Source organism: Primulina tabacum, chromosome 1 (genome assembly GCF_025594145.1).
Source record: "Primulina tabacum isolate GXHZ01 chromosome 1, ASM2559414v2, whole genome shotgun sequence".
NCBI classification, from domain to species: Eukaryota; Viridiplantae; Streptophyta; class Magnoliopsida; order Lamiales; family Gesneriaceae; genus Primulina; species Primulina tabacum.
The window spans coordinates 50,601,429-50,673,517 of NC_134550.1; the positions used below are offsets into that span (position 1 = coordinate 50,601,429).

Consider the following 72,089-nt stretch of genomic DNA (forward strand, 5'->3'; position numbering starts at 1 on the left):
TGTGCAAATTTCATCACAAAATTTTATACATTATCATATAAGATTTTTTATGCATCTTAACATCGATAAATTCACTAAAAATTTATTGATTTATATTTTAATTATGGTTATCACATAATTCTGGTTTCGCCCCAGACTTTATGTATTCGTTTGCTTGAATTTATTGTTTCTCATTTGGCCAAGATTCATAACATGTAAAAAATGAAAGTAAATATCAATTTAAAGAGATGATAATATTTATATATTGTAATAAATGTGTTTATCCCTCACGATACTGAAAAAATAAATTAAAAATAATATGTTGACAAACATATTATCAGGAATCCAAAAACACAATTCAAATGTTTCAATTTTAAGTGATTACCAAAATATCTCAACAACAGCAATTTATGGACAAGATAGTAACATCAAAATTTAAAAAAACAAACAAAAAACATATATTTATTATTATTATCATTTCGAATTTCATTAAAGATATAAGTTTTTTTAGAAAATAAATTATTACTATTATTTTAAATTTCATTAAAGACAAATATTTTTTAAAAAAATGGAGTGCAAATGTCAATCCAAAAATGAAATATAAATTTAGATTTCAATTTAAAAATGGTAATTAAATTTTTCATTCTAAAAATTAGTAGCTAAATTTCAATTTTCTTCAATTTATTGTAGAAGTCATTAATAGTTAGGAAAAACAAACAAAAAACATGTATTAATAAATATAATTTAAAGAAGATAAGGACATACAAGTAAATTCATAATTCAAACTCATATATTTATAATAGTAATAGATAATAGATAGATATATATATGTGTGTGTGTGTGTGTGTGTGTGGGTGTGTGTGTGAATTCTAATTTATGATTTCCAATTCTTCATTCTAAGCACGTCATTTCGAAATACACAGACTTAAATTCATTTCCTCCAAAATGTCTCAATACTTCAGTAGTTCTAGATCAAGTTCTAGCTCTGCAAAAAAAAAAACAAAGTCGAAGTTGAAGTTGATAGCCAAATTTATTATCCAGATAGAGAACTAATGTTATTAATATTTCAAAAAATTCGAAAAATACATGAAGTATATCAAAGTAGTAATGAGATATGGTGAAGAAGAAGGTTCACCCAAAGAAATAATGATGTCGGGAACACAAGGCTTGTCAATGATTATTTATTCACAAACCCAGTGTGTCGAACAAAAAGTGGTTACAAACTTGCAAGCACATGAACTATAGTATATATTACTTAGTTAGAGACTCTTAGAGAGCCTATTTAAAAAATTGGAATTCAATTAACATTCTCCTTGATTTATGTAACGTCTAAAATTTTCATTAAATTTTAAATTTTTGTTTTTGAAGTTTATAAAATTTATTTATTTTAAATTTTTTCTCGCCCTTATTTTAAAGGAGTAAAGGTTAATTTTAGCCATATGAAAGATAAATAAAAATGCCACGTAGGATTTATTTTATTTTTTGAACAAAACAATAATCGAAAGCAAAATACGATGGCATAACAATTAAGTTATGCACTCAAAACGTAACACAACACAACAAAATTACAAGACAAAGGTGTAACTTATAATGCAAACCACGTACATTTATTCTTCTATGGATTCTCATTATGCCAAAATGTGGCACAAGACTGGCCCTTGTCCCATTTTCTCAACCTGAGGAGGAAATGCGCAACCATCCCACGGAGGAATCCAAGTGCAGCACTCGATCCCACGAGTGAAACCGCCGTGCAAACAAGCATCACAAACGCCGCTTCCTTCGTGTTCATATCCCTCGAACAAATGGCTAGCTCGATACCCGCAAACAACAGGAGGACCCCTAAAACTCCAACAGGGAATTGATCCAAAATCTTGACCAAAGAACTGCCTAAGACCAATCCCAAAACGAACTTAGCCACACCAAGTAATGCCACACATCCCCCACTCCTCCCACCAAACTTGTACTGCCCGGCTAGCCCTCCGGCCCCGTGACAGCTTGGCATGGCACCAAACCAGCATCCGACCAAGTTCATCAACCCTACGGTCGTCGACACGGATGTTGCAGTGACGTCCTTCTCGGGGAACAGATCAGTGGACAACTTGCAGACAGCAATGACCGAGTTAAGGACTGATAAAGGGAGTTGGGGGATTGTCCCTTTGATGAATCCTTCCTTCCATGAATGCTTGGATATCTTGACAATTTCTTTGGAAGACGGCCCGAATCTGAAGCCTTTAACAGCTTTAGGCCCTCTTATAAAAGCCAAAATTACACCCAACAAGAAGATAATGAATGCAGAAGGAAGTGAAGCTATGGTTTTTCGCAATTTTCTCCTCCAATTGCCCTTTCTGCTCGTATCATTCATTTCACAATCATCATTTTCGTCACCGGCACCATTAACGATTATGATGAAACAAGCACAAACGATAGCCAAAATCAATCCATCCAGCCCCAACCAGTGCCTATCCCCAGCAGATTTCGACTTCGCAAAATTCTGCACGGATCTAATGTACTTAACAGCGGTCATAGCAAACGATAAACCTTGTGCCAACTGAATTCCCCTTACGACAGGTAAGGGAATCAGCTTATACACAAGCCTCATCAGACCTGTCACGCCCAACACGAAAAGAATCCCCCCCGTGCAAATCCCGGCCGCCATGACCTCCGGAATCCCGAAACCGGGATTGGAAATGGCTACCGCGGCTATTGATTTCATGGGCTGGACAGGCATCGGGATACCGTAGATTGCACCGGTGACAAAGTTGTACACACCGGTGAATATCAAGGTTGTTCCGAGATCAAGATTCTTGGCCAGAGTTAAGGCCAAAATAATAGGGATGAACGTCCCCAAGTCCCCCATTGCGCCGTTCAGTTCAGCCCATTTGGACTTAAAAATCAGGTTTTCCTTCACCTTTTGCACGACATGCAGTGGGCTGAGAATATGAATAAACCACTTCTCGGCGGGGTCTTGAGAAGAGTTTTGGAATTGCGGCTCCATTGAATTTGTTGTGAGGATCGAATGCGTTTAGGACCTTCATATAAAGGTTTCTTTTATACTATTCCGTTCTTTAATTTTTTATTTGCATTTTGGCCATTTTGTTTCGAAAATATTTTTTGTACATTGGATTGATAAATATAATTTATGAAACACAAAATTCATATGAGATTTGTATGTCACTTTTGAGATAAAAATCACTTACCCGACTCAATTCATTAAAAAATAGAATCAAAAGTATTGCACTTTGTGATAATTATGATAATTATGAATCAAGTCAACATGTTTCACTAGTTATATATCTGTAAAACCATCTCATAAAACTCACTCTTTATGAAAATACATTTATGGGAATATAATAGATAATTGATATCAATAATGAAGCCACATTGTTTGATTTTTATGAGTTGTAAATTGATGCAATTTATATATATATATTGTAAAAACCTAAAATAAATTATGATTAGCTATGATTTTCTATTACAAAAAATATCTTCTCTTATATTCATTTTTTTTAAATAAAAAAAAACTTTGGCATCAATCATTCAATTGTACACAAGGAACTAAAGGTCAAGAAATCACAAAAACATAAAATGGCCTTTATAGTTGATATGGGTCACTTTACACTAATCGCCGCTTAACGTGTTTGAGCCATCGAAAAATCTTTGACTTTCTCTCAGGCCACAAAATATCTGGAATTATATTTTATTCCTTAAAAAAAAGAGATATTCTATGACACGTCCACTATTTTTAATTTTTAAAATATTAATATTTTTTTTGAAACATAAAATTCGAAATTCATATTTAAAATAACTTAATATTTTCGTCATCCAAAATAATCTAACATTTGAAATTTCAAGTGCATAAAAATCTCTAACTCGTTAATTAACCAAAAAACCTAAATCGACCTTTAACAAGATCAAACTAACCTCAAAATAAAGTAGGAAAATCTCTAATTAAATCATAAACAAAATCTTTAAAAATTTAACGATCAAGTTAATGCGAAAAATAATGTCTTTCAGGAGTGTACTGTCGGACTCGATCCACTCAAACGTCAGTGGCTCCCTCGATCTCATCCTCACCTGCAACATTCAAACCTAGTGAGTCCAATGACTCAGCATGTTCTAAACATGAGTAGCAAATAATACATATACAAGCACATGCATTAAAAATCAAACTTTTTTTCAAAATAAGATAGCATATATTTGTAAGCATAGTTTAATCATAAATCGTCAAATCATAAAACTTTCCATCATTTATCGTTTTTGGGTGAAATTTGATCCTTGAAAGTGACTAGCTGTATCTCTGGTTGACTGATCAGTCTTAACTCACCATTGCGAATGGGGACGGACACTAGGCACCGACGTAAATGGAAATACGATTGTTGGGCTCCCTCTGGGACCTTCTCTCTTACGATATTCCTAATAATCATATATCATATCATTTTTGTCACAACCAATTCACATCTTTCAAAATATTTTTCTTTTCTTTTTAATCATAAAATATCGCGTCCTTTCCAAATTCGTAAAATAATGTTTTAACAGTAAAAATTACACAACTTTATCATAAATCATAAAAAATCCTATATTTTCATCATAAATATTTTAAAATATCATTTAGCATGTATTATGATTCTTCGGGATACTGCCCGACCTTTCGTACTACCCGAGAAGTAAAATGATCATTTTATCCCTGGACTCAAAATATATCATTCATGCATCTAAAATCATTTAATTAAATATTTTAGCAATTTAATAATTTTCATACATGCGGTCTACGTAGGCTGATTTTCAGGTGTTATATTTTATCTACAAAAAATCAAGATATTTGATCAAATCGAGTTGAAATTGACACGGAAATCTAACTAACAAACTAAATTCATTGTAAAAAAAAAGGTTGGGGAAGCAAACAAACATTTACCCCATAAGTTAAAAGTGGATTTGATCGGTTAATTAAGATGAACTAATGTTTTTACAATGATAAAAATATAAAATTGTAAAATCTTCTTCTTCTTCTTCTTCTTCTTCTAGATGAAACATTCCAAATGGCCCGATAATTAATTTGGTTTCTTCTAAGTTTTAACATCCATTTTTTTATATTTAATTGATTGAAAAACGAAAGAGAATAATGCTGAAATCATTAATACTTAACAATGAATAAAATGTCAACCCTGAAAAGGGGCCATTTTCTTGGGAATCTAATCGAGTTTTTTATTTTTAAATTGAAATATATTTGAGGAGGTCGTTTTAAATATTTTTTTTAGCTTTTAGTGATTATTTTGGGAATGGAGTGGGTTTAAAATGAAATAAATACTTTTTTAAATCTAAAGATCCTTGTTAAAACAAAAACTTTCACCGTGCATTAATTAATTTTAAAAATTACGATTTATGTCAATCAATACAAATTATACCAACAATTATATTTCATTTATTTGCAAACTTTGAATACTTGTTTTTCACAAGAAGACTGGAAAGCAACATGCTTTAATTTTTTCAATTTTTACTCCATAATAAAAAATAAATAAAATAAAAGTTTAAAACTCAGTGAGAACCAGCATATTTCATGCTTTTATGACTTTGCCCCGTGAAGATACCCACCCCCTAATCTCGTTCCTCAAAGGTTATTTTAACTAAACTTTGAAGAGCAATGGAGGCCACAAATTGGTCAACAAAAATTATTTTATTTAATTGAATTAATATATATTACTTTTATTTTAATAATCGGCCAAAATTTTTACCACAAAAAACAAAATAAGGAGTAGGTCTCAACAATCTATAACTGTGACACATGTGACCAGATCCATATCTGGACATTGGAATAAAAATTAATAATTTTAACATAAAAAATAATATTTTTTCATGAGTCTATTTGGTCAAATATTCATTTCACAAAATTCATTTTTGAGACAATCTCGTGTGACTCTTTTTTTTTTTTTGTAAAACAAGATACTTGGATTTTCATCATATTTTTTCACAGTTTCCAATTATAAAACTCCCGTTTGGACAAATATTTATAAAACATTTTTATAAAAGTTTTTTTAAAAAAAATATTTTTAAAAAATTGTTTTAAGAATAAATATGTATTTGAAGAGCTATTATACAAAAAAAAATGTTTATGACTATAAATAATTATGAAGATGTGTGAACAGCTATTGTATAAAAACATTTTAATTATAAACTTATTTTTTTCTCATTTTTTTCTTGTTTGCAATTTATTACTCGTTTCATCCTTTTTTTTTTAATTTTAAAATCATAAAAAAAACTCTATTTATTCTTTAAAAATTATGTTTGGAAAACAATTCATAAAAAAAAATTCATAAGGTTTTATAAAACACTAAATATGTTTTTAAAACACTAAATATGTTTTTAAAATACTTGTCCAAGATATGATCACCGAAGTGAGAAAAATAATTCCAACTTTCAAGAAATGAAAAGGGTTTGGTGAAGATCTCGAGGGAAGATCTATAGCTACAAGATGATATCTTCTTAGTTGAAAATGACGTAAGATTATTGCAATAAACTAAAATATGACTATCAAGCAAGTTCTCCAGTGATAGATATTGGTGAAGTATCTTGTAATGTTTGAACTAATATCACAGTTTGTTGATTTAAGTAATGTGATATTACCAAAATAATTAATAATTTTTAAAGAATGAAATATGACATATTGTGGTCATATGAAGTCCAAATGATTTGAAATTTAAAAAATAACGTAGAAAACTCAAAGATACAGAAGTTTCATGTTTTGAGTTTTGATAAATTTGATCGTTTGACAGGTCAAATTGATATATCGACGTTGTAAATGTTAAATATTATGTATTATATTATATTATTGTATTAATATAATATAATATAATATAATATTAAAAAAGAAAAAAAAAAGATAAAGTTCAAAGTTTAATCTGTAAATGAATTCGGAATTCATTCGTCGTTTACCGTAGAGGGGAGAGAAAAATAATAAATAGGGTTTTTATTATTTTTTTAATCTTGTGATTTATCGGTTTATCCAATCGACGAACCGACCTCAGTTCTGGAATCGTTGACACGAGATCTTCGATTTGAGGTATAAATTTTATATTTTTGGTGATATTTGAAATCATCGATTTTTGGAATAAATCCGATAAATTGTTAAATCATACGAAAATCGAAGATTGTTGAATATTGTATGATTTTAAAGAATTAGAGAAGAATATAGTGATGTTATTTTGAATTATTCTTAATTTCTTATAAGATTGAAATTGGAGATTTGTTTATCAGTTGTTAGTAATTTTGATTATATATTCGTAGTCTACATATTATATGCTACATGTTGATATAAATTTTTCGTAGTTTAACGAATGTTGTAAAATAGCCTATTATTTGAAGTTAATTTTTTTGAGTGTATTTGATGGTAGTATTGTGAATTAAATACATCGAAATATTAAATTGATGAACGATAAGAATTTATAATCGAGTTTTATATTTTGTTGAATTAATTATTGGTAGGATATTTGATGTTATATGTTGAGATTGTTATGATTGTGTTGATATGATGACAATGATCTGATAATTGTTGTTAAATTATTTAGATACATCACAAGCATCAGGATCAAATATGTGACTAGATTATATATATATATATATATATATATATATCTATACTCGATTATTAGGTACGTGTTGACGCACGAGCATATGTTGTCATTGTTTAGTATTGATAAATAATATTGTATTGAACGATGGTAAATCACCGGAATTGAGTGATTTGATATTATATTTGTTGTTGTTTATTATTATTGATGTTGTTGGATGTCGTTGTTGGGAGACGTATCGTTGTTGTTGTTCGATCGACGATATTGCTGTCGTCGGAGTAGGGGTGCGACGTATCGTTGATGTTGTTCGATCGACGATATTGATGTCGTCGGAGTAGGGGTGCGACATATCGTTGATGTTGTTGTTGCAGTAGTATGGGAGTGATGTCGTTGATATTGTTGATGGTTTGATTGTTCAGAAATAGCAAATGAGGTATTTCTGTTATGATTTCAGTTATATTGTATGTTGTTATTAATATGAGTGTTATGCATTACGATGATGATTGTTGTATATGCTCATCTTTTGGGGGCTGTTTCTGTTGGACATGTTACATGACTATGCCATGAGACATGATAGAGATGAAGGACTAGGTGTGTCTAGTCAAATAGTCATGTAGTGGATAGTAGAAAGAGACAGTATAATTTATTGTCTTATTTGAGTTATCTGTGTGTATTTATTATACTGTTTTCAGCTACACCGATGTAGATAATGTGATAATTGCACTATTTTGTCATATATGCATTATATTATTATGTCGTTGAAAAGAAAATTTTATGCATATGCCGCCATACATCATATATATTGAGAATACAAGTCTGTAGATATAGATCAAAAATGATATTGGGGCTCACCAAGCAACATATATCGATACCATAGTAAATAGATTCTCTATGATTGAGTCCAAGAGATGGCATATACCAATGTGTCATGGTGTTACTCTATCCAAGTCAATGTGTCCCAAAACAAACGGCGAGATAGATACAATAACAAGTATCCCATATGCGTCTACTATTGGTGGCATTATGTATAATATGAAATTTATAAGACCTGATGTAGCATATGTTCTAATCATCACTAGCCGCTATCATAAGAATCTCGATCCAATGCATTGGAAAACCATGAATGATATTCTTAAGTACTTGAAGATGACTAAGAATCTGTTCATGGTTATGGGAGTGGAAAATTGAAATTGGAAGCCTACACTGATTCTAGTTTTCAATCAACATGGATAATTCAAAATCGACCTCTAGTTTTGTGTTCAAGCTCATTATTTCTGCTATCTTTTGTAAGAGTTCCAAGGAAGAAAACATAATGGATTCCATCACTAAGTTTGAATATATTGCAACATCAACTGCAGCGAAAGAGGCGGTTTGAATGAGGAATTTCATCCAAGAATGAGGTGTTATTCTAAACAATCCAAACATATATCGAGGAAGTTCTGCATCATTCGGGAGATTGTGGGAAGATGAGACATATTAGTCAAGATAGTCGCCTCTAGAAATAACATTGTTGATCCAATGACAAAACCTTTGCTAGTATCATTGTTTGAGAAGCATCGCGAAATAACGAGAATGAAGTTTACGAGTAGTTGGTTACAGGGCAAGTAGAAAATTGTTAAGAGTAAATGTCACCGAAGCTAACTTGTGGCTAAGGATTTTATCGATTCATTTGTAATATAACAATATTTATTTTAATATAATTTTTGTTTCATATTTATTTTGACATTTACTTTATATGTATACTCATGCAAGCTGTATAGATAAAGATCTTGAATATACCATAATGCAATAAATATAAGGTTGTGCATATGATGACACTCATGAAATATATTCTTAAGTTACCATATATTATAAACAAGTTCCTAGTATATTCAGCCTCCCAAAATAATAATAAAGGTCGCTAGAGCTCGAGACAAGCATCTATGATATTGTGAATCACGTTTCATGGGTAAGAATATAGAAATGTTCAAACATACATATGAGTGCTCCCTGATGAGTTCATTGAACAGCCCTCCCTAGTAACTCCAAGTGGTTACAATTTATCGAATCGATAATTCTGTGGTTATGATTATACATCATTAGTCTTTATGACCCGAGACAACACCATGACTCTACATGTTAGGCACACTTTGACGAGTTTACAGACTCCATGAGGGTCATTAAGTGGTGAGATTGGATTGTTGCGACACATGTAGGAGCTATTGTATTGTAGTCGGGGATTTGTCAGTCGTCTGCCGCCGCTGATATCCTATGCGATCCAATGAGATAATAGTGCCTGTAATATCTGATTATAGTATGAGATATGAATTAAGGTAATTAGGTTCCCTAGTATCGACATCGACACTTGGTGTCTCCCCTTTCTCAACGGAAAAATATCTTCTAGCTAATCTAGTGCAAGCTTGATCCATCAACGTTAACATAATTCAAAAGATTGGTTGTATCCACAGGAGAAAAAGGATTTTGATGAAAATTAGGGCTTCAATGTATATTTGTGTTATACGAACTACGTACACTCTTATATAATTATTTATTTATTTATTATACTGAAAACAAAACAAAATAATTTAACATAACTTCCAAATATTAAATTCTAGGAAGTAATTTGTATCACAAATCAAATATGAATTGTAGAAAATAAATAAATTCATTTGTGAATCCAATCACACGTCCTAATTTTTATAATAGAAAATCAACTTCTTATTAAATCCTAAAGATGATTTCCTCGTTTTTCATGACAACCAAAGATGCATGTATATGATTAAGACAACCTAGATTGATTGCAAGAGTTTGCCACGATTCTAACTTAGTGACATAATTATTTCTCAATTAACCAATAGTTCTTTTTACTCTATTGTTTTTTAAAAAATTGTCTAATAAACTCAGAACAGATCCTTATTTCTTTATACCACTGCAAATTAACTTATTGTTTCTTATTGAATAATACTATAATTTTTTGATAAAATCTCGTTATATGTATATATATTATTACATTAAATCAATATCTGTAGATCGCCAACGAGCTAGAGAAAAAAATGGCAACTTTCAAGAAAAGAAAAGAGGGTTTGATGAAGAAGATCAAAGTTTTTGTACGTACATATATAAATAAAACCAGATATTATAAAAATAAAAAATATTACCAATATTATAGCTAGAATATATAATTTCTTTTATTTATTACATTACATTACACACGCAGCATCAACATGCATGTATGCATCGTCCGCTAGTATAATACATATAGCTACACCATCATGTTATGCACCACAACATATAGCTATTTACACCGAGTTTAACTCGTTATGAAAATTAACTGTATCTTCTCAAAGATATTTTTCAACTAACCTATGATTTTTTTTACCGTCCCTTTGTCGTTGTAAACTATGGAAATTCATAATTGTAAAATTCCTAATTTGGTTGTTAGCAACACGCGCGAGCACTAGTTCCTTGGCTGGCATAAGGTTGGCTCCCAACTTGAAGAATTGGGCTTAAAAATAGACTTTCTTTGGCTCTGTCTCGCGTTTGTGTCTATGTTGAAACTGGGAAGTAAACACAGTGTATATATACATACAAATTATTTTTTTGTGTATTTATCCCACAACATGGACTATGTCAAAATTTTGAGGCTGGCACAGCGTAAAAAAAGATATATTCAATTAAATAATCAATTAGTTTGGTACAACTGAATAGGGAGATAAGGATTAATGACGTTTTTTGTTGGTGTTAGGCTAAATGTAAAATTTTGGGCCCATCAATTAAATTAGGGGAAATTTGAAGTATCACAAAACGTCACTTTCAAAATTCAAGTTTTACAAGTTTAAGAAGGTTGAAAAATGCTTTAGACAAAGACAAATCATACTTTTAGTTTTTACTAGAATTTTGATTATATCAACGACTAGATTAATAGATTAAATAACTGGTTTTGAAAACGCCAAGTATAATGAAGCTACATTGTCAAAATACATATTTGTATCTAGAACTTAATTTATCATAGCTAATCATAATTTATTTTAGGTTTTTACAATATACACATATTGTATATCAATTATCTAGTAATTAAGTTATATTCCAATCAATGTATTTTCATAAAGAGTGAGTCTTAGTGAGGAAACTTTTTCATCGGACATAAATTTCAAGTTAGTTAGAATTATGACAGCAGTAACAATATGATATGATTATGAAATATGACAAACGAACGTGAAGATAACGTTCTTTGATGGAGATATTAAGGGAGATATTCATATAATCAATATGAAGGATTCACATTAATGGGAAGCGATCGAGCATAAGATATGCAAGCTTCAGATGTCAATCTATTTTCTCAAACATGCATCAAGAATTTGGAATTTCAGTTTTGATAACACTATCAAAGAGTTTGGTTTCGTTAAAAATCATGAGAAATTGTGTGTGTATAAGAAGATTAGATTAGTGGGAATGCAATGACATTCCTAGTAATTTATGTTTATGATATCCTCCTCATTGGAAATTACGTAGGATTATTGCAATCAACTAAAGTATGGCTAACAAACAAATTCTTAATGATAAATACGGGTAAACCATCATATATATTGGGAATACAAATCTATGGAGATATTTTGAAAATGATGTGGCTCACCCAAGCCACATATATCGGTACCATAATAAAGAGATTCTCTATGAATGAATTCAAGAGAGGACATATACCAATGTGTCATGGTGTTACTCTATCCAAGTCATCGTGCCCAAAACAAATGGAAAGATAGAGACAATAACAAGTGTCCCATATACGTCTACTATTGGTCGCATAATGTATGGTATGATATCTATAAGAACTGATGTAGAATATGCTCTTAGTGTCACTATCCGCTATAAGAAGAATCTCGATCCAATGCATTGGAAAGATTTGAAAGATATTGTTAAGTACTTGAAGATGACTAAAAATTTGTTCATGGCTATGGGGGTGGAGAGTTGAAATTGGAAGCCTACATTGATTCTAGCTTTCAATCAGCATGGATCATTCAAAATCGAGATCTAGTTTTGTGTTCATGCTCAATGTTGCTGCTATCTCTTGTAAGAGTTTCAAGAAAGACAACACAACAGATTCCATCACTAAGGCCGAATATATTGCAGCATCAACCGCAGCAAAAGAGGCTGTTTGGATGGGAAATTTCGTCCAAGAATTAGGTATTATTACTAATGAAGTTGATCTAGTCTCGGCGTGATATGACAATTAAAACAAGCAAAAGAACTAAGGTCTTATTAGCAATCCAAACATATATTTAATAAGTTCCACATCATCTGGAAGATTGTAGGAAGATGATAAATATCAGTCGAGAGAGTTGTCTCTATAGATAACATTGTTGATCCACTGACAAAGCCCTTGCCAATACCATTGTTTGAGAAACATCGCGAAACAATGAGATTAAAGTTTATGGGTAGTTGGTTATAGGACAAGTTAAAAATAGTTAGAGGGATGTCATGTAAGCTAACTTATGGCTAAAGATTTTATTGATTCATATAACAATATTTATTTTAATATAATTTATGTTTCATATTTATTTTTGTATTTGTTTTATGTATATACTCGTTCAAATTACATAGATAAACATCCTTGATTTGCATCAAGGGAGCAGTCATCTGTACTCGTTAAAGGTATTGATTACACACAATGACACCCTGTGTTGTATACGATACATTCAACATAAAGAAATTTGCTTCTATTCGTTTCTTAATTGTTTCTTGAAATATGTTGTGATATTGTTCCTATATAGATTGATAATTATTTGAAATTTGATTTATTATCTGGTTTATTAAATTATAGCTGTTATTGTATATCACGCTATCGATTCCATTTTCCACGGCATGCAGCGTGTTGTCGATCTCATTTGTTTTTTTTGCTATGTGTGGTGATCCGTCGATGCCAATTTCTCAAAGATAATTCCTACCATCTCCCGATAATTTATGTTGGATTAATTTCAAATTCGCCCATTCCTTAATTATGTAAATTAATTATCACCATAGATTTGAAATACACTTAAAATAAGAGTCCGATCGATCTTAAATCACTACGAAGCAATATAATTTTAATATCCACACATCAAAATCAAATTCATACAAGTAACTGTTGGAACAAGATACTGAATAACATACAACTTTGTTTGTCTTCTAAAAATGATACACATGATTGATCCCAACAACAGAATCAATATGAATTGCAGTTCTAGATAAAAGCGAAGGCTCTTCTCTGACAGCACAATTTATACTTGCTAATGGTTTGCATTTCTTAATTTGACATAAACTGAGATACAAGGGATTTCATCGGATCAAATCCATTTACCAGTTTCTCTTACGGATTAATAAGAGCTTCTTCGTCACCTGAAGGCTCACCACCCTTGGTCGCGTTACAGAAACTAAAACACGAATAATCCATCTCCCTCAATTTCAAAAGCAAATACAGCACAATCCCACAAATAAATCCCAATGCAGCACTAGATCCTGTCATCGACACAGCTGCACAAACCAACATCACAAAAGAATCTTCCTTGGAGTTCATATCTCTGGATGCCATGGCCAATTCGATTCCAGCAAATAACAATAACACCCCAAGAATCCCAATTGGAAATTCACTCAAAATTCTCACAAAAGAGTTCCCAAGTAACAATCCAAGAATCAGTTTTCCTACCCCTAGAAACACAACCGATAGACCACTCCTCCCTCCGAACCTGTACTGACCTGCCAGCCCTCCAGCACCATGGCAAACCGGCATGGCACCGAACCAGCACCCCACCAAATTCATTATTCCTACACTAATAGAAACCTTTGTTGCCGACAAATCTGTACCAGGAAATAGATCATCGGAGAGTTTACAAACAGCGATAACCGAGTTTAAAACGGACAGTGGTATTTGAGGCACCGCGCCTCGTAAAAACCCAATCTTGAAGTCCTCCCATGTGATTTTTAGGACATGAAATTTCGAGGGACCAAACGTTATGTCGCTGACAATAGAAGGGTCACGGATGAAACACAAAACCAAACCTACCAAAAACACGATCAGTGCAGAAGGAATACTTGCCAAGATTTTAATTCTTCTCTGGACTTTACGCTCTTTGTTTGACAAGGTACTTGAACTGGTGTCGAAGCTGCGGCTGACACCACCATCTCCGGTGGTGAGAATGAGAAAGAGAAGACAAAACAGGGCCAGAATAAGCCCATCAAGCCCGAGCCAGGAGCGAGGATTGTTGGTTTTTGTGGCCGTGGTTTTGGTAAAATCTTGATTATAACGAATATACTTGATAGCAGAAAAGGCAAAAGAGAGGCCCTGCGACAGCTGGACACCGCGGACCACGGGAAGGGGAAGATAGCGGTAGATGAAGGACATGAGTCCAGTCACTCCAAGTAGAAGGAGCACGACGGCAGTGCAGATCCCGGCGGCTCCGATCTGGCTCACCGTTAAATGTGGCAACTCGGTGACGGCTACTGCGGCGATTGATTTCATGGGTTGGACTGGCATCGGGGTGCCAAAAAGGACCCCGGTGGCGATGTTGTAAAGGGCGGTGAAGATGAGAGTGGTGGAAAGATCCAAATTTGAGACCAGTGTAAGCGCCAACACTATTGGAATGTATGTGCCCAAATCTCCGACGGCGCCACTCAGCTCGGAGAAGATAGAGGTCTTGGGACGGAGTGAAGCAGCGAGGTGGCTGCACCACCCGGATACGCGGCGGTGGAGGAGAGGGGTGGTGGTGGAGGAATCTTCAGCCATTTGTGTAAAAATCTAAACTCAATACAATGAATCAAGAATCAAGAATTGTGAATTTCAACAAAAACTCATCATTTTTGCGGGGGTGCTGCGGAGAATCGGAGGAAATAGTTGGGAAATGGCTCTTCAATGATTGATTGAGCCAAACAAAAAATTTCGTGGCAACTTACTTATTTATGGGTTATAGATTCTTGAAAGATTTAATAGCATATTGATCAATATCGACGACTCATAGTCATATGGTGCTTGGATAAACTATCATGGTTTGTTAGATTAAAAAAAATTACAAATTTATAAACAATTAAAATAAGTTGATTGATGGCTTACAAGACTGAATTTTTTTATATTTTATTTTTATATTTTATTTCTTCAAAATATTTTTATATTTTTTCTTGAATCATCAAGTTGTCTTGACTCTTTAAATCATCACTTTATCGTTTAGTTTTTTAATCAAATTTAAAATACGATTTTGTTCTAACTTTTTATTAGAATATAAAATAAACATTAATATTTTATTGGGTAAATTATTAACTATAATTTTTTTAATTAACATTTTATTTATACATATTAAAAATAATATTTAATATTTTTCTCTAAAGATTATATATTTTTCTAAACATAAATATAAAATAGATTAATTTTTTAAAGTATTAAAATTATAAAACTCTTTATATATATATATATATATACACACACACACACACACTTACATTACCTCATAGTGTTGTATTATTTTGATCTTTTTTATCATAAAAGATTTTATAATATAAAAAACATTAATATCTTTACGTTGTTTGAAATAAGTTAATTCTAACACTTTAATAGTTTATTTATAAAATAAAACACCATAACTTTTAAGTTCTTGAAACAACACAAATTTTATTTTCACCATTTGTTTTTTTATAAAGAAAACGAATACAATTTGTTTCTTTATATATTGTTGTATGTAAATACTTTTTCTTTTGAATAGATCTCTTGTGAAACGGTCTCACGAATCTTTATCTGTGAGACGGGTCAATCCTACCGATATTCACAATAAAAATTAATATTTTTAATACATTTTCATGGATGACCCAAATAAGAGATCCGTCTCACAAAATACGACCCCTGATACCGTCTAACATAAGTTTTTATCTTTCCTCTTTTATCAGAAAAAGTCGTGTGATGAACGGAAAAATACATTATCATTTAAATTAAATACTTTAGTGATTTAAATATGATTGTTGCTGATTTTTTGCCGCTACAAAATAATGTATCTTGCTTATTTATTTTATTTTTATTTTTTAATTTTTAAATTTCTATGTATGTATAAGAAGGTTTTAGTACATCACAAAAGTCCATAAAAACGGTCTTACATATCAATTTTGTAAGACGAACCTCCAGCTCGACACGAATAATAAGAAATATTATTTTTGGTGTGAAAAATATTAGATTGCATTACATATGGACTCGGTCGACCAATATCACGGATATAAATGTGTAAAACTGTTTTACATGAGACCTACAATTAGATACGTTGAGTCATTTAATATTTGTAGTGAAAAATAATATTTTTAACATACAAATAATATTTTTTTATTAGTTGGATTAGATAGTAGATAGTAGTTAGTAGATATATCTCACAAAATCTTACTAAATTTTATATATAATCTCATGACAAGAAATCATTCCAAAGACTAGTAAAATATGCACATGCATTGCATGTGCTATTATTATTTTTAATTTGATCAAATAATATTAAATAATTAACACGAAATTATTTTCGATTTAGAAAAGTTGTTCGATTTAAAAGGGAAGTTTTATTTTGATTTTTTTCTATTTAAAATATGGAGTGACTTGAAAAGGTTTTTAGTATGGTTAGAAGGGTAATTATGGAATTAAATATTTTGGTGTCCTCAAAGTTAGTTATTCTAAGGCCCTCACAGTTAATATAATAGTATAGATAATGTGATATGCACGTGTGAGTAAAAATTTTATAATTTGAGACAATATTTATACATATATATCACTCATCCAGCTACTCTTTTAGATGTTTAGCATGAAGTGCGTGTTAACGATTTATTCCATTCTACCTTTACACTTATTTGGATTAAGTCATTTAAAATTCATGATTTCGAACACATAATTTAAATAAATTAAATTCAAATTCATCATCTACTTATTACACTATAATTGAATTATTCAAGCTACTCAAATTATTGATGTAAACGAACCATACCATTTGCGAGCTATTCGGAGCTCGACTCGATAAAAAACTCGTTTGATTTCATTTGTTAATCATATCAAGCCAAGCTTGAGCTCGATTTCGAGTACAAAACTCAAGCCTAAGGATGTTTAGCTTGTGAGCTGGCAGACATGTTCGTTAATAAGCTCGAGAGGCCGAGCTCGACTCGTTTAGGTGGCTCATTTGTTGAGTTGACAAATACAAATATTAGTACTAATGTCAATAGAAAAAATTGAACCCAAGAACATTATTATACTAAAATGTTCTTTAAAACATAATAAATAAAATAAAATAATAGAAATACAACGACTTATTCTTTTTTATCTGAAAATTTACATCACTAAGTCATATGCATGTTGAGTAACTTTAAAAATTATTATACTAAAATATTATTTTTAATTAAATATAATAACTTTATATTGTCATCCTAGAATTTAGATTTTAATTTATTATGAGTCTATAATGGTTAATTAAAAAAATTAAATTGTCTTGGTTTAGATCGTTTACTATGAGTCTATGATGGTTAATTGAAAATTTTATGTGTTAAATGGATACATCATTCCACATTAATTAATAGTTTAAGTTAATGATATAACTTATTTCATAATGATTTGTTGTCGGTAATTTTAAATATAACGATTGTAATGATGAGTACAGTCGAATCCATAGGAAACTGGAGATTTCTTTCTTTCGTGGAAATATAATTAAAAAAGGTGGTTTCTTTGGTGAGAACTAAACAAAATACTAAAGCTAAAATTAGCAAGTACTAAAAAATAATAAATTTAAACGAGAATTAAACAACTAAAATGAGTCATGAAAGGAAGAATTCAATCTTATCAAATTCTGATTCAAATGGATTTCACTGTTCAAAGGGATTTCACTATTCAATTGTACCATTGGTCATCAGTTAACAAATTATTCATTCATGCTGTTTCAAACAATTAATTTTAGAATTATAAAAATATCCACTAAAATTCTTGTGTTTTCCTATACGTGAGAGAGAAGAGATGATTAAAAAATTAAAATTCTAAAATAAAATATAATCCTACTTTGAAAATATAACATCTATATGTAAAAAAATCAAAATTTTCTTTATCTCAATAATAAGAGTTTTCTTTTATCTAAAATATCCGATGAATCAAATACTACAATTAAGATTTCTAAAATATAGTATTTATCACAAATTTCGAGCTCCTCTATGTAGTCATAAGGCAGTCGCGAAGCAGTCAGAAGGCGTGGTCACCCCTTGTTTCAAGCCTTCTTCTGTTTTGGTCCTTATTTTAAAACTTCATTTTGACAACTTCAAATGTAATAAAAATCATATTTTTAGCCAAAATTTGCTCCCACACTCTAACATTTTCTCATACAAATGTAATAAAAATAATATTTTTATCCCAAATTTGCTCCAACATTATAAAATTTTCTAATACAACAAAATAACACAAAAGTGTATAATGTCAAATAAAAATATTATTAAAATAATTTTTATTTCTCTTGTTATTTAACTTCTATTAATAACACGGTATTCACTTATTATAATTATACTCATATAAATAATAACTATTATTATTTTTATGGGGTTTGAGATTAACGACTTTCCATCCCTCAAGTGGCCGATGCGCATTGCTCAACTCAACACTAATCAAAGCCCATACCCTTTAGTCTTATTCTCTACGCCGCCCTTCCCCCTCGGCCCTCTCGCGTGAATAACGCAAGAAATGTTCAGTATCTTGGTAAATTTTTCACAATTTTTATTATCCACTTTTTGGTTATACGAAGGGTTTTTGCTATTGATTTTTTCTCATCAAACTTTTGTACTTATGTAATTTGAGTGCGAAATAGAAGTTCGATTTTTTCTACTCGATTTTTTACGCGTAGGAGTTGTGATACTCGTTTTTTAATTGTGTTAATAGTCTTGATAGTTTTTTCTTCTTTAAAATTATTCAAGTTTGCGAATTGTGGGTTATAAAAATGAAATGGAATATAATAATCGTTTGATTGCTGATATGTATTAGCTCTACTTTGATCATTTTATTTGTTCCCCACAAATGTTTAAATTTTATTTCTCTATTGTAATATTAAGCCTTTTTCCCCTTATAAAATCTTGAAGGTATTAGTGCTCATCGTGTCAATGATTCGGGAAATACTTTTTATATTGACAAACACATTTGGAAAATTTTGATAAGGTATTGTTTTTGTATTAGTTGACGCAATTACTGTTGTTCAACTAATCCAAACACATCAAATCCAAACACATTATCATTTCAAGAATCGAGCACAACTCCGGTGATAGGAGGAGTTCAACAAAGTACAAATGATACCAATGAAGCTTCCCAAAGCAAGAATGTGGTTAAACTAGATAATATTGAAAAGGAAACACACATCTAAGGTATGGATGGATTTTAAAGTGATTAATATTGCAGATGGGTTGACGAAGACTGAATGTACTCATTGTAAACATAGGTTGTCATATAATAAAAATTTGGGTGTTATATCACATTTGATCAGGCATAGTAAAGGCTATATAAAGAAGAAGGTGAATGAGAGTGGAAAAACAGTCACAAGGTGAGATCTGGCATAATCTTCACAAATTTCGAATTTCACTCTTGAAATTCTCGCTAGCTTCAATTTCATAAGCATCTGAAGAACAGTCACAAGGTGTGATCACGTATTGTTCCATGACTTCTTTTGTTTTTTGTCTTTTTTTCATAACTTTATTTTGACAATTTCAAATGTGATAAAAATCATCCTTTTAGCTCAAATTGTTTCCAAGACTATAAAATTTCATCCTACAACAAAATAACACAAAAGTATATCAATTAAACATACCGGAAGTTAAAACAATGAGAAATATGATAACAAAAATACAAACTATTACGAGGCTATCATTAACAATATATTTCTAAGAACAAAGTTTGACTTTCAAGCTACTTTCTTAAGTCTAAAAATCAGAAAGACACTTGGCCAAGTCATGAAAAATAAGTGCAAAAAAATATAACTAATATCCCTAGTCTATGTGTTTATTTTCTCTCAATGTGTATGACACTCCATACGTATTTTTCAACCTATTATAAAGATATTCATCCAAGCTTGGTAATTTTCTTTTGGATTGACCAATGGAACTCACATGAAGCAAGATTTTTCATCTTCATTGGTTTTTAAGGTAGCATTGGCCTTTGAGGTTCTCAATCCCTCGTATTTTTCCAACTAAATCTCGTGCAAAAAAAATGAGAACGAGGTGAAAAATAATTGGAGTGATGATCAACAAAAATATGAATGATCAAATGGTAGCACAACATACAAACTCAAAAAAGGACATTTACTTAGAAGAATGTGATGTGAAAAGGTTACCAAGGATGCAAGAAAAACAAACCGTCCAAAAAAATTTTATTGGCCTAAAATAGTTTGTGGGGTGGAAATAGCTATGAGGCAAGAAATTTTTCAAGCATTTGAAGTTATTCATAAAGCAACTGTCGCAAATGTTTTGGTGTAATTGATGTAAGTATGCACATGAGCAAGTGAAAAACATGAAGAAAGTACACGATGAAACATCAAAAAATTTCCAAAAGACTGTGCAACCAACATGAATAGGAATACATGGAAAACTTTCAATGGTTATTCCTCCAGGTCTGTTTCAGACTACCAACAAGCAGTGGAGGCAGTGGCTGAATCAGAAGACTTCAGTATCTCAGGTGTTGTCAGTGTCTAAGATGTAAGTTCGGAGAAGGAGGAGCTTGAGAAGCATAAAAGAGAAGAGAAGGGAAAGCACGCTCGCAAGCTGAAGCTAAGCATACATAATTGGCTCAAATACAAGGAAGCTGCTGCATAGGATAGAAAGAAATAGAACATGAGAGGAAAGCTGCACATCAGGCTCTGCAGAAGATGAATCAGATTGTCGAAATCAATGAGAATAGTCGGTTCATGGAAGATCTGAAGTCAAGACAAAACTCAAGAAATTGGAATATGATGAGCCACAAGAACCAAATGTTGCACAACATAGCTTCAAGTTTCAAAGCTATTGAATAAAAAAAATCTGAGGTAAGTCATAAAGTTGGAAACACAAGCCTCATTTTCACAAAATTTCAAACAACTTGAGTGCATGAGCGTGAAAACATGAGAAATTCGAAAGCATTTGTATCTTAAAGAATGAAAAAAATGTTGAAATATAACTCTCCTTGAAATTTTGGTTGGATGCGAAGAGGTTGAACATGGCGATTTTCATAAACTTGGATAGCGTCACAAATATGATGCACTCGGCAGTGATACTGGACACAGGATCTCCAGGAGTAGCCGATTAGTTGTCTGAAGGTGAAGAACGATCGCTACTGAGGGAAGTGAAGAATTGGAGGATTTTGGTGGAAGAAGATGAAGTGGAATGGTTGAAATATGGTTTTATCATGAAAATTATAGGACAAAGTTGAATTTGGAGGAAGATCATTTTTTCTTTTTTCTTTTATACTCCTCGTATATATTTCGTATTATGCATTTGGGCCCAATACTTATAAATGGGCTAAGATAATAGATTGAATTATTAGACGTATCAAATTAGTCCACGAGCCAAATTGGCTAAGAGGGCAATTGTTAAGCCCAACATTTGTAAAACCAAACGGCAATGGAAACCCATCAAATGTGAGAAGCATAGTTGACAAGCCTATGAAGAAATTAGTTGATGCACACATTTGAAGAAGCTGACCCATGATTGATAATCGTGGAAGATGGTCAGAAGTGCTCAAAGAAGTTGAGCAAAAACCAGCAGCAAAGAGCAGAAATCTCTCTTGACAAAATTGATCAAAACACTTTGCAAAAAACTACATAAAGTTTTTGCAAATTCTCGTCAACTAGTTGTTCTCTCATTTCCACTTCCAGTAGTTGAATTCCTTTAGTTTTTCAGCATTATTTTCTAGTTTTCTTATAAAAATATTGCTCGAATTCATAACAGTATAATTAAATTTGATAGTGTTCATGTATTTCTTCTGTAATTTTCATTATATTTCTCAACCAAATTCTTAGCTTGGAAATACCAAGAGAATTATAACAAACGATCGAATCGATACACATAATATTTAACAATAAAAGTCAGATCATTTCATATTTACCTCGATCAAGTGTATAGTACGCCCATAAATTAGTGTGATAAATAATATCAGAAGAGTCAATCACATAAAATTAACTTCACGATATCCTCTCATTATGACTTGGGAAACGTAATCACTAGCTTTGGAACTAATCCCGTTGGTTTCAGCTGACTCATCAATTCCACAAAAGAAAAAGCGCAAAAGTGAGCAGGCTGCTCTTATCCATTTTCTTCGGTCTTCTTCCTCGAGACCAAACAAAAACCCACTCGCTGGTTCAACAATGGCCACCACGATTTCTCACTTTACCACCCCAATCTTCTCCTCCGCTGCTCCGATTAACCCCAGAAAACCCTTCCCCAATCAGAGATCCGCCCAATCGAATAAATGGTGGGCTACGCTCTTCGGCTGGTCTTCGGAACCCGACTACATCAACGGCGGACTCGAGACGGAGCCGGATCAGGAGGTACTTCCAAATCCAGGTACATACCACTCGAAGAGCTGCTTACGGGGGCGATTGACGGAGGACAAAGCGAAGGAACTGCGTAAAAAGACGATCCGAGACTTCCAACTTTCACGATATCATGTACCACTCGGCGATCGCCTCGAGGCTCGCGTGCGACGTTTCTCGTTGACTCTCATCAGGTAAGCTCAAAATTACTAATAATCCGTCGACTGCTACTTAATTTTGGTACCGTTTGGATTTGTGAACAATGGATTTCTACTGTAAATTTCATGTTTTGTTTTTCATAAATAACAGTGCAACGTGATTAAAGCTGCGTGAAAGTAATTTGGAAATAATTTATACGAGTTTCTTATAATCAATTAAAAGCGAAATCAGCACTCCCAAACGGACTAGCCTATATCCCGTTTTGATTGCTACCGTTTAATCGTAAATTGCATATGAATTTGGGGGCAAAATTTTGATAAAAAAAATATGTGGGCTCTGATAAATTTTGTCACAAACTCAAAATCAAAATCTCCACTGGTGTAAAAGAAAATATCTAAAGTAAGACAACCTAAAAAATGCCCCTCACATGGATAAAATCCCAAAAACATTCCCCACCTTTGGAATTATTTCTCATTATGTCCTTTTCACTTTTTTGTACATGAATAGAAGCTACCTTAAACAATGTTTGAGATAGCTCTTACAGTTCAGCCCAAAAATAATTGATTATACAACATATGAAATATGTGTCTCACATTAATTTTGCATAGGGTCCATGTATATTTGAATACATCTTATAGTGTATAGCATGAGATATAGATCTCCTGGTTTAGTGTAGCATTTTTGGGTTCTTAGAAATCATTAGTAGAACTGAATGAAGCTTCGGACGAAAGCTCTAGACCCAAACTCTCGAAACCAACCGATCGCTCGTGTGGTGGCCGAGACACGACCTCTTTTCACATATATATTATAAATACAAGAGAGTTTGTATAACAAAAAAATATGGTCTCACAGAACAATTTTCTGAAGACATATATTTTATTTTGGATCATCCAAAAATAAGTTTTCTACACTTCTTTGCACTGTCTCCCACTGGGAAGCGTTCGAGGCATAAAACCTCTTGGGCGCAGAGACTACTAGCTGTTTTGGCCCGTTTTGGCAATTGGAGCTTGGCCTGACAATGTTCCATTTATGGGCTGGATTTGTTTAACCGGGTTCTCAAATGAAGTTAATTCGAGCAAAATAATATGTTGAATTTAGGTATAATATACGTGAGCTCCTCAAGTTGGCATCTCTATTCACAAAATTTATTAACGAGGATATTTTAGTTGATTTTCAATTAAAGAAATTATGATCTTTTGTAGTTTTATTTATTATTTATTTTTTTAAATAATTAGTTTCATTTAACATGATATAATCAAAGTGAGGATTCCAAATATAACCTAATTCATAACTCATAAACACTTACATGATTTTGTAGTATGCCTGAGAGCTGATGAGACCACAGAGAGTAACAAACTTTAAAAGAGAATAGAGAATTTTTATTATTGTGCATTGAAAATGTTGCGTTCTTGTTACAAGAGCATATGTCTCTCTATATAGTATTAAAATTAATACTATTACCAAAATTGGACTTAAACATAATATTATAGTATAGTGGATATATTATTTTTCAATTATAAGACATGACATAAAGCTAAATTATTTACAAAACGAGACAAAAATAAGACTTAGTGAACATATTCCACTATACAAATATGACTTAATGGACATATTCCACTATACAAATATTTATTTTAACTCAGTGGTCACATTCCACAAATAATCGAATAATCATTTCATGTACTATTTTTACGATCACCCATATATTATGTCATGGTAATAGAAGTATCATAGTGGTTTTTTACGAATTTATTAAAGCAAACAGATCTTCATCTTCGTATGGATCTTGTGTGTCCTGAGTTTGATCAATCATATTAGTGTCTTCAATAATTTTATCTTTCTTTTTGGAAGAAGATAATTGAAAAGAAGGTTGAGATATATCTCCAAAAACTTATATTGACATCAGAATTTGTTCTTTTGTCCATGTGCTGGAACAACTCTTTTAAGAGTGTGGCATGTGTAGGAGTTTCTGAATTTAAATTTTTCATGACTTCTTTTGCAGGTCTTACTGCAATTATTCAATGGCCATCATAGATTTTTCCTTAGGCGAATAAATCTTCTTTTCTCCACAATTTGATTAGAATTTTCAAGCAATAATAGTATAGTGAATTTTAATTCACATATTTCTCTTACTTGGTCTTGTAAACCATATTTTCATTTAATGATCCAGTGAACACTATAATTAATTGAAAATTGTTATATAGTAGTCAGTGCTCCAAGCTGAGTATTAGCTTGTTGAAATTTTTTCCAGATATGTTTAACATCACGAAGTAATATAATATGTATTAAACCCCATAAAAAGTAGAATGTTTTAAACTAGGTTGGTATGAATTGATTATTATCTTCTAATTGGATTTTAATCCACCATGAATTTTTTCTTTGAGAGTTTTCATAATTAAAAATATTATCTCAAGCCTTAATATAATCATGATGATTATACATATTTGACATAATTTGAAAATTATGTAATTGTCGAGCTTGTCCCAAAGATAAATCCCAATTGGCAGAAGATATTATATTTTTAATAATCATTTTAGAAAATGCATAGTCTGTAGCTCGATCTATATGTTGAATTTCAACATATCATATTTCAACTAGAATTGTTTCAAAGTAATCTCGTGTTTTTATTTCATAAATTAGTTGTAAATCTTTATTTAAATAACTTTGAGCTATATGAATAGAAAATATACCTTTTAGATAATTGTCAACAGAAAATCAATTTATATATCCTGAAAATATATAAATATATTTAAGTTCTTATTTAGAACATGTTGAAACATTTTATGTTTGCAATCTTCGATTTTGATGTTAAAAAAAATTTATTTTGTTTCTAACAGGTTTATCTAGTGCGCAGAAAAGCCGAAACTGATCAGGCCCCGAGCTGAAACTTATCAGGTACCGAGCCAAAACTGAAGCTATCAAGACGTTAACTGATTTCCAAAACTGAATCAGTCCAACCGATATATCAAATACCAGTTCGACTGATTATCCAGTTGATAGGTGGTTTAGCAGGAGACCTTCAGAAGCCCGGTCAGCTGATGAAGAGTCCAACTGATGATGAACCCAGCTGAACAAAACAACTGATATAGTGAAATTAATCCAAATTAATTTCACTGAACCAGTTCAGAGCATCAGTTGTAACTGATCAATTCACTGTATCACGACAAGACTGTCAAATGGATTTCAGCTTAAACACGAATTTCCAAAGTACAAACTACAAGCTACTTCACAGACGAATATACAATAATGGACGTTGCATCAGAGCTAAAAGAGGAAAGCTTCTAGAACAATTGTCAAAATAAATAGACATATCTTAAGAAGCACATGCAAATACAAAGACATTATTATTGAGTTTCATGTACGGTCAGCTAAGCGACTATTAAATACCAGATCAAGACCATTGAAGAAAAAGCGGAACTACAACAAAATACTTGTGCGTGAAGAAAACAGAGGGCACACTCATTTCATATCGGCTTACTAAAAGTAGTTAGCCCAATTGTGTGAGTACACTTTCGTGTTGTATTGTTTAGATTAGTTCTCACACATTCACACACAATCACACATTCACACACGATCACTTACATATACACATAGTTGAGCTTATTGTTTAGTTGAGTGGGTTTTCACACTAAGACATTAAACGTTGTGTTTGTATTATTGGCATAAGAGACATTAAACATTATGCTGATTGTCAGGTGCTGCCTGCAATCTTGAGTGCTAGTAGTTCTAGTTGGGTGTGGTGGAGAAATTTTGTACAAGGTGTCGTGTAAATCAAAGTCTTCTAGTGAATCCTACCCGATGTGGTAGAAGGGGTGGCGTAGAAACAATTGAAGTCTCTGAACATCCATAAACATATCTTCTGTCTTTAACTGCTTTAACTATTGTTTTAAAACTGATTTGATCAGTTCAAACTGGACTGATACAAGCTCGAACTGATCTCTTTATTTCAGTTATTCAGTTTACACAAGCTAAAAGCTTTAAACTGTATAGTTTTCTTAACAAAAGATTATTTCGAGTGTCTTCTGTTTGGTTTGAAAATCAAACTCGATTTAATTTATCAGTGTATTCATTTTTTAGAACACAAGCTATTGCAGCCTATGGAGAATATTGTATTTGAATCACTTTCAATGGTGTCAAAATCGATCCTTCAAAACCCTTTTGTAGGAACTTTTCAAGTTCACAATCTTGATTTTGATGATAACAAAACTTGTTAATTGTGTTACTAATAATCTACTTTAGTATGCAGCATTTAGGATCACTCACGAGCTGTTTACATCGCAAACTGAAGACCTAACTGATCGCACAAACTGAATCAGTCTAACTGTTAAGTCAATTGAGCAGTCCAGCTGATTGTCCAGTTGATAGGTGGTTCAGCAAGAGAACCTCAGAAGCCTGGCCAGCCGAAGGAGTGTTCAACTAATGAAGAAACCCAGCTGATCAGTTCAACTGACGAGTCAACTGATTTCACCAGCTAAATTGAGATCACTTCAACTGACCAGTTCGAAGCATCAGTCAGAATCTTTCAGTTATGGATGAAGACAAACTATTTCAGTGGAGTCCAGCTGTACGTGAAGGTACAAAGCCATTGTCCAATCCAAGGACAATAATGGACGTTGCATCAGAGCATTAAAGACAAAACGTTTCAGAAGGGCAGTCGAAAAGTCGAGACATAAAGTCCAATAAACGAATTCAAGATGCAACTGATACAATAAATGAATCTCACTGTACGTTCAGTCTTCCTGCCTATATAAAGAGAATATCAGTGAAGACTCAAACAATACAGAAATATACATCACCAGAAGAAGCTAAAGAAAAAGAACGAGATTCTATACACAAATCTTCTTCAAGACAGAAAAGAAAGGGCACGCACATTGCACATCATGCTTTCAGAAGCATTCAGCCCAGAGGGACACTTTAACGTGTCATATGCTTAGTTTAGAAATCTATTTTCCCTCAGTGTGTGAGAACATCCTTGTTCAGTTCTTACACACAAATTCTCTCAACCACTCAAATACAGTCTTGCAAAAGACGTTAAACTTGTGTATGTAGTCTTTGACACATAGACGTTAAAGAAGTGTTGGCTGGAAGGTGCTGCCTTCAGTCGTAGCTAGGAGTTCAGTTTAGGTAGTAGTGTAAGTCCTAGCTGAGTGAGTTTTTACAAAGAGTTGTATAAATCAAAGTCTTCTAGTGGTTCTTACCCGAGGCGGTAGAAGGGGTGACGTAGGAGCAGTTGAAGTCTCCGAACATCTATAAACATATCTTGTGTATTTAACTGATTAACTATTGTTTTCAAATTGTTTGGATCAGTTAGAGTATCCGTCAGTTCAGTTGTCACCTATAATTGAACTGATGAATGCAAAAACTAATCTACCCTTTTTCGGTTATTCAGTTTACACAAGTTAAAACGTTTTCTAATATAACAGTTTTCTTCACGAATGATTACTTCGAGTTTCTGCCGCTTGGTTTTTAACCAAACTCGATTTAATTCATCGGTGTTAATATTCTTAGAACACGAGTTATTGCAGCTCATTGGAGAATATTTTGTTTGAAGCATCCGAAAGATGCTCAGCAAACGATCCTTAACCTTTAATGCAAATATTGCATTGAGATAGTATTAGTCATAGGTTTGTTCAGGGGTTTTTTCCCTATTGCTTGTCTTTTTAAGACTGTCTTCCAGGTTGAATGCAGTAAAAGGTTCTAAAGAAGAATTTAAATATCTTGATATACTTTCAGGATATATAAATTGATGTCATATTGATAATTATTTAAAATGTCTATCTCCTATTCATATAGCTCAAAATTATTTAAATAAAGATTTACAACCAATTTATGGAAGATAAATAAGATATTACTTTGAAACAATTCTAGTTGTAACAGGATCTATTGAAATTCAACGTATGGATTGAGCTAGAGACTTTGCATTTTCTAAAATGATTATTAAAAAGATAATACCGGCTGCCAATTGGGGTTTATCTTTGGGACAAGCTCGACAAGCTAAATACTTTTCAAGTTATGTCAAATATGTATAATTATTATGATTATATTAAGGCTTGAGATAATATCATTATTTATGAAAACTCTCAAAGAAAACATTCATGATGGATTAAAATCCAATTAGAAGATAATAATCAATTCAACCTGGTTTAAAACATTCTTCTTTTTATAGGTTTTAATGCCCACTATATTATCTCGTAATGTTAAATTTATATGTAAAAAAAATTCAACAAACTAATACTCAGCTTGAAGCACTTACTGCTATATTACAATTTTCACTTAATTATAATGTTTCATGGATCATTAAATATTAATATGGTCTTGTGTAAGAGAAAAATGTGAATTAAAGTTCACTCTTACTATCTTTGTTTGAAAAATTCTAATCAAATGGTGGGGAAAAAGAAGATTTCTTCGCCTAAAGAAAAAACCTATGACCACCATTGAATAATTGCAGTAGGACCTGCAAAAGAGGTCATGAAGAATTTAAATTAAAAAACTCCTACACATGCCACACTCTTAAAAGAACTGTTCCAGCACATGGACAAAAGAACAATATCTGATATGTCAACATAAGTTTTTGGAGATATATCTCAATAATCTTATTCCGAAAAGAAAGATAAAATTATTGAAGATACTAATATGGTTGATCAAACTCATGATGCACAAGATCCATGCTTTAATAAATTCCTAAAAAACCACAATGATTTTTCTATTACCATGACATAATATGAGAGTGATAGTAGAAATAGTACATGAAACGATTATTTGTGGAATGTGACCACTAAGTTAAAATAAATATTTATATAGTGGAATATGTTAACTAAGTCATATTTGTATAGTGGAATATGTCCACTAAGTCTGATTTTTGTTCTCATTTTGTAAATAATTTAGTTTTATGTCATGTCTTATAGTTGAAGAATAATAAATCAACTATACTAAAATATTATGTCAAGTCCAACTTTTGATAATATTATTAATTTTAATACTATATAAGGAGGCATACGCTCTTGTAATAAAATATTTTCATACGCAATAATAAAAGTTCTCTATTCTCTCTCAAAGTTTGTTATTCTATGCGATCTCATCAGCTCTCAAGCATACTACAAAATCATGTAAGTGTCTATGAGTCATGAATTAGATTATATTTGAAATCCTCCATTTGATTATATCATGTTAAATGAAGTTAATTATTAAAAAAATTAAAAAACAAAATAAAAGCTACAAAGATCATATTTCTTAGTGCTGAAAATCAACAAAAAAATCCAAATATCAATCCAATCTTTAAAAGTTGGTTTGTTATACTAAAATTAAAGAAAGCTTTAAAAACATTTGAAAAGCAAAGTGCTATACTCGCTGTCTAATTGCTAACGTACTATTGTGTTAAATTTTTTTTTGAAATTTTTAATATTAAAAACTAATTTGGTATATTATTAATGAGATGAAATAAATATTTTAGAAAAATGGAAAAAGTAATCTAACATCAATTGTGGTTATCTATACAGAAATATTTTAAGGAGAAAACATGAAAACTGTTAGAAAAATGAGTTTTGTACTCATTTAGAATCGATAAAATAATTCGAACGAGCTACGTAGCGAACGGAAATATTTCTCGATTACCAATTAGGGTGAATGAGAAATTAATTGAGTTCAAATTTTATCGAGTGAAAAGATTGAATTGAAAGGATTATATATACATATATTATTATAATATATACAACATATTATATTATTGTAATATTATATAATATATATATATATATATATAATTTTAAAAAAAAATTATGGCGCCTCTTTGAACTTGGCGGAAGGGCCAAGTGATTTTAATTAAAAAGTGTCTCTTTTTAATTAAAAGGTGCATCATTTCATTCAAGTATTTTCACCTTCTATAAATAGGATCTCTCACATTTCATTCATTGCACCAAATTTTCTCTTCTTCTCTTTTCTCTCTAAGTTTAGTTCTATATGCGTATTTTTAAGCACTAGCGCTTAAAGTTCAAATTTTCAAGATATAAAATCTTGAGTTTGAATTTTCTAAGCTTATACGCTTAAATTCGAACTTTGGAATTAAATTTGAGAGTTGTCTTCTAGTTTTGAGTTTTTTAAGCATTTACGCTTAAATCCAAGTTTTGCAAGATTTAAACTCTTGGAATTGGATTTTTAAGTTTAACGCTTAGAATTCGAAATTAGAAAGTTTGCATACCATCTTGATAGCGTTCTAAACATTTCAAGTTCGTGTGACTTTAAAATTTGTAGTGCTACTATTTTAAAGTCGTAGTCGTTGTATCTTGGGAAACGAATTGTCAACAACCGTGAGCATCGGGGCGGGGCAATATCGTTTTAAGGAAAAAGAGTCAAACTTTTGCCTCGACTATTTTCTCATAGCCATTTGGTTCACCCATTTCTATCCCTTGATTTCCCAAGTCAAAAGAAAACCATATCAACAATCTTAAAACGATATTCGAACTAAAATGGCCTCAACAAGTACAACGACGACTCCAACTGTCCATCATGGAGAAAAACCTGAAAAGTTCCATGGTATTGATTTCAAGCGGTGGCAACAAAAAATGCTCTTCTACTTGACCACCTTAGCTTTGGCGAAATTCCTCAAAGAAGATCCACCTACTGTTGATGAAGGAGAACAAGATACTCAAAAAAGGGCAGCCGTTGATGCATGGAATCATAGCGACTTCCTATGCAAAAACTATATCTTGAATGGACTAGACAATGCACTATACAACGTGTATTTTCAAGTGAAAACGACAAAAGAATTGTGGTAGTCACTTGACAAGAAATATAGATCTGAGGATGCCGGCTTGAAGAAATTCATTGCCGGACGATTCTTGGATTTCAAGATGATTGATTCCAAATCAATTATATCCCAAGTGCAAGAGTTACAAGTAATTCTGCAAGAAAATTCATTCGGAATGAATGACTCTTAGTGATTCATTCCAAGTGGCGGCCATGATTGAAAGTTGCCTCCTATGTGGAAAGATTTTAAGAATTATCTCAAGCATAAACGCAAAGAGATGAATCTTGAAGACTTGATTGTGCGCCTAAGAATTGAGGAGGACAACAGAGCATCCGAAAGGAAGGCTGGAGAGAGCAACTTTTAGGCGAGAGCAAATTTGGTGGAACAAAACGCTAGCAAGAAAAGAAAGCACCAAGGAAATGGTCCAAAGAAAGGAAACACCAAAAAATTTAAAGGCAATTGTTATAATTGTGGCAAGCCTAACCATTTGGCAAAAGAAATGTAATCAAAAGAAGTCAAGAGACCAAGTGAACATCACCGAAGATGAGAAATTGTCAAATGACATGACGGATCTCATGCTTTCTGCTGTTGTGTTTGAATCCAATCTAGTGGACAATCCAAAAGAATGGTTCATCGACACAGGAGCAACTAGGCATGTTTGCGCCGAAAAGGAAATGTTCTCTACCTGTACCCCGATTAGTGGACGACAACTCTTTATGTGTAACTCTACTACGTCAAAAATCGTGGGACTTGGAAAGGTGGTGCTCAAGATGACATCCGGCAAAGAACTAACTCTTATTGATGTGCTACATGTTCCGGACATTCGAAAGAATCTTGTGTCGGGATCAACACTTGTCAAGGCTGGATTTAGACTAGTGTTTCATTCTAGCAAATTTGTACTATCTAAGAATGATATGTTTGTAGGAAAATGCTATATAGAAAAGAGCCTTTTCAAACTGAATGCGATGAATGTACTTCGTAACATTGAAAGCAATAAAAGTACTAATTTTATTTAATTGGTTGAGTCGTGTGATTTATGGCATGATCGTTTGGGTCATGTAAGTTATAATTCATTACGTAAACTAGTAAATTTAAATTTATTGCCTTCAATTGATGTAAACAAAAAACACAAATGTGAGATTTGTGTTGAGGCAAAATTTAAAAAGGCCTCGTTTCCATCTGTGGAAAGAAATACAACTCCTTTAGAGTTAATTCACACTGATTTATGTGATTTGAAGTTTGTGCAAACTAGAGGAGGAAAAAAGTATTTCATTACTTTCATTGATGATTGCACAAGGTATTGTTATGTCTATTTGCTACGTAGCAAAGATGAGGCTCTCGAAGTGTTTAAACACTTTAAGAATGAGGTTGAAAACCAATTGACTAAACGAATAAAAATTATTCGTAGTGATAGAGGTGGAGAATATGGAGCACCATTTGACGAATTTTGTTGCGAAAGTGGAATTATTCATCAAACTACTGCGCCATATTCACCACAATCAAATGGTATTGCTGAAAGGAAAAATCGCACCCTTAAAGAAATGATGAACGCAATGTTATTGAGTTCAGGATTACCCCAAGACTTGTGGGGGAAAGCAATCCTTTCAGCCAACTACATTCTTAATAAAATACCACACAAAGTTAAGGACGAAACTCCTTATGAATTATGGAAAGGCTACAAGCCTTCTTACAAATATTTAAAAGTGTGGGGTGTTTGGCAAAAGTTGAAGTGCCAAAACCAAAACAAGTAAAAATTGGACCTAAGACAATAGATTGCATATTTATTGGATATGCAAATAATAGTTGTGCATATCGATTTTTGGTACATAAATCTTAAATAAGCGATGTGCATGAAGGAACAATTATTGAATCAAGGAATGCTGTCTTCTTTGAAACAACATTTCCTTGTAAAGAAAATAAGGAAATAAGTTCTCGAAAAAGGACTTATGAAACTACGAGCAGTGGAGTTCAAGAAGAACAACAAGAACCACGACGTAGTAAGAGGGCTAAAACAGCAATGACCTTTGGCCCTGATTTTCTAACTTATATGTTGGAAAATGAACCAAGGACAATTAGTGAAGCACTATCAAGTCCTGAAGCCCCCTTTTGGAAGGAGGCAATGAACAATGAGATAGAATCTATCTTGCAAAATCATACATGAGAATTGGTTGACCTCCCTCCGGGAAATAAACCATTAGGATGCAAGTGGATTCTTAAAAGAAAATACAAGACCGATGGATCTATTGAAAAATATAAGGCTAGATTAGTAGCCAAAGGATATAGACAAATGGAAGGTCTTGGTTATTTTGATACATACTCGCCAGTGACGAGAATAACATCTATTCGTGTATTGATAACAATTGCAGCATTACACAATCTAGAAATACATCAAATGGATGTGAAAATGGCGTTCCTCAATGGGGAACTTGAGGAAGAAATATATATGGAACAACCCGAAGGGTATATAGTTCCTGGACAAGAGAAAAAAGTGTGTAGACTCGTTAAGTCATTATATGGGCTTAAACAAGCGCCAAAACAATGGCATGAAAAATTTGACAAAACTATGTTGTCAAATGGCTTCAAAATTAACGAGTGTGATAAATGTATTTACATCAAAGGCACACCTGAAGCATAAGTGATGGTATGCTTGTACGTCGATGATATGTTAATTGTGGGAAGCAATATTAATATCATCAAGACTACTAAGAAGATGTTAACAAAAAAACTTCGATATGAAAGATATGGGAGAAGTAGATGTCATTTTGGGAATAAAGGTTACCAAAACATCGGAAGGACGTGTTTTGTCGCAATCTCACTATGTTGAGAAAATATTGGAAAAATATAATGCGAATGATATGTCATTGATCAAAACACCTGTAGATCCAAGTTTGCATCTTTCTAAAAATAAAGGTGAACCCATATCTCAATTAGAGTATTCGAAGATTATAGGCAGTCTGATGTATCTCATGAACTGCACTCGTCCAGATATTGCTTATGCTGTAAACGAACTCAGCAGATTTACAAGTAATCCTGGCAATGATCATTGGAAGGCATTAATAAGGGTACTTAAATATTTAAGATACACCTTAAATTATGGATTACAATATACGAGATATCCCGCGGTCCTAGAAGGTTATAGTGACGCAAATTGGATATCTGACACAAATGATTCAAAATCCACAAGTGGTTACGTATTTACCATTGGTGGTTGGGCTATATCATGGAAGTCTTCTAAGCAAACTTGCATTGCTCGATCCACAATGGAATCGGAATTTATAGCTTTAGACAAAGCTGGAGAAGAAGCCGAGTGGCTTCGAAATTTCTTAGAAGAAATCCCTTGTTGGAATAAGACAGTGTCCTCAATAATAATTCATTGTGATAGTCAATCAGCAATTGGAAGGGCACAAAACACTATATATAATGGTAACTCTAGACACATCCGTCGTAGACATAATTCCATACGACAATTGATCTCTAATGACATTATCTCCATTGATTATGTAAAATCAAAGGAGAATCTAGCGGATCCACTTACAAAAGGTATACCAAGAGATCAAATGAATTGTCTATCAAGAGCAATGAGATTAAAACCCCAAAATTAAATCTTGTAGTGGATACCCAACCTAGTTGACTGGAGATCCCAAGATCTAGGTTTAAAAGAGACAACTAAATTACAAGATTGGTAGAAACACCTTGGAGAAAACTCCTACCTATTCCTATGATAAGTGGTGTTGCCCACAAAGGGGTATGAGGCTAGGTTTTACCTTTAATGATTCTTAAGATATACTAATACGTATGTTGGAGTATAGTGGGATACTCTCCTAGGAGAGCACCGGCGTAAGTGCGAAGTGTGGCCGCTTCAAATATGAAAAGCACTCGCGAAACCAAGAGGTGTCCATGGCCGAAATGGACCCAACAGTGAGAACATAATGAAATGTTAGAAATGTTATTGTGTGAATATAATTGTCTTGGTTTACACAAAACGGCGAATAGTTCAAGGCATCACATCCACTAATTGCCAAGTAAATCCGATTACATCTTACTAAGGAAGGTTCAACTGTCCATCATGGAGAAAAACCTTAAAAGTTCCATGGTATTGATTTCAAGCGGTGGCAACAAAAAATGCTCTTCTACTTGACCACCTTAGCTTTGGCGAAATTCCTCAAAGAAGATCCACCTACTGTTGATGAAGGAGAACAAGATACTCAAAAAAGGGCAGCCGTTGATGCATGGAATCATAGCGACTTCCTATGCAAAAACTATATCTTGAATGGACTAGACAATGCACTATACAACGTGTATTGTCAAGTGAAAACGGCAAAAGAATTGTGGTAGTCACTTGACAAGAAGTATAGATCTGAGGATGCCGGCTTGAAGAAATTTATTACCGGACGATTCTTGGATTTCAAGATGATTGATTCCAAATCAATTATAGCCCAAGTGCAAGAGTTACAAGTAATTCTGCAAGAAATTCATTCGGAAGGAATGACTCTTAGTGATTCATTCCAAGTGGCGGCCATGATTGAAAGTTGCCTCCTATGTGGAAAGATTTTAAGAATTATCTCAAGCATAAACGCAAAGGGATGAATCTTGAAGACTTGATTGTGCGCCTAAGAATTGAGGAGGACAACAGAGCATCCGAAAGGAAGGCCGGAAAGAGCAACTTTTAGGCGAGAGCAAATTTGGTGGAACAAAACGCTAGCAAGAAAAGAAAGCACCAAGGAAATGGTCCAAAGAAAGGAAACACCAAAAAATTTAAAGGCAATTGTTATAATTGTGGCAAGCCTAACCATTTGGCACGAGATTGCCGAGAAAAGAAAGGTAATTAAAAGAAGTCAAGAGACCAAGTGAACATCACCGAAGATGAGAAATTGTCAAATGACATGACGGATCTCATGCTTTCTGCTGTTGTGTTTGAATCCAATCTAGTGGACAATCCAAAAGAATGGTTCATCGACACAGGAGCAACTAGGCATGTTTGCGCCGAAAAGGAAATGTTCTCTACCTGTACCCCGATTAGTGGACGACAACTCTTTATGTGTAACTCTACTACGTCAAAAATCGTGGGACTTGGAAAGGTGGTGCTCAAGATGACATCCGGCAAAGAACTAACTCTTATTGATGTGCTACATGTTCCGGACATTCGAAAGAATCTTGTGTCGGGATCAACACTTGTCAAGGCTGGATTTAGACTAGTGTTTCATTCTAGCAAATTTGTACTATCTAAGAATGATATGTTTGTAGGAAAATGCTATATAGAAAAGAGCCTTTTCAAACTGAATGCGATGAATGTACTTCGTAACATTGAAAGCAATAAAAGTACTAATTTTATTTAATTGGTTGAGTCGTGTGATTTATGGCATGATCGTTTGGGTCATGTAAGTTATAATTCATTACGTAAACTAGTAAATTTAAATTTATTGCCTTCAATTGATGTAAACAAAAAACACAAATGTGAGATTTGTGTTGAGGCAAAATTTAAAAAGGCCTCGTTTCCATCTGTGGAAAGAAATACAACTCCTTTAGAGTTAATTCACACTGATTTATGTGATTTGAAGTTTGTGCAGACTAGAGGAGGAAAAAAGTATTTCATTACTTTCATTGATGATTGCACAAGGTATTGTTATGTCTATTTGCTACGTAGCAAAGATGAGGCTCTCGAAGTGTTTAAACACTTTAAGAATGAGGTTGAAAACCAATTGACTAAACGAATAAAAATTATTCGTAGTGATAGAGGTGGAGAATATGGAGCACCATTTGACGAATTTTGTTGCGAAAGTGGAATTATTCATCAAACTACTGCGCCATATTCACCACAATCAAATGGTATTGCTGAAAGGAAAAATCGCACCCTTAAAGAAATGATGAACGCAATGTTATTGAGTTCAGGATTACCCCAAGACTTGTGGGGGGAAGCAATCCTTTCAGCCAACTACATTCTTAATAAAATACCACACAAAGTTAAGGACGAAACTCCTTATGAATTATGGAAAGGCCACAAGCCTTCTTACAAATATTTAAAAGTGTGGGGTGTTTGGCAAAAGTTGAAGTGCCAAAACCAAAACAAGTAAAAATTGGACCTAAGACAATAGATTGCATATTTATTGGATATGCAAATAATAGTTGTGCATATCGATTTTTGGTACATAAATCTTAAATAAGCGATGTGCATGAAGGAACAACTATTGAATCAAGGAATGCTGTCTTCTTTGAAACAACATTTCCTTGTAAAGAAAATAAGGAAATAAGTTCTCGAAAAAGGACTTATGAAACTACGAGCAGTGGAGTTCAAGAAGAACAACAAGAACCACGACGTAGTAAGAGGGCTAAAACAGCAATGACCTTTGGCCCTGATTTTCTAACTTATATGTTGGAAAATGAACCAAGGACAATTAGTGAAGCACTATCAAGTCCTGAAGCCCCCTTTTGGAAGGAGGCAATGAACAATGAGATAGAATCTATCTTGCAAAATCATACATGAGAATTGGTTGACCTCCCTCCGGGAAATAAACCATTAGGATGCAAGTGGATTCTTAAAAGAAAATACAAGACCGATGGATCTATTGAAAAATATAAGGCTAGATTAGTAGCCAAAGGATATAGACAAATGGAAGGTCTTGGTTATTTTGATACATACTCGCCAGTGACGAGAATAACATCTATTCGTGTATTGATAACAATTGCAGCATTACACAATCTAGAAATACATCAAATGGATGTGAAAATGGCGTTCCTCAATGGGGAACTTGAGGAAGAAATATATATGGAACAACCCGAAGGGTATATAGTTCCTGGACAAGAGAAAAAAGTGTGTAGACTCGTTAAGTCATTATATGGGCTTAAACAAGCGCCAAAACAATGGCATGAAAAATTTGACAAAACTATGTTGTCAAATGGCTTCAAAATTAACGAGTGTGATAAATGTATTTACATCAAAGGCACACCTGAAGCATAAGTGATGGTATGCTTGTACGTCGATGATATGTTAATTGTGGGAAGCAATATTAATATCATCAAGACTACTAAGAAGATGTTAACAAAAAAACTTCGATATGAAAGATATGGGAGAAGTAGATGTCATTTTGGGAATAAAGGTTACCAAAACATCGGAAGGACGTGTTTTGTCGCAATCTCACTATGTTGAGAAAATATTGGAAAAATATAATGGGAATGATATGTCATTGATCAAAACACCTGTAGATCCAAGTTTGCATCTTTCTAAAAATAAAGGTGAACCCATATCTCAATTAGAGTATTCGAAGATTATAGGCAGTCTGATGTATCTCATGAACTGCACTCGTCCAGATATTGCTTATGCTGTAAACGAACTCAGCAGATTTACAAGTAATCCTGGCAATGATCATTGGAAGGCATTAATAAGGGTACTTAAATATTTAAGATACACCTTAAATTATGGATTACAATATACGAGATATCCCGCGGTCCTAGAAGGTTATAGTGATGCAAATTGGATATCTGACACAAATGATTCAAAATCCACAAGTGGTTACGTATTTACCATTGGTGGTTGGGCTATATCATGGAAGTCTTCTAAGCAAACTTGCATTGCTCGATCCACAATGGAATCGGAATTTATAGCTTTAGACAAAGCTGGAGAAGAAGCCGAGTGGCTTCGAAATTTCTTAGAAGAAATCCCTTGTTGGAATAAGACAGTGTCCTCAATAATAATTCATTGTGATAGTCAATCAGCAATTGGAAGGGCACAAAACACTATATATAATGGTAACTCTAGACACATCCGTCGTAGACATAATTCCATACGACAATTGATCTCTAATGACATTATCTCCATTGATTATGTAAAATCAAAGGAGAATCTAGCGGATCCACTTACAAAAGGTATACCAAGAGATCAAATGAATTGTATATCAAGAGCAATGAGATTAAAACCCCAAAATTAAATCTTGTAGTGGATACCCAACCTAGTTGGCTGGAGATCCCAAGATCTAGGTTTAAAAGAGACAACTAAATTACAAGATTGGTAGAAACACCTTGGAGAAAACTCCTACCTATTCCTATGATAAGTGGTGTTGCCCACAAAGGGGTATGAGGCTAGGTTTTACCTTTAATGATTCTTAAGATATACTAATACGTATGTTGGAGTATAGTGGGATACTCTCCTAGGAGAGCACCGGCGTAAGTGCGAAGTGTGGCCGCTTCAAATATGAAAAGCACTCGCGAAACCAAGAGGTGTCCATGGCCGAAATGGACCCAACAGTGAGAACATAATGAAATGTTAGAAATGTTATTGTGTGAATATAATTGTCTTGGTTTACACAAAACGGCGAATAGTTCAAGGCATCACGTCCACTAATTGCTAAGTAAATCCGATTACATCTTACTAAGGAAGGTTCAAAGCCAAAAGCTACCTATCCTGATGCAATAATATTTTGCTAGAACGCTATTTGTCGAGTCAGCATAGTCACATGCATTAATTTTCATTCATGTGGGGGATTGTTAGAAAAATGAGTTTTGTACGCTTAAATCCAAGTTTTGCAAGATTTAAACTCTTGGAATTGGATTTTTAAGTTTAACGCTTAGAATTCGAAATTAGAAAGTTTGCATACCATCTTGATAGCGTTATAAACATTTCAAGTTCGTGTGACTTTAAAATTTGTAGTGCTACTATTTTAAAGTCGTAGTCGTTGTATCTTGGGAAACGAATTGCCAACAACCGTGAGCATCGGGGCAGGACAATATCATTTTAAGGAAAAAGAGTCAAACTCTTGCCTCGACTATTTTCTCATAGCCATTTGGTTCACCCATTTCTACCCTTTGATTTCCAAAGTCAAAAGAATACCATATCAACAAAAACACACTAAGAGACCAATGTGGTTACATATGTGAGTATCCTGAGATGATGTCCATCTATTGAATGTGATGAAATTGTATATCCAATTTGTAGAAGTCACCTCAATGGTGCTCATCTAAATATTCACAGTAGATGTTTATGATATTAACTCTTATATACCATGAACATGAAAATTTAATGACAATCGATTCGGAAACTTGAATTCGACTTGAGGTTCACCTGTTAAATAGTGAGACACGCTACTGATTTTTCATGTTCGAAACTCTAACAAAGTCACGGCTTAATTTTGAATTCCAATTTTTGGTGAAAATGGACTGAATCTTGAAAAATAAAGCTCAAATTATCTGAAATTCGTTATATTAGCCTATAAACAAGAAAATATGGAAGAATGAAACTTACGATCTATGGAATTTACGAGTATCAGAATAATTATGATGGATTTAAATATTGAATTTTGTTCAAATAGTAGTTCCCAGAATATTCAAATATAATATAATTTGAAATCCATTAACTTTTAATGCTTAGTTGTACTAAAAGAAAATATTTGTATTAAGAACAGAAGGAAAGACCGGAGTGCTTAAATTTATTAGATAACAAATGTAAGAAATTCATATCTTCCTTCATTTGTGTAAATGTGTCGAATTAAATTTATTGATTTAGAAAATGTACAATGATAATGTCAAATAGAAGAAGACGTTGCCTGCAACGATTTAAAAAAGACGAAATGATTTTGTTTAGTACATGTGGTTGCTGCAATGCAGTAGGATGTAAACTCATCGAATCGAGTCGATATTAAGAAAATTTAAGGCTCTAACTGGACACGAATTTAGGTATATTCTAGCTCGAGTAACTCGATCTTGATTTCGATTTCGATTTGAAGTTCGAAAATTTAATATTTTTTGCTCTAATTTAGTTTGAGTCAAGTCTCGAGTTCGAGTTCAGCTTGAAATATTAGAACGTGTTCATAAGGTATTCGAAAATAAAGGCTCGAAATATATTTATTTAATATATAATTATATTATATTAATAAAATATTATTACTCACATACGTTCGTAAACTATCGAACAAAATAATTTGGGCTCAAGTTTGGCTTGAAAAAAAATTCAAAAATGTTTGAGTTTCGCTCGAATTTAATAATTTCGAATATGAATCAAATATTTTTTAGTAGACTCCAAAAGCTCAAGAACAAATTTGAGTTTGAACAAAGTTATTTTTGTTAGTATTTAATTGATTTGCTTGGATCGAGAAGTAGATTGTTTTAATTTTTTGTTTTTTTTTAATAAACCATAGTCGTACATTTATTTTTGGCTTCCCAATATAAATATTTGAACCAAATTGATTTTCTCCGTCGAGGTGCTAAATGTTGAGAATGTGGTGCATTTTGAATTAAAATTTTACAAAAAACGTGATGAAAATTTTGAGATAAAGTTAAATTTTACGGAACCAAAATACAATATTGACTCCATATAATTTTATGCCACGTGAAATTTGCATTGAAAATCAAATATATGAAAATCACGAACATTTAGAAAATTATAGAATATATCTTGTAATGATTTTTTTTTAATACGATTGGGGTGAAAAGAATTTCTATCTAATCTAAATATTATGAAGATTAATTCCTATAATTAATAATTTTTTGTTGAAACAAGTCTAAAGATTTTTACAATAATTTTTCCTATAATCAATAAATTTTTGTTGAAATAAAATCTAAAGATTTTGACTGATAATTAAAATTTTGAATCATGCACCTATTAAAGACTATAACCCTTCCATATATTAGTTTTATAAATGATTAATGTTGGAACTTGAACCAACAAATATGCTTTTTATTCAAATTTGTCCCTAGGCCATATCCAAACACGAGTCACCATGTTTTAATATTCAATTCAGTTCTCATTTATGAAATAATTGCTATCATTTATTGTGAAATTAATTAGGAACAAAACCATTTTAATTCAAAATGCACCACAGTTCTAGTGCGTGAAGCTATTAACATTGTGCCGCTTGATCTGGTTGATTCAGTGGGCCGTAAAAAAGTGACGTCAGATCTTAACATGGTAATATTATCTCTCTTAGGGACATGACCGACAATAGAGAAATGGTAAGACTGATCTCTAAGAGATATGACATAATACTAGAAAATAGATATACAGATCTCCAAACTCATGGCCTAACAGCCCGACCCATTAGTACCCAAGTAGAAGTACTATGCACTGCCATATGTATAAGAAAATAAATTTGCTGTCTTGACTAACAATTATATTTTTTGACCTAGTGATAAGCGTTTGATCCTAACAATAGTAAATTTTAATTTTTAATCATGTAACATGTATATTTTTTCATTTTTTTTTCCTTTCACTTGTATTTTTTTTTTCATTTTTTAGTCATTTTTTGACTGAAAGACACAACTTACTCGAGTCAAAAAAATATCTAAATGAAATAAACATACAAGTTACATGATAAAAATGAAAATTCATCGTAATATGATCAAAATGAAAATAAAAATGTTAAATGAATAAAAATGTAAATTCATTGTTAACATGACCAAAATTGAAAAAAAAAATGTAAATTACAGTATAAAAATATAATTTTCCTCTAGAGAATAGAAATTATAGACAATTATGACACTTCTGTAAATTAAAAAACAGGTTAATTGATTTATCATGAATTTAGATTTGATTAGTAAATCTGTTAAATTATTGGGAAAAAATTTATTTTTTGTCAATATTTTTAATTATTTGTCATTTTGGTTGTTTAATTTAATACTATCAAATTTCATTTTTATTCATGTATCTTTCGATTTTTGATAATATTTTTTTCATCTGGACTGTTGGTATGACTACTGTACATATCAGCGTCATATAACGCTACATCGATACCACATCAACACCGTGTGGAAAAAAAACTAAATTAAAAATTACAAAAAACAAAAATAACATACTTCGAAATAAATTTGATAACACAGAGAGAATCATAATAACAAATAAGCAAATATTACACCATAAAATTGAACTTACATGCGATGAGCTTGTTAAAATCTAACGAATCATAGTTTCTGCGTTGTATTTGAAACAGTTTTCATTAAAATTGGATCCGCATAGACATGCTTAACAGACGACCCGTTCTGATTCCGAATCCACCAATGCTGGAACCAGTCAGAGCCAATTCAGAACCGGTTCCAAACCAGTTTCGGCTCCAAGGTAAGAACCTTGGAACCAATCCAATCCACTACTTGAACCAGTAGTGGATGTACAGGTTCCAGACCGGTCGAACTTGTTCCGGGATTCCTTCGATGACCAGATTGAGGTAAGAATATAAAAATTTTTTTAGATGGTAGAAAAAACATTATTTTTATTAAGTTCTTTGAGTTGAGAAAATACATATTACAAAAGTTTAAATATAAAATGAAACATTGATATCTACATTAAACATATAAAATTCATCACAATTAACTAAAATATATTTGGGAAATTCTGGGTCTTTTTCGAAACTCGAGCTTGCAAATTCGTATATCGCTCTAGCGGTCCTACTATTTTTTCTGCCGCAAACCAATCATGTAAACTTGTTAGTATGCTAAGTGTTTCCGCCTTTAAGTTAGTTCTTTGTATGCCAAAGATTTTGCCGCATATTGGAAATGCTGATTCGGAAGCAACACTTGTACATGAACCGTTAGTATATCTCTTGCAATTAAAGACTATCTAGAACATCAAAATTTTTCTGGAATCTGAAAATATTTTCTTAAATAGATTTATATCTCATTGAACTGTATTGTTGTAACCGATTTTCCTTTCAAATATTGTCGTTTCAAACTTTGAAAAAAGTTGATTGCTACCATTTTGCTTTTTTCCCCCTTCGGCTCCGGCTGGTTACTCGTCCACCCTGTTTGTTAGAGTACAAATCGAAAAATTCTTGAAGAGAATGCATTATTGAATTTTTTTGATCATCAACATTTTTCTTAAAAAAGTTGGCATAATATTCAAAAAGTATTTTTAAGCCACCTTGACTTTTACTAGGGAAAGCAAGGTTGTTAAGTCATGAACAATTGTGATAGTCTCTTAATATTTTAAAAATGTATCCTCCACACTTGAAACAAAATCACTCATAACAATATTGATATGATATTCAATAAATTTTAAAAACATATCGAAAAGCAGAGGTAGAAACATAGTTACAGTAGGATAATTAACGCCAGAAAAACTTTTGGTGGCCTTTAAAAATTTCCAACAAAGAAATAAAGTTGCTCAAAATCTTCCGTTCAGATTCAGTAAATGTTAAAGCTTATGTAGCAACATTGTTGTAATACGGTGTAGGTAATTCTTTAAAATGTAACAAAGTAGTAAGCAAGTGATGCAAGGAATTCCATTGAGTGTCAACAGGAAGAGAAAATTTATTAGCAATGACCAGTGTTATCCAATCACGACCTTATATTCTTTCACGTAATAATTTATCACATATTTTGAATTTTTCAATCGTTGTAGTTATGAGTCCATCAAATGTACATTTAATACATAAGTTAATAATATAACATACACATCTAACACGAAACAAATTATCTTCTAAAATTGGTATTAATGAAACGTAATGATAAGATAAGATTTTAATTTTATATTAGTCCAAATATCAGTTGTCAAACCAAGTCTATAATTAATACTCGAAAGATGCAAAATTAATGACTCTTTGTATTTCTTGTACATATCAAAACAATATTTCTTAAGCATGTGCCTAGATATATTGTAAAAACCAAGTTGAATAGTGTAAGCAATTCAACAAAACCTTCTTGTTCAGTTATTACAAAAAGTTGACAACATTTCATAAAAAAACATAACAATGACTTTTCAAAAAATTTCTTTTGTAATTGTAAACCTTTTAACAGTTAAAAGATTAGTTTGTTATTGAGTTGGTTCTCTATCGAGTGTTTGTAAATTATCGAGGTCAAGTTTATGTATCTTGACCAAATGTATTTTTCAAATTTCATGTATCACCGGAACTACCACCTGTTTTATAAGAATGTCGATTTTTGTAAATTCTACACACAGCAAAAGAGTTATCCATACTTGTTTTTTTCAATGTCGAAGTGATCCCAAACTTTGCTTCATTTATGCTCAGTCCGTCATCATATTCGTCATTGTGTTGCTTCCTCAAGAGGACGGCGATGTTCGAAAATTCCCACCACCTTCTTTGGGAAGGTTCATAGTCTCTTTCTCCTCGTGGACGGGTTCGACTTCATCAAATTCGGGAATGTAGATAAAATCTTCACCAAAATCAAAATTTCGATTTGAAAATGATGCCATTGAAATTAAATTTAGTGAATGAGTACAGAAAATAATAACAAATAGCAAATGCGTTGAAAAATAATAGCAAATTGGAGATTGAGTACATAGAAATCTAGAATTGGAAGCATGAGATTTTTGTGTGAAATATTGAAAAATAATCACATATTTACAAGGGTGGAGGAAAAATAAATTTAAAATTTGGGGGGGCCAATTTCAAAACAAATTTGGCCATAGCCGTTGGGCCATCTGCTGCTTCTTTTTAAATTTTTTTAATTTAAAATCCGAACCGATTCTATATCTTGTTTTGGTTTGAATCTGGTATAAACCGGATTCGACCAGAAACTGGAACCATAACCTATTTCAAACGGGTTTTTATTTTAAAAATCGCTTCACCCCATTTACAAAAGGGTTTTGGGTGGTTCCGAAACCGGTATGGGCGAATCAGTTATAATTTCGGACTTAATGGATCAGTTCCGATCTGATTCCGATTCGGTTCCGATCTGGTTCGAGGTCGAATCGACCCTTTAAGCATGCCTAGATCCGCATGTAACTCATGGTTTCTTTATTTTTCTTGAATATAATAATATGTAATATTTATTTTATGATGCATTTTGAATCTTAACTTGTTGGATAAACAAAAAAGAAAATTACATTTTTGGTTATGTTTATATGTTTTTTGTGATTTTAGTTTTCTATGTTATCAAATGCCAGTTTTAATTCTATATTTTCCGATTTTTGACAACTTTAGCTATGTTTCAACGAAAAAAATGATGTGACATCACATACGTTAATGCTGCACATATATGCTATATTAGTGTCACCTTATAAAAATGACAAAATTTTTCTAAAAAAACAGATATTTATCCCTTTACGAAGATTAGCTTTGTCATTCCTAATTAAAAAAATTTGAGGCTAGAGAGAATAATTAAAATTTCGTTTTAAATAATAATTGATTTCAATCATTGCCAGCTTCTATAATTTGAGTTGATGTGAGGTGGGGGCTCTTGTTCTCCAACATAATTTTTATTTTAAATGCATAGAGATGTAAGTTGAGGGACAATAATACACAGGATCTTGTTTTCCAAATCAGTGTTTCAATATTTCTAGAAAATTTATATTATTATTATTATTATTATTGAAAAAATAATCTTCAAAAAATATTTTCAAAAGGTGAATTTTATCGTGGCCGACAAATGAAGAACGCATCTATTTATTTTGCAGTAAAAAATTTAGAAAAATCCTTGATCCTGTCTTGCTATCGTGGTCCGATCAGTACTTCAGATTATAAATTTTTTTTCTCTCAGATTATATATATATATATTCTTAATTATTTTTAATTACAAAAACGTTTTTGTAAAATAATTGTTCAACTACACATTTATTCTTAAATTTTTTTTAAAAAAACTTTCGTTGGTAAAAAAGGAGTCTTGGTATTTGTTGATAGTTAACAACTCATTTTAGTCTGAAATAGAAGAAAAGGTAAAAGATGAGGAAAATATATTTTTGGTTCTCTATGTTTTTCTTTTTGTAATTTTAGTTTGTTATTTTTGTTTTATTGACAATTTTATTCATTTTTTCAATGTGACACTAGTATGACACCAATGCGACGTTTACGTGTGTCGTGTTACATCAGCATTCTCGATGAAAAATGATTATAGCTATAAAAAATAAAAAGATAGATGATTAAGAATTAAATTTGACCATGCGGTGAACCAAAATCGCAATGAATCAAATATACAGTGTTAGGAAAAAAAAAGAGTTTAGATGATGTGAATAAACGTTTTACAAAATTTGCAGATTTAAAAACCGAATTGACTTCGCCTAGGTTAGTAACCAAATTCTAATTCACAATAAGTTGGGTACAGCAGACAACTAGTTAAAATATATTTTTAAGTGCGGAAAGAACATGCTGGACTCGATATTGTATACTACCAACTATATTTAACAATAAGATTAAGATACTAGTAACTCACGCATGTCGGGATGGGCAATCGGATCATACAGTTTTGGTACCTGATCCGATCTGGTGCATTTTCGGATAAATCGAGTTATATGTCGGATCGGGTTCGAGTAGAAAATTCGTACCCGAAGTACCTGATCGGGTATCCAAAAACTCAATTTTTAATTTTTTTTTTTTAAAAAAGATATGGGATTGGTTTTGAATCTAGTTTTATGTCGGATCGGGTTTTATTTTATGAATTTTGCATAATTCCTTTTCATACGGGGGATATGAATTATAATTCATATTGTGAGCATTTCATTTTAAAAATGTAATTTTTTTCCAAAAAAAAAATACCCTAACCTGTCCCCGCCCTGATCTGGTACCCAACTAGTCGGATAGTCACTAGAGTCAGGTCAGGTTCAGGTAGCAAAAACACTACCCGACCAAATCGAGTATCTCCCCGAAAACCGGATCCATGCCCACCCCCACACGCATGTGTGCCTAAATTTTTAACCTAATTAATTTTTTAAAAAATATATAAGTTATTAATTATGATCAATTTAATTATATTTAGAATTTACTAAAGTAGATTCTTATAATGTTTTTAATCGACTGAAAGAAGATGTATTTTTGTCCATCAATTAAAATAATTAAAGTAGTTAATTTAAGAGATAGATGCTTTATTATATAGTATTGATAAATACAGAAAGTAAATGACAGTAAGTAAAATATGCGAGATTTTTTCTGGAAGTTCAAAGGAAAAATATTTTTATGTCTTACCTTCTTCTCAGTGCAGACATGTATTAACTTGAAGACTTTAATTTATACAAACCGACTTCAGCTCATCGAAAATCCTAACCAACTCAAACTCCAGGCAACTCAACTACATAATCTGTCGAGAAAACCCATTTATGATAGTTACAAGTAAGCACTCTTCTAATAGGCTCATTAATACAAAGAATTGAGTGACAAGAAAATCCTATATTAATCGAATTAAAAGCAATACATTTTTGTTGTTTGGCTTCTCCAATTCATCAAAATCTGCAAATTTTCAAATAAAACTGAATCTCTTCTTCTGATAAATTTCTTCTGCACAAGACCCCAAAATATTTTCCCAAACTCTTCACAGTTGTACTCAATAAAAATACATCGTCTTGTTATGCTAGCTGTCAAGTTTAGATCTCTCGTCTGTAGAAATATGAACAAATGCCCTTCAACCAAAAAAATTTGAATGCTTATATGAGACATCTTTCTTTGTCCATACTCTCTGTGGTGTATCATGATCCAGAGGAACTGAAGGTAAAAGATTTATCAAGTAAACAACTAATCTAATTGCCTCTCCCAAAAGGATTTCAGTAACTTTGCATGATACAACATGCAACAAATTCTATCATTAATTACGCGGTTAATTCTCTCTGAAACTCTATTGTGTTGAGTTTCGTTTTCGATTTTTTATTTATGTTATATCTATTTTCGGTTTTAGAATTATATAATCCGATGTACGAGCAGTTTTTCCTTCGGTTCAGTTCAGTTTTCTAACAAAATGGTTTAATTTATTCGGTTTTGACAATTATTTACTTTAGTAATTAAAATAAAGTTTAAAATTTAGTAAATAGATTTTATTTTTTTATATATAAGATCATCAATGCATGTAATATAATAACGAGCACCACTCGTAGCATCAATAGAACAAATATCAATATACACCAAATAGAACACATTAGCTTTTCTAGATGGTAGAACAATTTTAAAAGCCACTATGTGTTGTTTTCATCTAGATGATGAGTTTCATACCTCCAAATTTATAGACTTTAGGATAGGAAAAATTTGTTTATGAGAGAGCTTATGCATGTCATTCTAGGGGAAAAACTTGTGTGAGACGGTCTCACGGGTCGTATTTTGTGAGACTGATATCTTATTTAGGTCATACATGAAAAAATTATATTACTTTTTATACTAAGAGTATTACTTTTTATTGTGAATATCGGTAGGGTTGACCCGTCTCACAGATAAAGATTCGTGAGACCGTCTCACAAGAGACCTTTTCTAATTCTAGATCATGTGCTCAAGACAAATCATCAACCATCCCCCATAAGACCTAGCCTCCATCAAATAAAGAGAACTATATTTCTTTCATCCGGCAACGATCAAAGATCCCTTTGTGCTTTCCATTTACCTTCACCAAAGTGGTTATTGTATCCTTCATCATCAAGTGTATCAGTGGAGATTAAATTCAGGAGGTTTTCAAGAACACACCTGATCACATTTTTCAGACGCAATTGGAATCCGACATCAGTGTTTATGTAGATATCATTCATGCTTATTAGCATTATTCATCATCTTCACATTACCAACATCACCCATCAGTGTAGGTAAAAATCCTAACATGTGAGATTAACATTGTTACCATAACAAATAATGGTAACTTCCTCATCTACGGTACGTTGCAATATTAGCATCATATTTATTTGCTTGGCCTTTCTGCTTCTGGTTTTGTTCTTTTCTCCATTTTCTACACTGAGATTAGCTCATTTATTCTATTTTCTTCATTCTATCATACTTTGTTTCATCATTTTCAAAGTGAGAACACCACCTGGAACATAATTGCTGAGAGAAACAACGAGACTCTCTCAACTTTCAGGTAAGGAACTAGTCCATCATAAAGCATGGATATCATAGTCTAGTTGCACATCCAGTACTTCCAACTCATGAGTGATCAACTTTCTGAAAAGAAAATCTTTGTTTTGTGCATTTTGCTTCTCCTATAACGAAAGATCTCTCAAAATTTCGCAATCCACACTGACTTTTGTTTCATTGGCAACATGCTGATAGACACTATTATCAACTAACTGATTTCATGTTCGACTTCGCGGTGAAGACAACAAAGTAAATCCTCCATTCGCGATTTCCAAATTGAATAATTAGTATCCGCGAGTTTTATCATAGTCTTACTACTGTTATCGGATTCATTCATTAAAGAGCACAAAAATAACATCCAGATAAACCTTGCTCTTGTTAGTTGTCCCACATCGGTTGGATAAAATACCTAGGAATTGTATATATTGTCTTGGACAATCCTCCCCCATTGAGCTAGCTTTTGGGGTTGTGTTAGGTCCAAGTTACAATCTTAACACGATATCAGAGCTCAGGTTTCACCGTTATGTGTTGAACTGCCCATAGTTGGGTCACCCGTTCTGCCCATAATTGGGTCATTTGTAAGCTTCACAATATGTCTGGGCGTGAGGGAGGTGTGTTAGTTGGTCCACATCGATTGGATAAAATACATGAGAGTTGTATATATGGTCCTGGACAATCTTCGCCCCTTGTGCTAGTTTTTGGGGTTGAGTTATGTCCAAATTCCAATCTTAACAGCTCTTATATCATTTTTTTGGGAAAACTACTTGACACAGAAAATCACACAGCGGGATAAATAAATAATTTCCCCTCTCTTTTGGAATCAGATAGCCCAATCAAATAATTTAGAAATAATAAATCCAGAAATATTGAAAAATAACGACACATAAATTCTCAAATTTAGATTAAAAAAAAACCACATGACCCTTAGGCGTCTTAAATCATACACTAATAAAATGTAATGAGTATAAAAATTAAGTTCTTCTCCAGAAACAAGATGCATGATTGATACCCAGATCGTCACAAACAAGATACTGAAATTCCACGAAAATCAGAACAAGATTCACCAATGAAAGATCCAATGGAGAGTGGCTCGCGACTCGAATACAAATCAAAGTTAAAATTTCATGCCGACGGGAAAATTGCAATTTTGGTATTTTTTCGAGAGTGTTGATGTGGTACAAACATAACGTTGACAAGTGCAGTGATACGTCAACTGTGCTACAGAAAATTAACTAAAACTATATAAAAAAAACAAAAAATAGAAGGGTATATGAACAAGATTGAAATTCAAAATCAATAATCAAAACGACAAAATGGAAAACGTGGAGGACCAAAATTGTAATTTTTCTTAATTTAAGAATTTCTTTATGTAACAAAAAAATATAAATGTGTTCTCCTATTATGTAATTGATTTTTAGGAGAAGTTTTTTTTTTTTTTTTTACAAATTTACAAATAAATTGGAAAAAACTTTAATGCTGACCAACATCTGGTGGCTTGTTAAATAATGAAGGCAACATGACAAATTAATTTATTTCCCCTAATAAAAAATTTAAAAAATAATTTTTTTTTATTAAAAAAAAAAAGCACATGGATTCACACATCAAAAGGGTCCCTTGAGAGACAAAGTATTTAGAACAGTGTACCAATTGTGAATTAAAATTGAGCCATCGATACCAAACATTTGCCATTGTGTGGCCTCTCATGTTTGTTTCCTATAGTTTACTCAACCGCTTAATTCGCATTTCAACCCCTAATTTTTTGCATGTGATACTTTCACCCCAATTATTTTATTGTTTGGCAGATACACCCTTTCTCTCATGCTTATTTGATAACCAAAGTAATATAATTCCCTTAATAAGATTTAGTAGTTACTAACTTAATCATGATTTTGTATTTAATTTGACGACTCCTACTAATATTTGAAAGGAACATGAAATGGATGAGTTTTTAAAAAATATATACAATAGAAAAGTATGATTCAATTAGTAAAGTTACATTTTATGAAGGGCGTTAAAGTGTTTTTCTTTTGAATATAAATTTATTTTAAACAAAAAGGATACGAGTACCAGAATCTGAAAGTGTAAGTACGAGTCTTTTCTGTTTTACCAAAATTTATAGCTGATGTTAATAATGAGACTCGCATATTTTAAACCGTACAATAGCTCAAGCGTCACGGTTTGATCGTTCTCCTCATATAGATAATTATCGCAATTTGCACCCCACAAAAAGTCGCAATGTCAAATGCAAGTACCTGCTAAAAAATAAAATATTAAAAGGCCATTATGGCCAGCCAAATAATTTTTACACTATTTTTTAAACTTTCAATTTTAAGTATCCTAGTGAGAAAAAAAAAATTAATATTGCCCATCTTAGATAATAATTCTAAAATGGCATATACAGGACATAATTGGAAAAAAAAAAAAAAAAAAACCAAAAAAATTTGTGGTAATTTTCATATTTTATTTCCTTTTCTATCAGTGCTTCCTAATGACACAATGTCTCCCCATAATTTGTGAGAGCGGATTGGTGATAGGTTAGTTTTCCGAAGGCAACAGGCAAGAAGTCAGACAGCGTCATATTCCTCAAAAAAATGCGAGCGCATAACAAGCAGGTGAGTTTATTGTTCTCATTTTGTTCGATATCTCATTGTAAAATAAATAAGAATTGATTGATCTCACATTTTTTGTTTTCAAATGAGATTATCCGTCGGTCATCTTATATAAAATAAAAAACGAAGAGATTTATTTTTGGTGTAGCATAACTCGCATATCATAAGCTGAGTGACATGACGTCATACTCTCAAAAAAGAGAGTTTGAGAAATCGAATCGAACCAAACCAACCAAACTTGATTTATTGATCACTTGGTCTTTATTGGACCATTTTAAATTGGATTTTAAAATCAACCAAAGCGAAATTGGATTTAGTTAAGATATAGATGAAAAAAATCTAAACAAATTAAATTATTAATAATATTTAATACAATTGTATAATTTAAAGCGAACTATCTTTGAGGTATGCATGCATATGAAACCGGACGTTATACGGTATCTTATGTGAGTTTATTATATACTCCAAATTTTTAAGAGCAATATACTTTATCAATATGAGTATGGTTGAGAAACATACTAAGGTAGCGATTGAAACATGTTGTTTGTGCTATAAGATTTAAAAGATTTGAGTTAAACTATTATCGCTAGTTATAAATTTTGGTAAAACGAAAAACACTCAATTCTATAATTGATATCATAGTTTATAATAGAGAAATTATTACAACTATTACGAGGGGAACTGTTGAGAAACAATATTTGTCTCCGCTAGGAGAGCAACTGAAACGTAAAGCTTGAGCTATTATATAGTCTAAAATATTTGAGTTGCACTTTTGATAAGACGACAAGCAAACGATTCTACAAACTTTAACGATTTTGAGGTCTAAATTGGGTGATAATTTTAGGGAAAATAGTTTTTTTGTTCCACTAACTTGTTCAATTTTTGGATTTTATCCACTAAGTTTTCAAATTTTGGTTTTAGTATATTAATTTTTAATTTTCTTTTTGCTACAATTAATGATGTGACACCGAAAAATGATGACATAACATCGAAAAATATTGATTTGATATCAAAAATTGATAGTTTGTCACCTATCACATCAACAATTTGACCAAATTAACTGAAAATAAAAAGTTAGTGTACCGAAACCAAAGTTTGAAAACTTAATAGACTAAAAATCAAAACTAAGATAAGTTAATAGACCATAACAATCATTTTCCCATAATTTTATTGGCAATGGAGTTTCTTCTGCCGATAATTCATATGTATGATTTGGTTTATTATTTAATAAACCGATCAATTTGATTCTGGCTTGAACTTTATTCAATAATCAAATCAAAACACATATGAACACTCATATCTTAATTAGGTCTTTCATAAGACGATTTCATAGATATATTAACCGTGAGATGGTCAAACCGATCAATAACAACAATGAAAAATAATAATTTTGACATAAAAATTAATATCTTCTCACGGACCGGATCGGATCTGATACACGTCTCACAAAATTGATCTGTGAGATAGTATCATAGGAGCTTTTGTGTATCTTATTTATAAAAAGTATTGCCCCTAATAATTTTAAAATAAAATTTATTTTGTGTAATTAAAATAAATCTTTGTGATGTATACCACAAATTAAATTTTTCCTAGCTCATATCAGGTGGGTGCAACATTTAATCAAGGGTTTATTAAAATTTTGTTATTCAACAAATTAAATTGCATCCCTTAACTCAGGATTTTGGTTTCTAAATTCACTTGCTTGCCTGAATCTGTCCTCTTGCGATCAATAATGAAAGAAAAAAGAAATATATAAATTCATGAGATGCAAATGGCCCCAACATGTTTTGGTATTACTAAGGCAAAGATTAAGAGAAGTGGCCACCCTTGGTTTGGGACAATCAAGGCATATCCCCTCCCAATTTTTGCCAAAAAAATTTTAAGTATAAATAAATATACGCAGTCTTGTTCTCATGTGCATCAATTTAAGAGCAAACTTCCAAAACACAACCTACGCAGGCCTATTATACTCTTTCTGCCATCTACCATAATTACCGCCAGCCAAAAAATTCCCTGAGTCGATTCGAAAATTATTTGATTCTGATTTGAAATTATCAAACCATCCCAAGTTAAATGGGCATTAGCTAGCCAAGAAATGAACATTCAATATCTTCAATTTTATGAATATCTTTCTATGAAGAATATATGTTTTTATGTCCAAAATATCGTACATCGATCTTTTTATATTTACAGTAATATCTGGAACTCCAAAATTGGATACCAGTATACCACGCCTTTAAGCAATATCTCAAATTCTTGAATCTGTTTTGGAATAAGAAATAGGATTCACACTTATTTCAAAAAAAAAAAAAAAAGGGTTCACACCGACGTAAATTCTGCATGTGATAAGCATGTTTTCATCGCACAAAAATAGGTTTTTTTTTCATTAATTATTTTTACCATTTACGGAATTTTAGTGAAGACATAACGAGGAATACCACAAACGTCTTACTTCAGGGAAGTAGCCAGGAAAAAATTCGACCTTGGACTAACTGAGAAAATATGGTGCAAGTAAACAATTTTTTTTTTTTTTTTTATAAGAAAAACTGTTCTTTTCGCTAAAATGCCGAAAAATATTACAACACAACCTTGTAATAATGATCGAAAAGTGATTTGAGTGAAAGTAGTTAACAAAATAAAAGGTGAAAAATTATAACTTATGGATGAATTTTTATATATAAAATCATTAATATATTTTACCAAATCTACAATATAAGTTTAATATTGATGTTCTATAAATATTTAATATAACATTTTTCAAGAAATCGGCAAAAAAAAAATCATTCGACAATTTTTTTAATCCTAATAACCCATTTTGATATTTTATTTGTTGAGAAAAGTTTTAAAAAATCTCATTTGTACTTATTTTTACTAGTTTTCATATCATGTTTATTCATTTATTATACAATTTACTTTTATTTACTGGGTTTGAGCAAAGATTCTATTTTTTTGGGTGTTTGAGCAAGTTTCTCTATATTTGTACAAGTTGTGTTAATTCAAATAATGTTAAATTTAGTCTAGTAATTTTATTATCGGGCTACACTAAAAAACCAAAAACTTGTACTTAATAATATTTTTTAGCATATTCTAAATTAAATAATTTTTATTATACATATAAAATATAAATTAAATATACTATATGGTCAAAAAAATGGACATTGGGCCGGAGCCTACCCTAGCCTTTGGGTAAAGTGTTGTTTACTTATGACTATATATATATATATAAACACACACACACATATATATATATACCCAAATTTTGTTTACAACTTATGACTATATTTATATTATCATTATATATATATATATATAAATATAAACACACACACACATATATATATATACCCAAATTTTGTTTACAACTTATGACTATATTTATATTATCATTATATATATATATATATATATATATATATATAAACACACACACATATATATACCCAAATTTTGTTTACAACTTATGACTATATTTATATTATCATTATATATATATATATATATAAACACACACACATATATATACCCAAATTTTGTTTACAACTTATGACTATATTTATATTATCATCAAGCATGAAATCATCAAGGGACAAAATTTAAAAATAGGGGAAAATTTTGTCTCCAAAGACTGCACCAACCCGTCCAAGCATAGATATATTGCTTGGGACTTGTGTGTGTGGGGACAATTTAAATTAGTTTTCAATTTATATCATATAATTAAAAATTATTGATGTGTAGATATTGGTCAAATTTGAATCAAAAAATTTCGGTTAGATGGTTTACATCAATAATGTAGTTCACCAAATGAACATCTACTATATATACACACATATATATATATATATTTATATAAGATGCAATAATTGTTTCTGCTAAGAGAGCGATCGAATTGTGTTGTTTGGGCTGATGTACTGTTTAAAATATTAGAGTTGCACAGTTACCGCCAGTTATACCTCATGCTAAACTGGCAAAGACTCAGACTTACAATTGGTATCAAAGTCAATGTCACATCTTCGATTCTCATTGATTGCAAGGGTGTAATTATTGAGAAGAGAGTTGTTTGTGTGCAATAATTGATAATGCTCGGTTTAAAAATTTTAGTTGCACCGTTACCGCCACCTATAGCTTTTGGTTAAGTGACAAATATTCGGTTATAAATATATATATATATATATATAAGATAATTTGACATTATTGTGTTGTTTTAAAGAAGATTATAGAATCGAATAGCATTTAAAATAATAAAGAGATACAGTCTCATATATGGCATATGCATAATATTTGATTTTAATTTTTCCAATAAATTTTTCATTAATTATGGTCATTATGTAAATCTACGGTTTTTATATCTACATTTATTGGTATTATGTCACTAGCAAATGAGTACAGAATTAATGTAGAATTAGACGGTTGTGACTTAAAAAATACATACAATTTTACTATGATATTTCTCTATACGCTAAGCAGAACCAGTGGAGCGAAAAGGGTTTTCCATGAGATGGGAAGCCGGAACAAAAGGATCAAAACCTTCCACGCTCCATGATGAATTGAAAGAACTATATGTTTTGGTGTAAACATAGAGCCGATGAACTAAATGATCAGATTTGTACAGACATCGGTTCTGAACATTGAAAAAAAAAAAAGGAAAGACAGTACTACTGAACATTCGACTAGTAATATGGTCAACCACTGTTACCTACGAATGACTAAAGTTCCCAAATCACTGTGGATGTCCAACCTCTCAAGGAGAGAAGCATTCATATCCATGCTCACACATCGCTATCACATATATCAGTTTAGTTAAGGAGCACCTTCGAGCTTCGAGCATCAGAACACCGCTTCATTGCCTTATTAGATCATCGAGATTCAATGTGCTCTCTATGCAGAATAAGTTGTTGCACTCCTCCTCAACTTCCACAACAGTTCTATTTAGTTAGATGGTGTAGAATGGTTGTAGAAGTTATAAGAGTGGATCTCTAGGATTTTCGTCTGGATGATCGAGTGTAATTCAGTTGGAGCTTGTCATCTCGACTGACTAAGTATGCTAGGAGTTTCAGTTGATAATATGACTTCAACTGATGTACAACAGGATTGAATAAATCAAAGTCTTCTAATGGAATCTTCCGACAACAGAATATTCCACTAGAAGAAGGAGAAGTCGGAGATATAGAGATATTTGATCATCGAACTTTTAGAAATAAACTTGTGTGTTCACTTATCTATTTTTACATAATTAGTTCTGAAACGTACATTTTATCGGTTTACATGTTTTGTTAACCAGTTTGACCAAAATATTTGTGGCATCATTTTGAGTTATTTCCACTCTTTTATACAAAGTTATTGGACGGTCAATTAGATCAAGAATATCTTCATCAGCCCCGATACACTTTTTTGACGAGTTGATGACCGATCGTACTCATTAATATATTTGTTAATATAAAAAAATAAACTCTAAAAAGTTTTCCATGTGAAAAATATGCAATATCATAGCAATACTTCAACAATATAAATTCAAGTGGAAAGTTTCACTATCTCTCAATTTTTAGATATAAATATAATTAATGAAATTTCATTTTCAAATTAATCTATACATATATAACACTGGCACATGCGGAGGAAGCAAGCCAGGGATCTATTTGGTAGGAATTAAAGGCTTTCATGTTGGTTTCCAGACATGACATTGTCACACCAGTGACCACTTCCCTTTTTCATTTTTGTCAAATTCTCAAAATTTACATTGACAGATGAAAATTGTTGAGTGCCTACATATAACAACAACAATATCGTCATGTTGTTGTCATGGAAATTATAGTGATTGTGGGAAATTTATCACTACATGAGATACAGATCGAACATTTTTTCAGACACAATTGATTTATTATTTTATATATATTTCCCTTCAGAAAAGACAAGAAAAATACATTTTTTCAGACACAATTGATTTATTATTATATATATGTTTCCCTTCAGAAAAGACAAGAAAAATCTTCACCTCTTTTCTCTTCTCCTGTGTATAAAAACAGACACACTCCCAAACCCACCCACAAAACAACATTCCCCACCCTTCTTTTAATATATACACATCCGACGTCAAAAAAAGAAGAAGAAGAAGATCAAGAATGGAAGATTATTTTCTTGTTTCTTGTTATCTGTTGATGTCATATTTGTCACTGTATTTTCTGGTAAAAGTTGTTGTTCAAGTATGGTACACACCTAGAAGAATCGAGGATCATTACATGAAGCAAGGGATTAAAGGCCCAAAGTACCAAATTTTCTTGGGAAATTTGAAAGAGCTCGCCAGTTTAAATCTCATGGCCTCATCCCAACCCATACTGCCTCTCTCCCACAACATACTCCCAAGGGTCCTTTCTTTCTATCATCATTGGAAGAAGATATATGGTATTTTATTTCTATTTCTATTTCAATTTCAATTTCTTCTCTCTTACAAACTTCTTCTTTTTTTTATCTTTTTCTCTTTTTTTTTTTTGAGTTTTTTCCTCCATTTTTCAACTTTGGAAAATTATCTACACTTTTAGACCATTTTTTGTGCGTAGTCTAGTCTACAAGCATGAATCCATGATTTACAATTCACATCACAATATATATAGCATTTTTTATATCTAGAAAAAAAATCTAATTATCGATATATATAGTAACGGTATCAATGAATGCCAGATTTCTTGGGCGAAATAAGTCTGTGGATCCCTTTTTTTCCTTTTTGTGTTGTTGTCTCTTTTAATAGACTTAAATATTTGATTTTTGATCTTCGTTTTAAATGACGGGAGCTAAACCCTAGGGGTTTGTAAGTACATGATATATAGTATATTTCTGACATAGTTTTGCTTTTAATTCTTCTTTTCCTTCAATTATATTTGGTAACTTTCTTTAATCAATATTTCATTTTTCTTGTTCTTTTTTGTATGCAGGTTCAACTTTTATTGTATGGTTTGGAACAACACCTCGTCTTACGATTTCTGATCCAGCCCTTGTTAGGCAAGTTTTAGTCGAGAAAGCGGAGTTTTTCGAGAAAAACGAGTCACCCACGCTCGTAAGGGAACTTGAAGGTGATGGTTTGCTAAGTCTTAAAGGGGAAAAATGGGCTCGACATAGAAAGATCATTCAACCAATGTTCCACGTTGAAAATCTTAAGGTATTGATTATTTTATTTACCATATATTTTAATTAATTTCTTTCCTAATTTCAACCATGTTGCTGATATATATATATCATGAAATACCCGTTTAAATAAATACCAAAATTAATCAAGTTGACTAATACAATTAATGTTTGATTATAAGATGATGATACCCATAATGGGAAAAAGCATGGAAGAAGCAGTGGCGAAATGGTCGGAAGAAATGGGGAGAAATGGTGGGAAAATGGAGGTGGAAGTGTCGGATTGGTACCAAAATTTGGTGGAAGATGTGATCGCAAGAGCCACATTTGGAGGCAGCTACGCAGATGGGAGACCAATTTTCCAACTGCAAGCACAGCAAATGGTCCACGCTACTCAGGCTTATCACCAAGTTTTCATCCCTGGCTATAGGTACCTACTTCACAACCTCCTTCCATCTCAATTATATACTATTTACTCTATATAATGTGTATTTAAACTTCATTTTTTTCCTAGTAAAATTATGATTTTACTTTTAATAATACTTATATTATATGATATTATATTGTAAAATTTTAAGGGCATGGAGTGCAATAATTGTGGCATTATATAGGATAATGTGTGGATATATTATATTAATAAATTAGGAATTTAGAAACTTTGCTTTTTTGAGTTTGGATATCGAAATTAAATATTGATTTTAAAACACTACTTTATTTTTTCTAACAGCAGAATTATACGTTTCACATCTAAATATTATTCTATTTTTTAAAAATGGAGACGAAAATTAAATATTTCCTTTAATTAAATGATATTAAACAGCATATTTCCCTTTTCTTTTCTTTTTTTTTTTCCCTTTCCTTTTACTCTCCAATTTCTATAAAATTAAATTACTTTCTAACCAAATTTCTTTTATCAACAAATTTTCTTAGCTTGGATTTTAAAATAGGAAAAACTTGTCATTTGGTATTTATGTTTATTTCTTTAAGATTTTGGTTATGTATGTTACCGGAATTTCACTTTTTATCTTTGATTTTCTTATTGTTATTTTAGTCATTATTCTCACATTATATCAACGTGACGTTGATATATATAATGTCATGTCATGAAAAAAATAAAATTACAAAATAATAAAAAATAACACTGAAATAAAATCGCAAATATTTGACAAGACATAAAATCAAAATTACTATTCTCGGGAATATCAAAATGATCCACCCAAATTGTAAATTAAATATTCCATTATTTTTATGAAAACAACAACATGAAGATCGAATTTGTCGTGTATAGGTTGTTGCCGACTGAAAAGAACAGAATATCTTGGAGACTGGAAAAAGAGGTCCGTAAATCGTTAGTGAAGCTCATCGATCGGAGGATCAGGAACGCGACTTTTCAGGGCCAATGTCCTAACGATTTATTGGGACTCATGATTGGTGCCAGTACTGCTCCAAACCTCGAGATAACAGTAAACGACATCGTGGAGGAGTGCAAGACCATATTCTTTGCCGGCAAGCACACCACCCTGCAGCTGCTCACGTGGACCACGCTGCTGCTCGCCATGCATCCCCGCTGGCAGCACCTCGCGCGTGACGAGGTGCTGGCGCTCTGCGGCTCAATTGACACCCCCACTAAACACCATCTTCCAAACCTTAAAATGGTAAATATTTGTGACTTCATTAACTGCTGATTATATAAACCCTTTCCCTTTTTATCTCACTGCATTGTTTTTCCAGCTAAGTATGATCTTGAACGAGTCATTGAGACTGTATCCACCGGTGGTGGCGATGATCCGACGGGCGAAAACGGATATACACTTGGGCGGACTCCACATCCTGAGAGGTACCGAGCTCCTGATTCCAGTCCTAGCCGTTCACCATGATCCGGCGATGTGGGGTCACGATGCTCAAGAATTTAACCCAATGAGATTTGCCAAAGGCGTGACTCACGCGGCCAAACATCCCATGGCGTTTCTTCCCTTTGGTTTAGGTGCACGCAGATGTATAGGACAAAACCTAGCCATTCTACAAGCTAAACTAGCCATAGCTATGATACTCCAACGCTTCTCCTTCGAGCTCACGCCTGATTATCGCCATGCTCCCTCGGTTCTGATGCTACTACACCCGCAACATGGTGCGCCCATGGTTTTTCGGAAATTAATGTAATAGGGGGGCATGTATGATAGTATGCCTTCTTCTCTCGCTTGCTCGAGCCGTGGGGATCGACCTTACTCTCGTCTCTCGCATTTCATTAGGAACTTTGACATCTAAACTTGATCGAGTTTTTATAGCTAACTTAGATTGATCGGAGGTTCAGTTAGTTTTTGCGCACCATATTTACAATGTTTATTTCCAATTTCAATCACGAGTTTCTTCAGCAAGTTCAGCACATTGTGTATTCACATATGTAAATTTTTATTTATGCGTCTGCGTGTAATGTTAAAAGTGTTGCTTGCGTGTGGCAGAAGTAGTTGTTTGTACTATTTTTGCTGTGAAAATGATATGGTATACATAGACAAAGTTGCCACAAAAAGTATATTGATTGAGGTTTGTTGGAGCATTCACGTAAAGATTGTTTTTCGTTGATGCGATAGTAATATAGTATATATATATTTTAGATCAAATAGTTAATGATTTGAATTATTTATGTGATTATGGAGTGATAGAAAGAAACCTATAATTTACATATGAACACTTGAGTTTTTCAAAAATTGCTATGTAGCACATGTGTTACACCAATGCATTTGCAATATGAGACGGTCTCACGCGTCGTATTTTGTGCGACAGATCTCTTATTTGGATCACCCATGAAAAAAATATTACTTTTTATACTAAGAGTATTACTTTTTATTGTAAATATCGGTAGGATTGACTCGTCTCACAAATAAAGATTCATGAGATCGTTTCACAAGAAACCTACTGATCTAATGCGAATGCAACATTGATATCACATATGATACTAATGTGTGCAGTGTCGTTAAAAACTGAAATTTGATCGTAAAAGAAAAAAATACCAGTACGACAATTCTCCTTGTTAGACTATTTATAATATCATTTAATGTAGATTTATTATATCATGATTTTAATGTGTGCAATGGCATATCAATATTCTAAAACTAAAAATGATAAAAGAAAAAAATATAATACCTAAACCACAATTCTCTTCCTTCCGCTATAACATCATTTAATGTGGACTATTATTACGTGGCGATTCATCAGTTAATACCATTTTTACTGCTATCCTGTTCCCCTGCGAATGGACAGAAATCAACCACCTCGCCCGGCGCACATTAGCAACTGTCTTTCTGGCGGGAAACACGTAGTCCATTCAAAAGCCACCCGCTTGTCTGAACTTCGGTTTAATGCGATTCTCGCTCTCACCAGCCAACCCGACAATGGCTTCCGGGTCGAACTCTCTCATGTGGTTCAGAAAGGGTATCCGGCTCCACGACAACCCGGCGCTGGAGTACGCCGCGAGGGGGTCGGACTTTGTTTACCCCGTTTTCGTGATCGACCCGCACTACATGGATCCCGACCCGAACGCCTTCTCCCCCGGGTCGAAACGGGCCGGGTTGAACAGGATCAGGTTCTTGCTCGAGAGTCTTGTGGATCTCGACTTAAATCTCAAGAAAATAGGATCGCGCTTACTCGTGCTCAAGGGTGAGCCCAGTGAGGTGCTGAGTCGCTGCTTGAACGAGGTAAAATTTTGAACCAAATTACTAGTTCTATTTTATGAATGCTTTAGATTTTGTGTTTGATTATTACTGACTAAAATGTAGACTGTTAGAAACTGGTAAGACTACCTGCTCTGATGTAGGGGTGACTGCTCCGATACACTTAGGCATTCCGTAGGAATTCGATGGAAAGGGGGTGCGGATTAGTTCTAATATTGGTTACACCCTGCTTTTCAATTATTTGACTAACTTGTAGTTTGGTGATTATTGTTCTGCACGGCTTCTGTGTTTTGGTAATATGATGAATCCCATTGATTTTGATTAATTAAATGATGTTAAGAATGATGAATAAGCAGCATGATTTGTGTACAAGTATTCTTATTTTAACTCCCATGTGCATCTTTCTGAAGTCACTTTCTTTCTTATGAATTGCCAGTGGAGAATTCGTAAGCTGTGCTTTGAGTTTGACACAGAACCTTATTATCAAGCTTTGGACAAGAAAGTTAAGGCGAGTGCTAATGGAAGTTTTAATTTCTGTATGTTTTCGGCGTATTTTTAAATGTAGCAAAAGTGTGACCTGATATTTCATTCTGCAGAATCATGCATCTGCTGCCGGTGTAGAAATCTACTCTCCAGTGAGTCATACGATTTTCAATCCTGTGGATATTATACAGAAGGTAAATATGGAGGTGGATGAATGATTTTTAATACAACTGATTGAAATCTTGGGACAATAAAAGCTAATATCCGTCGCACAAAATATCTGTATTATATGGTTTATTGGTTCATTTTGGCCTTCAGAATGGTGGAAAGCCACCTTTGAGTTATCAATCTTTTATCAAACTTGCTGGGAAACCCTCCTGGGCCTCATCTCACATTTCAGATGAGATTACTTGGCTTCCTCCCGTTGGAAGTGTTGGAAACTGTATGATCTCAGAAGTTCCATCAATGAAGGAACTTGGCTATGAGGACATAGAGGAGGTATGGGCTCATTATTATAGTAAAAGGTCTACTTTATACTATTTGTAAGTTGTAACAATCATTGATGACCAGGATGAGCGGACTCCCTTCAAAGGTGGTGAATCAGAAGCTTTAAAAAGACTGAGAGGATCAATTTCAAACAAGGTATATTGCGGGATTAAATGATTCCAGAGTTCACAAAATAATATCTTAATTTGTTTCTGGAGAGAAAAGTCCACAATTAATTTTTTGTGCTTACTTATGGAACTCTTCTTTTCACTATATGGCTTCTGCACAACTGAAATATATATTCCTCTGTTGCAGGAGTGGGTGGCTAACTTTGAGAAACCAAAGGGAGATCCATCTTCATTTCTAAAACCAGCTACTACTGTTTTGTCTCCATATTTGAAAGTATGTAGCATGTAGTTCTTTTGTTTATTTATTTTTTGAAGTCTCTAATCTTTTGCTCTCTCCAAATTGTTGGAAGTTTGGTTGTCTGTCTTCCAGGTACTTCTACCAGTGCATTCAAGATGTTCAGAGAGATGTCAAAAAACACACGTCACCCCCAGTTTCCCTTCTTGGACAGGTTAGTTTACTGGTTATAAACTTTATAAAATAGCCAGCATGATGAACCATATATCCTACTGATAACCTAAACTTCTGTAGTTGTTGTGGAGAGAATTCTTCTATACTGTGGCGTTTGGCACTCCTAATTTTGATCAGATGAAAGACAATAAAATTTGCAAACAGGTGAAGAAAAATCTATTAGATTATGATTGCACGTACTTCAGTCTATGCTCTACTTATTGCGCATTTATATAATGGTTTTTCTTTCCCTCGACATTTAAGTTTTTTGCATTTTTAGACATTAGCACTCATCAAGGCGACTTGTTTATGATGTCCACATTATACATTTCCTATATTGTACATGATGTTGTGATAAGCATGTACAGTCGAATTCGGATGAACCTTGTCTGGTGGTCGAAGAGTGTTTGTGCCATAAATGAGCGGTGTAGAGTGTTTTGCTCTTATTTTAACTTTAAAACGTGTACAAAATTATGGCAAAGTTGTTGCAAATTTCAGTTTGTTGATTACTTTGGTTAACAACAATGTACCATTATACATATCTTATAGTGTGATACAGAGGTCAGATATGCATTGTCATGATATTTGTATTTTTTCTCGTATCTTTTTTTGAACAGTCTATTTTACTACATAGATACCATGGAAATATGATGATGAATTACTGGTTGCTTGGAGAGATGCAAAGACAGGATTTCCATGGATAGATGCCATTATGGTCCAGGTCCGGACCAAGATTGGTTCCTAAATATTTATTTCCATTTAGGTTTTGTTGGTTTTTTAGTTGTGCTTTATGATGGCTTTTAATCTGGAGTTTCTTTGTTGGACAGCTTCAAAAGTGGGGTTGGATGCACCATCTCGCTCGACATTGTGTTGCATGTTTCCTAACTCGTGGGGATCTGGTATATGATTTTAGGCGTGTTTGACATACATGAAAATGACTCCGATATATGCTCTCTGATATTCACGCTATAATCATGACAGCTTGTGCATTGGGAAATGGGAAGAAATGTTTTTGAGAGGCTTCTTATTGATTCAGATTGGTCCATCAATAATGCAAACTGGATGTGGCTATCATGCTCATCATTCTTTTACCAGGTTTAAGGAAATCGTACAGTTCATGTTTGATGATACAAGTTAGTGATCAAAATAACTTAATTTAATTCAAAAAGTTGAATCTTAGTTTTGCCCAAAAAGTTAAAGGTAAATCTCTTTTACCCCCATCCCTACACTAGGCACTAGCAGTCAGTTAAAGTTTTAAAAGTGATGATAAATGCATGTATTCAGCTACTATGATAAACTAGTTAATTACTTTCACAAACTAAGATTAAATGCATTGTAATTAGTAGTAGATTCCATTATCTATCACTTACTCATATTTCCATAGATCTTAGGATTTCAGAATAGTATCGAAACTAATTCTTGCATATTTCTAGATTGGAAACTCCAAATGAATGTGTAAAGATGGGAATCCTAGAGTGTCAAGGAATATAGAGCTAGATTAGAGAGTATATATGTAGGTATTGTCTAATGGTTGGTTACTTTAGAATTAACCATTGGTTTGTGGGAAAAAGGTTGGAAGCATATATAAGGTGTAATGGACTCTTCCAACGATTTGAGTTAATCATTCTTCAAAGAATAAAGTAGATGTGAAATAATTATGCGTTGAACCTATTGAGCCAAGTTTCTGCTTTTGTTTTTTTCTGGGCCAGAAATTCTGACCATCTTATGTTTTTGTTTTCCAGTATAACCGTATCTATTCTCCAATCTCGTTTGGAAAGAAATATGATCCGAAAGGCAATTATATCCGCCATTTCCTCCCAATGCTTAAAGGTATCTTGTATTTCCTTAGAAATCATAAACTCAATATATTTTATTTTATTTTCGGCAAAGATAATCATCTTCTCTTGTTTTTGTATCCAGACATGCCTGACGAATACATATATGAACCATGGACAGCTCCTCGAAACTTGCAAGTTAAAGCAAAATGTATTATTGGAAAGGATTATCCAAAGCCAGGTTTTCTCTACTTGCATTCTAGTTATCATCAGTCGTCATCGTGTGAACTTTAGCTTTAAACTAGTTGGATTGCTACATGTCTTTCTCTCTATTATGTTCTGTTTAAAGTTAGTTTTTATATAAGGACTGTTGAAACCATGCTTGCTAATTTTGCTCCAAGTTAGCTATGGTTACTCCCGCTCCTTTGAATGTGATATAAGTATCTCAATTCCTTTATAGGCAATTAGGCATCTCTGGCGGTCTTCTGTAAACATATTCAAATCAAACCATTTTAAAAGTCAAATACATATCTAGTTCTGATATGCCAGCACTCTGATCTATTCTCTAGCATGCTTCATTTTACCTAATTTGAACTATTCTTGTGTAGCCAACGCCCCATCTTAAGTTTTGCTCTCGACAACACTCGTTTTTGTGAAATATGCCATCTTTCAATGACCCGATAATTGCTCTCAATATAACATAGGTGGCAGCATGATGGTTCAAATAACCGACTTAAAATTTTGAATTTTCAGTACATTTTATGGTCTCATAGAACTCCTATGCCATCCTCATGTCCATTAGTCCATCCGATTTTGATCAAAGTGGATTCCCGATCTAACAGACCCAAGTGTAGTGTTCTTTCATCTGTAACACATAATTTTCAATATATTGGCCCTTTTGTTTCTCTCCCCTTTATTAGAGATCCTCGATTTTTTAAAAATAAATCTTAAATTTGACATTGTGCATTGTACAGTGGTTGACCATAAGTTGGCAAGTAAAGAATGCAAGCAGCTCTTTCACGAAGCCTATGAATTGAACAAAAGGTTAAATGGGAAGGTAGATGAAGAAGATTTAAAAGGTTTAAGGAGAAAATTTGAGGAAGTTGAGAGGGAGCAGGAACCAAAATCCAAGAAACTGAAGCAGAAGCTGATCGGGTAACACACTGTCATGAACTCTATGTATAGTGCATGCTGTATTTTCAATCTTTATAGTTAAAACTAGCGACTGAATACACTTAACTTATATGCATAATATTTTATCACTGGAAAATATTGTCTTGTCTATCTATCAGGATAGTGGAGAAGATTGGGTTCGGATTTTATGAATCTGTGGTTATTTTTCGCAGTGAAGTGAATTTGTCTTTTCGACAGCATACGTTTCCGATGTTATGGTACTGAATAAGGCAAATAGAAAATAGTGAAAATGCATTAAACATGGCAATTTTTCTTATAGAAGCTGGTGCTCTGTATTAACAAGACATCCGACTAACACTGCAAACATCTTACGTGCCAAAACTTATGAAATGATAGGCATTGAAATTATGAGGTAATTCACTTATCCGATGGGAGTAAAACAACTCATTTCACGTAAGAAGAAAAGCAAGTAGAGGCCTCGAGCTAGAGACTTGCTGCTTTCACCTCCATGAATCACAATGTCTTAATCTGTAAGATCAATTCAGAAATCCAGATTATTTGAATTTATGGCTAGCTAAACGATGGAGGGATGATTTGCAAGAATAGACCTGTACAAAATTGTTTTTTTTTTTCTAGTTGAAAAAATAGACCTCATTACCAAAAGAAAAATACGTGGTGTAACATGTATTACGCGTAACTGTGGAATTAGATCTATTTTTTAAAGAAATTTTTGTTGTACAGACTTATTCGTCCAATGGATTCATGAATGGAGTTGGTTAACTTTTTATTATCAAAATCGCTCTGCTTGGTAGATATTATAAATGCCCTACATTGATGTGTTAAATTCTTTGTCAAACTAATAAAAATGACTTATTAATTCAAGAAAGTGATACCATACAATAGACAAGTTTTTTGAGATGATATATTTCTTGGGTTTATAATATTAGTAGTGTCGACGTAGCAGAACAGATAACTTAGAAAAATGCTACTATCGGATCAATGTCAATAAAAAATATAGTAGGTCGAACTGATGTGAATGATGCATGTATTGGATACTGAAAGATGAGTGAAAGTCGTCTAGAGTTGATGCACTGAATACTTAAAATTGAATGAAAGTCGTCTAGAGTGGGCCGCCGCGGACGTCGGATTTTAAGTGCTCGACAATGATACAAATGTCTCACATTGATAAATTAAACTAATAAACAGTGACTTATAAATTCAAGAAATTATATCACAAATATTTTGAGATGATACATGGTAAACCAACACTTGGAACTTAAAACCAACAGACAAATTGCTCTCTGTCTTTATATATCTCAATGACTTGGTCATTTATTCCATTTATTTCACGTATTTATAGTGCTTTAAACTACTTTTAATTTAATTTTTCGTATTTTGTTTTCGACGAAGCCAAAATTTCTGTCCATCCATAAAAGTCAATTAAAAATTAATTTAAATTAATCTCGCTTTAGTCAAATATAAGTTTCTATTTCTTTTAATTTTTTTGTTACTAAAGTGAACTTGTGTTATCATTCACTCGACAACATAGATGGTACCTAAAGGCTAAATATCCAAATGAAATTCATATGCTTTCATAAATAAAACAAAAATCATTATTAGAGGAATATTTTTTTATTTTAATGAATAATATCAAGTGTCAACAATCAGAAATTTTTTCTTTCTTTTACATAATGCATCAATATTTGGATTTTTTAGTACAAGTTATCTTAACATACCAATTAAATTTCGGTGTCTGTTTGGTGCGAATGTGAAACATTAATTAATTATAATTTACACATGGTTGTTTTATCCAATTTTTTCTCAAGTTTTTTAAAGGATCGAAGCTATAAATAGTTACGTTATCCATATATAATGATTTATTATATTTATATTATGCATTTTTCATCGTTCCATCTCAGGAACAAATGGTTAAGTGTTTATTTTTAAGATTATGTTGAAATTGTTTTTTCCCATCAAATGTTATCTTGGAGATTTATGTTATATATGTGTGTGTATGCGTGTGCGCATTTATTTATTTTTTTCTCATGTTAAAAGTATCATTCGAAAAGTCAATCGAACAAACTAATTTTCGATTTTATCTTTATTAAACGAGTATTTAAATAATATATAAACAATATTTGAAATTCACTAATGTATTGTAAAACAATCCAAGAAATGCTAATAACTATAAACACTGGACTATATATTTGAGATAAATGAAAAAAAGAAATACAATCTATGTTATTTAGGACAGATGAAATAATACAATATTATAATAACATAGATACATGCTAAAAATTTTGCCTCCACTTTATTTCTTTTACTACGTAAAAATAAACAAAATTCAAGAAATTTTGATACGGCAAATAAGGGGGGTTTGAACCATTCTTGGCTAAAAGCCTAGCTCCACGATGGATATTCCATGTGTTAATTGATGCACATTTTCAGGAACAGATATAACCTCTTTCCAGAAATCTATAAATCCCATTTTACAATTATTTATTTTTATCCAAACAAACAAACATTTCTTGATTTCATTCATTTTCCCGATTCTCCCACAAAATGGCAAACCAAGGTCCCACCAACACAGGCTATACTGGACATGCTGCTGCAGGCCAGCCTCAGGTACTACTGTAGAATTAATGTTGTCCATGTTACTTGTCTCACATCTATTAGATAAAATTTTTGAAAGTTATATATATAGACTTTGACAATCCTCTTTTTTGAGCTAGCTTTTGGAGTTGAGTTAAGTCCAAGTCTCAATCTTAACATGGTATCAGACCACTGCCATAGTTGGGCTGCCCATAGTTGGGTCATTTGTAAATTTCATGCTCCAAATGATCATTCCTGAGCGTAAGAGTAGTGTGTTAGTTGTCCCACATCGATTAGATAAAATCCATGAGAGTTGCATATATGGATTTGGACAATCATCTCGAGCTAGCTTTTGGAGTTGAGTTATGTTCAAATATCAATTTTAACCACATGTGTGTGTAGATATAGATTATTCAGCTTATTATCCTGCATCGATTAGATAAAATCCATGAGAGTTGCATATATGGATTTGGACAATCATCTCGAGCTAGCTTTTGGAGTTGAGTTATGTTCAAATATCAATTTTAACCACATGTGTGTGTAGATATAGATTATTCAGCTTATTATCCCACATCGATTAGATAAAATCCATGAGAGTTGCATATATGGATTTGGACAATCATCTCGAGCTAGCTTTTGGAGTTGAGTTATGTTCAAATATCAATTTTAACCACATGTGTGTGTAGATATAGATTATTCAGCTTATTATCCCGCATCGATTAGATAAAATCCATGAGAGTTGCATATATGGATTTGGACAATCATCTCGAGCTAGCTTTTGAAGTTGAGTTATGTTCAAATATCAATTTTAACCACATGTGTGTAGATATAGATTATTCAGCTTATTATTTGATCAGAAGTTCAAGATTAATTTAAAAGAAAATAAGTTGGATGTTGTAGTTGAGGAAAGATGACTTGATCAACCAACCATCCAATCTGCAAAACCAAGGCCAATCCAACTTTCTTCAAGAGGTACATAATTTTCAGTTTCATTCAATACACTAGTTATACAGTTCTATATGTTTGTTGAAAAATATATTCT

The 72,089-nt window shown here is 32.4% G+C and overlaps 5 protein-coding genes across 5 annotated transcripts in view; 3 read left to right on the forward strand and 2 right to left on the reverse strand.

Annotated features, from left to right (window-relative positions):
- Window positions 1–1,426: 1,426 nt before the first annotated feature.
- Window positions 1,427–2,985, reverse strand: LOC142519358 (molybdate transporter 1-like). The gene has a single exon (XM_075622348.1). It carries the CDS (start codon window positions 2,972–2,974, stop codon window positions 1,595–1,597), a length of 1,380 nt encoding a protein of 459 aa, XP_075478463.1. The 5' UTR covers window positions 2,975–2,985; the 3' UTR covers window positions 1,427–1,594.
- A 10,581-nt stretch (window positions 2,986–13,566) lies between these two features.
- On the reverse strand, window positions 13,567–15,456 carry LOC142546741 (molybdate transporter 2). Its single transcript, XM_075654623.1, has one exon. It carries the CDS (start codon window positions 15,274–15,276, stop codon window positions 13,864–13,866), a length of 1,413 nt encoding a protein of 470 aa, XP_075510738.1. The 5' UTR covers window positions 15,277–15,456; the 3' UTR covers window positions 13,567–13,863.
- A 43,791-nt stretch (window positions 15,457–59,247) lies between these two features.
- LOC142519361 (cytochrome P450 734A1-like) lies at window positions 59,248–62,841 on the forward strand. Its single transcript, XM_075622359.1, has 5 exons — window positions 59,248–59,616; window positions 60,144–60,367; window positions 60,516–60,763; window positions 61,622–61,988; window positions 62,065–62,841. The coding sequence occupies exons 1-5, from the start codon at window positions 59,337–59,339 to the stop codon at window positions 62,491–62,493; spliced, it is 1,548 nt and encodes a 515-aa protein (XP_075478474.1). The 5' UTR covers window positions 59,248–59,336; the 3' UTR covers window positions 62,494–62,841.
- A 724-nt stretch (window positions 62,842–63,565) lies between these two features.
- On the forward strand, window positions 63,566–68,746 carry LOC142546743 ((6-4)DNA photolyase). Its single transcript, XM_075654625.1, has 14 exons — window positions 63,566–64,025; window positions 64,438–64,509; window positions 64,598–64,678; window positions 64,803–64,982; window positions 65,055–65,126; window positions 65,286–65,372; window positions 65,449–65,547; window positions 65,628–65,711; window positions 66,181–66,267; window positions 66,374–66,445; window positions 66,528–66,641; window positions 67,289–67,376; window positions 67,467–67,562; window positions 68,296–68,746. Exons 1-14 carry the CDS (start codon window positions 63,690–63,692, stop codon window positions 68,478–68,480), a joined length of 1,653 nt encoding a protein of 550 aa, XP_075510740.1. The 5' UTR covers window positions 63,566–63,689; the 3' UTR covers window positions 68,481–68,746.
- Window positions 68,747–70,927: 2,181 nt separating this feature from the next.
- The window catches only part of LOC142519370 (uncharacterized), a 1,689-nt gene continuing 527 nt past the window's right edge, over window positions 70,928–72,089 (forward strand). The window contains exons 1-2 of the mRNA XM_075622368.1: window positions 70,928–71,080; window positions 71,948–72,019. Of these exons, the coding sequence (XP_075478483.1) occupies window positions 71,018–71,080; window positions 71,948–72,019 (135 nt within the window). The 5' untranslated portion in view covers window positions 70,928–71,017. The remainder of the gene's footprint in view (window positions 71,081–71,947; window positions 72,020–72,089) is intronic.

Excerpts from the sequence above, each read along its gene's own strand:
- LOC142519358 (XM_075622348.1), bottom strand. The coding sequence starts at position 2,974 with ATGGAGCCGCAATTCCAAAACTCTTCTCAAGACCCCGCCGAGAAGTGG.
- LOC142546741 (XM_075654623.1), bottom strand. The coding sequence starts at position 15,276 with ATGGCTGAAGATTCCTCCACCACCACCCCTCTCCTCCACCGCCGCGTA.
- LOC142519361 (XM_075622359.1), top strand. The coding sequence starts at position 59,337 with ATGGAAGATTATTTTCTTGTTTCTTGTTATCTGTTGATGTCATATTTG. Across the intron at positions 59,617-60,143 it reads TCATTGGAAGAAGATATATG|GTTCAACTTTTATTGTATGG; the intron begins GTATTTTATTTC and ends TTTTGTATGCAG. Across the intron at positions 60,764-61,621 it reads GTTTTCATCCCTGGCTATAG|GTTGTTGCCGACTGAAAAGA; the intron begins GTACCTACTTCA and ends TGTCGTGTATAG.
- LOC142546743 (XM_075654625.1), top strand. The coding sequence starts at position 63,690 with ATGCGATTCTCGCTCTCACCAGCCAACCCGACAATGGCTTCCGGGTCG. Across the intron at positions 64,026-64,437 it reads TGAGTCGCTGCTTGAACGAG|TGGAGAATTCGTAAGCTGTG; the intron begins GTAAAATTTTGA and ends ATGAATTGCCAG. Across the intron at positions 64,679-64,802 it reads CTGTGGATATTATACAGAAG|AATGGTGGAAAGCCACCTTT; the intron begins GTAAATATGGAG and ends TTTGGCCTTCAG.